The following is a 69,455-nucleotide window of genomic DNA, read 5'->3' on the forward strand; positions in this document are numbered from 1 at the left end:
TGTAGACAAGGCCTTATAAACTGTAACCAGATGGCAACACAAGATCATCTGGCTACTAAGATAGCTGTTATTCCAAAATAACTATGTGAGCATCTACACAGCAATTCCATTATTTTGAAATAATTTCAAAATAACTCCAAAATAGCTATTTTTGAAATAAGGCCTGTGTAGATGCTCCACTGCTGCTATTTCCAAATAGCCCCTCACCAGGGCCATTCTAAGTTATTCCTCCTGGGGCTCTAAATTGAGATAGCAGGTCTACATTAGGGAAGCCTGTCTCAAATTAATTTTGAGGCTTCCCTGCAGTGTAGACATGCTATTTGAAAATAAGATATTTCAGAATAACTATTCCGGAATAGCATATTCTGAAATAACAGTGCAGTGTAGATGTAGCTTAAGAGATCCTGGGATTTCATAGCAAGGAGGTTAAATAAAGGCGCACATGCTCACCATATTCTGTATACAAGTTTTAATGAAAAAAAAATACAAGCCAGTATAGGGTTACAAATATACATTCAAAATATTAGGAAGTCTTAATTTCTGTATCATGGTGTATTTGCTACAGAATATACTTTTTAAACATTCAACTCAATAAAAAATAGGTGTCTATTGTTATGAGAATACATCAGCAGAAAGAGGCTCCTAGAAGGTTAAGCATTTCTGTACACTTCTGCATTTTGTCTTTGCATCGGCACCTTTTCCTGGCATTTCTGGAGCCTGTTGCCTGACCAGTGGCAAAAGGAGCTCCAGAAGTGATGCCCAGAACCAAGTGTGGGACCCATGTGTGTTAAGAAGTGAGAGGAAGTGACCAGCATTCAACTATAAGCACAAAAGCTTTGGTCTGGTGGCCCAGGACACAGGCGATGGTTTGCTGCTGCCATCCAGTGTCACAAATTCCCCACATTTACTCTAGTTGTGACTCACACGTAGGATTCCAACATCATCCTGCTCCCAAAATCACGTTGGCTCCCAAATTAGGTGGCTCCCAAAATCACGTTGCACTTGAACTCCTAATATTTGAAAGGGGGTCTTCTTCAACTTACCTGCAAGCTCTGAGAACAGTAGCCTGTCTTTCTTTTGCAGGCCTTTATGGGATGCTTTATATCGAACATGGTGCTTTACTGGGCCTGCCCCCTGGACTTATCTGTCAGTGGTGACCCTAGGTCCTTCAGGGGAAATGTGAATCCTACTTCTCCATTACTGGTAAACCAGCAGCCGCCAGTGAAGTGGCAGCACTAGCTAAGCCAGAAAAATAGTGGCCATGTGGCAGACAAACCTCCTGTGAATATCTCTCCTCAATAGAACAGGGACCTTATTAAGTCTCTGCCTGTGGAAGGTCAGACACTGCAGTGTGAGCCACCTCTGTGCACCAAAGCAAAGTGATCAAAGCAACCAAAACACGCTACTAAAGCCTGTGACTTTCCAGCACAGAGAAGGGACTAGTCCCTGCTCCCCACGACGGGCACAGTCATTATCAGGGAATGTTGTGAGCTAGCCATGAGAAGTAGACTCCGGGCCAATTAGGACTCAGCAGGAATATCGTGTCTAGTTCTGGACACTGCATTTCAGGAAAGAGGTGGACAAACTGGAGAAAGTCCAGAGAAGAGCAACACAAATGTTAACATGTGTAGAATACCTGACCTATGAGGGAGGATCAAAAAATGTTTCGTCTGGAGACGACTGAGAGGGGACGTGATCAGAGTTTTCAAGTGCATAAAAGGTTTGTACACGGAGGAGGGAGAAAATTTGTTCTTTAATCTCTAAGGATAGGACAAGGAGCAATAGGCTTAAATTGCAGCAAGGATGGTTTAGCCCGGACGTTAGGGGAATAAATTCCTGTCAGGGTAGTTAAGCACTGGAATAAATTGTCTAAGAAGATGGTTGAGATTTTTAAGAACGGGTTAGACAGACACCTGTCAGGGATGGTCCTTATTCCTGCCATGTGTGCAGGGGGCTGGACTAGATGACCTCTCGAGAGCCCTTCCAGTCCTACAATTCCCTGATTCTCCATTGGCTCAGAGGTTTCCAAGAGCTGCTCAGGGAGATGTTTGCATTATAGTTCTTGGTGAGGGGGTGTAGACAAAGTGCTTCGCTGCTGGAGGGAACCATGCATGGCACCCCACAGTTGTCACAGCGGAGACTCACTGTGCAGGCACAAGGGACAGGACATCTTCAGCACTGGAAACACGAGAGAGGCGGGAGAGGAAAGGCTGGTCCTGCAGAGTCTCAGAGCAATGGACAACTAAGGGCAGATGTTTTCCATGCAGAGGAACAGGGGCGCAACCCCTTCCAGCATTTCAGCATGTGGGGGCTACGGTTTCAGCGAAGCTTTTTCTTTGCTGGGGAGGAATTTGTATAAATCACCTTTGGGGAACACCTGCTTCCCCCTTCAACCCCCTTCTGCAGAGGTTCCAGCTGGGCTCCTAATTGGGCTTGTGTTGGAGGGTTTCGTAGGTCTCCTGGCTACGAGTGCTGAGCCCCTGTGAGGAAGAAGAGGAGACAAAAGCGGTGTTGTGCATGAGGGTTTGGGTTCCGAATGGGACTCCCGAAACAATGCCAATGAATCGAGCCTGGGACTAGAGGATAGAGCTGGTAGCTGAGGCTCCAACGCCAGCTCCAGGACTGGGGCGGGATGAGTTTTCCTTCCAGGTCAGACAAGAGCTGGAAAAGCCTGGCCGGGTCCCATGTAGTCCAGGAGTGTTCCCTGCTTTGTGGACCCAGTGCTCATCCTCATTCGCCAGCCCACCAGCAAAGCAGGCTCCACTCTAGGTAGAACATCAGCCATTGTCGTCGTCACGCCCCTGCTGGCCTGGCAGGACGTTAGTGCCCGTCTGAACCGGGTGCATGGAGCAGGGGCTAGTTGGTGGCCCTGCCCAGAAAAACCTCCCCTTCCTTATTCAAAAGCCACCAAGAAACGGGCTGCTGGGTATGAGCAAAGCAGCAGAGTTGGAGCAGGTGTTTGGCATTGCAGGACCCTTCCCAAAGTAACCCAACACAGAATTTTCATGCTAGGGAGAGGGACCAGGTTGGCATCTCCAAGACTGGTGCTCACTTGTCACCCAGAAAACAGGTGTCTCTCCCTCTGGCAGCGCGCCTGCCTTGAAGGGAACCCCTCTGGGCATGATCGGGCAGCTCAGTCCTTGGTCTTTGTGCTGAGACTGCCAGCAAGGGGCCAGTTAGTGCCAACGGTGGTTTGGTGATGTGGACATGGATTGAAACCAGTCCTGCCGGGGCTGTTACCACCGTTGTCAGATGGAAATAACTTTCTGGCAGACACCAGTGTGGTCATTGAATCCCATCTATTAATGAATTTGGAATATGGCTGTGCCAGGCAACTCCCAAGTGCATCTTCTTGACACCTTGGGGGCTGATGAAAGGCCCCAATCCCAATGCAAATTATTCCACGGGGGCAGCAAGCCGGGTGAGGAAGTTTGGGTACTTACTGTGTAGATCCCTTCTCCTTTCTGCTGCACAAAGAGAAAGAGAAAGAAAGGTGAGTCACAAGGAACAAGAAGCAAAACAACCCAAACAGGCTCTTCCTCCGCCTGCCCCCATGCTGTGGTGACACAGACTTGTGGAGGGAAAGAGGGGGTGGAACAAGGCCTGTCCACACAAACGAACCCCCAGCTCTGCCCAAAGCTGGAACTCTTAGAAGTTTGAAAAATAAAGTAACTTCCCTTCCTCCCTTTCTATGCAGCTGCCTTGTGGTTTTAGCCAGATTCAGAAGCGGAAATTCTGAACTATCCTGGATGGACAGGGGTTTGGTTTTGTTTTTTATTTCATCCCAGTTCCTCCCACTTCTACCCTTTCCCCCTGCCCCATCCCAGAGTTCTCCTCCTCTCGGGTTTTTTTTTTTTCATCTGGTGTTTCTTCCCCTGCCCCAGCCACACTAGACAGAGGGAACTTGACCAGCCTTAGTCAGGCATTAATGCTTTCAGGCCCCGCTCCTCTGAATTCCCCTTTGCCAGTAGCTCCCTGATCCAAGGTGCCTACAATGCCAGGTTGCAGGGATGGGAAAGAGAGTGTCACCTCTCCTGGCCCATGATGCGATGTGTCTGTGGACACAGCTCAAAGCCGCACCGGTGTCCCGACAGCAGCGTGAGTCTCCTCTCGCTGGCGCCACCCCCATTTCGTTCTGCAGGGCAGCTTTGCTGCATTCTCTCCCTCACTCTGAGCATCGGCTGATTTTCTCCCAGCCCAGGTCTGCTCTCATGAGCAACGGGTGAACCCCACCCTTGTCGCCCAGCACTCCATGGGAGCCACGTAGCACCCCTCTGTAGGGGCAGGCCACAACCTTCCCCCACGCCAGCACAGGAGGGAGAAGGGGAGGCAGCTCCAGCCTCCCCGGCCCTGGCCAGAACATGCGGGGAGAAGCAAGGCTGGAGGTACCTGGCCCCAGCTTCCCCAGCCCCCAGAGAGCTGGTGGCACCGCCCCAGCCTTGGCAAGGCTGAATCCCAGACAGCTCTAGGGGAGACTCATTGAAGAGGGATGGGCTGAGGGCAGCGTGGGGGCAAGGCCGGGCTGGTCGTTTGGGAAGGACTTGCCTTCCCCTTCCTCTTAGTCCTGCTGCCCCTGTCTGATCTGGTTTCCCTCCACCCTCCCATGTGCTCACAGCTCCTCCCCATTTTGTAGCAACATGCGTCCCAGTACCAGGGCTTTGCCCTATTCCTCCAGACCAGTGTTTCTTAAACTGTGTTCTGCGGCACACCGGTTGCGAGGCTGTTGGAAGTGTGCAGTGGAGAACAACAGAATTTAAAATGGCCGCCCTTAAAGGGGGGAAGGCGACTTTTTTTTTTTTTTTGCTCAATAACTTTACCCCCGACCCATTTTTCTTTTTGTTCCTCATAAAAAAAAATTTTTATTTGGTGTTCCTCGGTTTTAAAACGTTTAACAAACACTGCTCCAGACCATTAACAAAGGTATTAAGTGAGTCAGTGCCCAGCACTGATCCCTGCCACTCCCTCAGCCCATTGCTGCCAGTCATCTGCCTTTTTAACCCCTTTAGCCAGTTTTCAACCCCTGTGACGGCGTAACCTCCAAGCCTGTTTGCCTGACCTTTCCGAGGACGATATGAACACATGATGTGCCAAGCACTGCACTGAAATCCAGCCACTGCTGCATTCTCTAGACTAGAACCAGGGCCAGGGTTCCCTGGACGCTGAAGGCTGGGGAGGCTACCCAGGAGAGATTCCAGTGCCACTGAGCTTCTGAGCAGAGAGCTGACAGCCCCCACGGCCAGCAGAATGTGTTTCTATGGGTGGTGCACATCCACACATGCCTTGGTGCGCAGAATAAAATTTATTCAGCACATGGATGGGAACATTTAGAGGGAACCCTGCCCAGGGCACTCATAATTGCATGCAAAGGCCACCTGCTGTGTCTGACAGGTGGTGTTCTCTACAAGCCTGTTTCTGGAGGACTCTTTTTCGGTTCTCAGTGGTTTATTCCCACCTAGATAACAAGGTGGCTATTGCTGTGTGAGGTCTAGACTGGGCTGTCTTCTTAGCTCAAACAGCCAGCACTGCCTCTCTGCCACAGTCTCTCTGGCTTCCCCGATCAGGCAGGGGCTCATTTTGCAGCCAGGGGCACCTACGCCTCTGGATGTTTGGATTCCCTTGGTGGCTTCCCTAAACGCTTAGATTCTTCTCCAGGGAAGGGGATTGGAATCCCAAATCTCCAGCAGGATTTCTCAAGGAACTCCCCATGCTTCTACAGCAGGAGTGGGAAATAATTTTTTGCCGGGGGCCACTTCAGAAATTTTTTAAGTGCCCCCGGGCCACACTGGAAGGGACCTCAAGCGGGGCCAGGATACTTCTCTGCTTCCCCACCCATCGATCATGATTGGTCTGAGGGTGGGGAAGCACCTTTGCCCTTCCCCAGAGGTTCCCCTTAGGAGCCCATGCCCCTGGCGGTGGGAGGAGACTTCGCACACTCCCCCTTCTGCCCCCAATCAGGGCTTGGGGGCGGGGTAGCGTGTGAAGTCTACTCCCACCCTGCCAGGAGTGTGTGGTGCTTCTAAGGGTCATGTGCCCCTTGCAGGGCAGGGGCAGAGTGGAGGAAACTTTGCATGCTCCTCCTGCCCCCAGGTCCTGATTGACCTGGGGGCAGCAGAGCAACAGGGCCTCCGCGGGCAGAGTCAACCCGCCTGGCAGGCTGGATCCGGCCCACAGAGGCCCTCTTGCCCACCCCTGTTCTAAAGAGAGGGAGACACACTGAGCAGGGCCTGCCTGGAGGCACATAGGGGCTGCTGGGTGCAATCCAGGGCTTTGAGCCAAATTCACTGAACGTTTACAAACCCCTTCCAGCCTGAGACTGGGGAATGGCTGGGCTGGAGGGCACCAGGCACGGAGACCTGCATTCACCCGCCCACAGGGACGGAAACGAGACTTTGCAAAATGCTCAAAGGCTTCTACTCCAGGGTCCGCGACACCTTGCTCCAGTTAGAAGTGAGGCAGATCCCACCTTGATGGCTCCCAGCTGGCGTGGGAACACAGCACAGGGACCCCTGCAGGGTTCTCCCCCTCCAGCATCGCTCCTGCCTCTTTATGTGCGTGCCTGTTGAATGCTGGTGAAAAGTGCCAGCCATCTGAATGCTGAGGGACACAGGGGGGCATAAGCCCACTGAAGACAAACACCCCCACCTTCCTCAAATGAGGGATGGGCTCTGGAGCCCAGCAGCCAAGTGGGCCAAGAACCGCGGGACACACTAGGACCCAGCCCCGATATTTCAGGCACAGACTCTAAAGGACGTTGCAAAGGCGGGTCAGTGACATGATTGCGAGACGGGGAACTGACATGCCTGCGGTCAAACTGCAAATCAGCGGCAGAGCTGGACTGGGGTTTGGGTCCCTGGACTGCTTCCCACATCGCACCAGGCCTCCCTGCAGTGCAGCGTAAGGGCCCTCCTGTCAGCACATCCAAAACAGCCCCCTGATCCCAGTGCACCCCAGAGGAGAGCTGGGCTGTGCAGCACCACCAAAGCCATCCAGCAGCTCTGGACCGGGTTGCACTGAGGGGCCATGAGACACGGACTAAAGCAAAAGATGCCGCAGATGATGAGAGGTGTCTGTCTGCTACCCCCACAAGGCCCGGGCCAGGGAGTAAGTGCCAGGAAGCCAAAAGGACGTACATCATAGCCTGCGGTCACGTCAGCCTTGGGTGCTTTTCGAACCTGGAGCTGAAGAAGGAAACGAAAAGCAAGAATTAGAGAGCAACTAGCCCCTGAAACGTTTTGGAGGTCAAATTTTCAGCTGGCGGGGTGGGTGCTAATACCCAGGGCCACCGCATTGTAGAGCAGCCCTGGGGTTGTACTAAACTGTCTGAGTGAAGTCTGGACCCCTTACTATTGTAGCCCCAGCAGCTCGGGCTAGCCACCCAGGTCCATATCCAGAGTCTGAGTGGGCTTGTATTCTGGAAGGTGCCGGCCTGAGGTGCTACCCCGGCTACGCAGCCATTTCCAAATGTGAGCAAATCTGGCGACTGAGCTCCCAGCCATGGCGTAGATACGCCTACGGCAGAGCCTGGAATGAACCCCAGCGCTCCCATCTCCTAGAGCCCGAACGATTGGTCCAACCTTCCCTCTGGAGGGCAGAGGGCGGAGAGATGCCCCCCTGCCTCTGCTGGGTATTGTTGCTGCTGGCGTGTTTTCTGCGCCAGTCACTCACCCATCCCCATGTCTGCCCCACCCACTTCCTCTGCACTGCCCTCCCCCTTCCCCTGGTGCCAGCAGCTGATGGGCGGGAGGCGTAGCTGTGCCAGCTGGGAGCTCCTCTGCATTGGGGTAACCCCGGCAGAGAGGCCATGGGCCAGCGTGTTGCAAGGGGGGCCGGGGAGCGCGGATCGTTGGCTGAAAGAAGAGCCCAGCACTGCTGGCTGATGTGAGACCAGTTCTGCCGGCTACCCCGGCTCTGCTAAGGCAGGGGGTGCAGCTCTCCCTGCAGCACTGCTCTGCCCATGTGCCCCACGCTTCACCGGGAAGAGGCGCTGGTCCCATGAACCACTGCAGAGATGAAGCCTCCCAACCCCCGCCCCCACTCCCCTGGTCGTTTCTGGTCATTTCGGGAGCTGAAGGCCTGCAGGGAGGGGAGCGCGGCCCCGGAGCCTCACCTTCAGGCGGCAGTAGAGGACTGTGAGGACGATGCCGTAGATGAACAGGATGGCATCCAGGACGTAGCACAGCTCGGGTTCGGCCAGCGCCTCTGCAGGGAGGAGAGGTGTCGTGAGCGTGCGCCGTAGGGGGAGAGGGAATGTGGCTTCCTGCTGCTGCCCCGGGGGTTTGCACCACCACCACCCAGCCCAGCCGGAAGGGGCATTCCAGGGCGTGGCACGAGCCACAGCAACCCTGGCATTTGCTGGAGTGCACAGCAGACACCAGCCTCGAGGGTCTGCAGCTCACCAGGCCCTCTAGGCGGGGAAAGGCCTGGGCGAGGGGCTCGCCCCTTCTGCCTCCCACCCTGGCCATTGGAGCCTGCTCCTCGTTGGGCCAGCCCAGTTCAGACTGTCCCAAGCGATGGAGAGTCCACGGCTCTGTCTTCCTCCGGTCAGGCCGGGCCCCGGCGGGGGAGCAAGCAGCGGCAAGCGGCCGTTTGAGGTCCCTGTGCTCAGCTGAGCGGTGCAGCACGCCACAGAGGGAGGGGAAGGGGGCGGGGCTGGCCGGAAAGGGGGTGGTAAGCAGAGCTGGGGAGGGTTGGGGGCTGTGGAGCTGGAGGGGAGGATGGGGAGCAGGAGGAAGGGGAGAGGGAAGCAGTGCTGGCGGGTGGGGGGAGTCCGAGGGGCTGTGGGGTTGGCCGAACGTGGAGCACGGGGAAGGGGGCGTGGCCGTGTACGTCAGCGTTACTGACGCACAGACACTGGGCAACTATATATATGATATTCTCTAGTTCGGCGCCAGTCAGGTCTCAAGGGTGCTGAACCAGAGAGGTTCAACATGTACTGTACTATATCTATCTCTTGCAAGGTATTCTGTTTTCCTAGTAACACACGTTATTTTTGTGCATTTGAATGGTACAAAAGTCAGGTGAAATATGGAAAAAATAATAAACAGGTGTGTATGTGTGTGTGTGTGTGTGCGCGCGCATGCGCTTGTCGTCTCTGAACTCTCTTGAGTCCTAGTTCTCAACAAAGGGTGAACAGGTTTCAGGGTGTCTGCCAGGCATAGCTGGCCTGAGTTTCTATAGGGCCCAGGGCCAAGACCCTGTCATGCAGGTCTGCAGCCTGGCGCCCCAAGCCACCCCTAAAGCTAAAGACAGAGCAATTTAGTTTTTGGGTGCCGGGGCCTAGAACAATGCGTAGAGTAGAGTGGGGACGCTAAGAGGCATTGAACCAAACAGTAACCCTGCATATAATCAGTTAAGACACTGTCTTCTTCTGGGCCTTTCAAACTAGTACAGGCTGAACCTCTTCAGTCTGGGAGCTTCAGGACTTGACATATATGAACATATGAACGGCCATACTGGGTTAGCCCAAAGGTCCATCCAGCCCAGTATCCTGTCTGCCGATAGAGGCCAATACCAGATGCCCCAGAGGGAGGGAACACAACAGGTAATCATCACGTGATCCCTCCCTTGTCACGCGGCTCCAGAGAAACAGAGGCTAGGGACACCATTCCTTCCTATCCTGGCTAATAGACATTGATGGGCCTAACCTCCAGGAATCTATCTAGCTCTTTTTTTAACCCTGTTAATGTCCTAGCCTTCACCACATCCTCTGGCAAGGAGTTCCACATGTTGTCTGTGCGCTGAGTGAAGAAAAGCTTCCTTTGGTTTGTTTTAAACCTGCTGCCTATTAATTTCATTTGGTGACCCTTAGTTCTTATATTGTGGGAATAAGTAAATAATTTTTCCTTATTCACTTTTTCCGCACCAGTCATGATTTTATAGATCTGTATCATATACCCCTTAGTCTCCTCTTTTCTAAGCTGAAAAGTCCAAGTCTTTTTAATCTCCCTTCATATGGGACCTGCGCCAAACCCTTTATCAGTTTTGTCGCTCCTTTCTGAACCTTTTCCAATGCCAATATAATCATTTTTGTGATGAGGCGATAGGGTTGCCAGGCATCCAGTTCTTTTCCTTCCGTCCGGTAAAAAAAACCAGAATACTGGGAGGCGGGGGGAACAGGAATTTAAAGGCGCAGTGACCTTTTTTAATTTAATTTGGGTCCCGTTTTTTGGGGGTTTTTTTGCTCAACAAGATCAGCCCCCAGGTTTTTTTTTTCCTTCTCTCAACCAATTATTTCCCTCACTATGTTTGGGATTTTTTGTGAAAGTTTCTGGCAAATGAGGTGACCACATCTGTACACAGTATTCAGGATGTGGGGGTACCATGGATTTATACAGAGGCAATAAGATATTTTCTGCCTTATTCTCGATCCCTTTTTTAATGATTTCTAACATTCTATTTGCTTTGTTGACTAATGGAAACCATTGCAAGCCAGGGGGTACATCAGCACCCCCCAGCACCTCTGTTCGGTGCTTCTGTGGCATGATACTCCAGGCGATTGCCTTTCCTGCCACTCATTAATGCAGGCCCTGGCTATTATGTGCCAAAAAGTGGTTGTCGTGGCACAGCTGGACCATGGAGTTTTTATAGCATGTTGGGGGAGGGGGAGAGCTCAAAGCAAAGCTTGAGAACCTCTGCCCTAAAGGACCTGCAGGTTCCATTGTTAGGCATGGGCAGGGGCACCATTTATGGGGGACTAGTGGTGCAGTAGCCCCTCCCTCCCGAGTTTGAACCCCCTGGATTTCATACTTGAGGTCTGCTTAAAACCCATGCCCTGACTCCAGAGCAGTTCTTAAATGCAATTGCATTTGAGCTGCTTGCAGCTTTGCATTTGGGCCTGGGAGTTTGTTATAAACAGAGGAAGGCAGGGAGATTAAGAATAACGAAAGGCTGGTGGGCATTCCAGAAATTGAAGGATGTTAGATCATCATAGAAATATTGCCAGGTACTCCACTTAAAAAATGGGGGGGAGGGAGAATAGGGGGAGTGTTGTGCTGCAAGAATCTGCATTTGGATCACTGTGTTACACTTACAAATGTTGTTGGAAAGGTGGTGAACAGGGACTAATCCAAAGATGACTGCAAAGAGATACAAAGGGATAACACAAAACTGGGTGATTGGGCAACACAAGGGCAGATGGAATTCAGTGTTGAGAAGTGCAAAGTAATTCCCATGGGAAAATATAATCCTAACTCTAAATACAAAATAGCTCATGAGAGAGATCTTGGAATCAATGGGGATAGTTCCCTAAAAACAACAGCTCTATGTGCAGTGGCAGTCTAAAAACTAAAAAGCTAACAGAATATTGGGTATCATTAGGAAAGGAATATAGAGAATAAGACAAAATACCTTATTGCCTCTACGTAAAGTCATTAAATGCCCACATTTTGAATACTGTGTGCAGATCTGGTCACCCCATCTAAAAAAGGAGATATTGGATTTGGAAAAGGTACAGAAAGGGCAACAGAAATGATTAGGGGTTAGGGACAGCTTCCATAGGAGGAGAGATTTTCAAGATGGGGACTTTTCAGCGTGGAAAAGAAATGACTAAAGGGTGGGGAGACATGTTAGATGTCTTGAAAATCATGCACGGTGTGGAAAAACAGAATAAGGAAATGTTATTTATTCATGAGGCCAGTAAGCTGGGGGGGTGTTTTGCTTTCTCCACTTGGTGCGGCCGTTAGCAAACTCTCCCACCTCCCACCACCAGGCAGCGAGGTGGGGGCAGAGCTCCCTGCAGTGGGGGTGGGGGATAGCAGGAGGTGAGGGGAACAGGGTGGGGTGGGGAAGAAAAGGCAAGGAGAGGAACAGGGCCGTGCAGAAACTGCCAGCCCCTCACAAATCCTGCCTCGGTGGATGATGGGAATTCAGTGCGGGTGACTGCAAGGGGATGCTCTTCGTCTGAGCCGCTCTTGTGTCGCTGTGGCCCTGTCTTCCAGCTATTGTAAGGGTAGCAAGGGGGAGTGAAAAATGCTTCTTTTTGTTTGTTTTTGTTTTTTGTTTTGTTTTGTTTTTTGCAACAGATGAACCCACAGTCACTGCAGAGCTTGAGAGAGGAGCTGGCTGGAGACTGGAGCATGCCTGAAGGTGAAAGGCCAGTGCCTGAGTAGCTGGGATGCTCCCCAATTACCTGCCACTGATTGCAAGATGCTAGTCCACGGTCATAGTCATGGTCATGTGAAAACACCAGCTGAGGTCGTGGGTGTGTATGTGTGTGAGAAAGAGAGTGAGCATGCGTGTGTGTATGTGTGTTGGGGGAGGGGAAACATTAGTGTACAGGATGCAATACGGCCTAGTTGTTAGAGGGTGACTGGGTCAGGAAATCTGAGTCACCCACCTTTGCCAAGTCCCTTAAAAGTCTTGGCAGGGCCCAGCTCTGGGGAGGGGTTGTTATGAGGGAAGGGCCCACGGCAACAGCGCACCCCCTGCACCCGACTCTTCCCCCCACCCGTCATGGCGCAGCAGCACCCCGTGAGTCAGACGAGTGTGGGCGAGGTGCTTGGTGTGAACACAGGGACCCCCACACTATGAAACCAGCTGCACAGAAAGGAAGGCTGGGACCTTGGTCTCGTGATAGTGAGATGAGCAGTCCCTCTCCCGGGGCCCTCTACTCATTGCAGTCCCCCCAAAACCACGCCAGAAATGGAAACCACGCCTGTGGCAGAAGCGCGTCTCGAGCGCTTTAGTCAAGAGCGTCACGAAGCCACAAGGAGCAGCGGCGGCCGGAGTGTTGTCTGTGTGATCCCCCCTAAGGCCCTGAGCAGCAACAGGCCTCACCGACGTCTAAAAACCCTCCGACCCTCTGCCCTTTCCCAGGGGAGGCCAGCGCACAGTGCCATGGCCAGAGCCATGCGTCCCGGGGGTGGGACAGGTCTGCCGGGGCTTTCTCCAGGGCTGGTGCAGCAGGAAATCCTGTCTGCTCCCCACAGCAAGAGCAGGGCCCGAGCAAGGAGCATGCACAAACCAGCGGGAACCGGGGCCCCAAGCACAGGGGCTTTACACTGCGGTGAAGGCAGCTAGTGTTGGTGGTTAATTAGCTCCTGCACCCACGGCTGCTCGGCACTGCTCATAAAGCAGCTGTTCAACGCCTGCAGGGCTCAAAGCAGGGGACAAATATTCTGTCCATCCAGCCAGCTATCCCCTGCCTCTCCTTAGCCTCCGCAGCTCCCTGCTTTGCACCGATGCCTGGCTGGTATCCTCCTCCTGCAGGGCCATGGTGTGAGCATACCCAGTTCTGCCTGCGCCCACCAGCCCCCTGCTCCCCGAGCTGCCCACCCAGGGACAGACATATCCCACAGCCCTAGCCGCCTGCCCAGGATCTTCCACTGCTCAGGCCCACGAAAAGAAACAACATCCCAGATATAATCCCCATCCCCACAACCTTCAGCACCTCAGCCCCACAGGCCACAGCCCCACATCCCTCACATCACAACTCCCTACCCCAACATTCCCATTACCACCCACAACCCCCACAATGCATCCCCGCACCCCAGCCCCCACCATGCATCGCAACACCCCAACCCCCACAATGCATCCCCACACCCCAGCCCCCACCATGCATCGCAACACCCCAACCCCCACAATGCATCCCCGCACCTCAGCCCCCACCATGCATCTCCCTGCTCCAACCCCCACAATGCATCCCCGCACCCCAGCCCCCACCATGCATCGCAACACCCCAACCCCCACAATGCATCCCCACACCCCAGCCCCCACCATGCATCGCAACACCCCAACCCCCACAATGCATCCCCACACCCCAGCCCCCACCATGCATCGCAACACCCCAACCCCCACAATGCATCCCCGCACCCCAGCCCCCACCATGCATCTCCCTGCTCCAACCCCCACAACTCCATCTCATCCCACCACCCCAACCCCCACAACCTCCACAACCAACTCCCAGAACCCCCACCACTCCAACCCCCACGATACACCCCACCACTCCAATCCCCCAACACACCCACTACCCCAACCCCCAAAACTCCCACAATGCACCCCACCGCCACAACCCCCACCATGCATCTCACCAACCCAACCCCCAAAACTCCCACAATGCACCCCACCGCCACAACCCCCACCATGCATCTCACCAACCCAACCCCCAAAACTCCCACCATGCACCCCACCACCCCAAGCTCCCCCAGCTGCCCCCACCCACCATACCCCAAGACTCGTCACTCTCCCATCACCCTCCCCTTTCCCTCCTGCACCAACCCTGGGACCTTCCTGGCCACTCCTTGGTGCCCCCCAGGCTCAGCGCACTGCTACCCTTGGTGTAGGCTGGCTGCCACTCATCCTGACCCCCAGTTCAGCTCGCTCCCGTCATCCGTCCCACACACACACAGCTCATGTTTGGCCCAGCTGCCCTTCCGCCATGACAGGGAGAAGCGGGGCCACTTTGAGCAAGTCGCATTGAGACCTGACGGACGAAGTCAAAGCGCCACTCGATTTAGGGTTTTTTCCAGTGGTTGGGGGCCTAGTGCAAGTGTCCCAAGTGACCCTTTTAATCCAAGCCAGTCCTTGCCCACCACAGCTCTGCACACAAGGCACGTCCAGGCTATGTCTACACTCGCAGCTTCTTGCGCCAGAAATATGCAAATGAGGCTAGGCATGGAATATCGCCGAGCCTCTTTTGCATAGCTAATGAGCCGCCATTCTTACAAAAGAGGCTCTTGCACCAGAAGGAGCTGTCTACACTGCCCCTTCTTGCGCAAGAAAAACCCTCTTGCACAATGCCATTACGCCGATTACTTTTCAGCCTTCAGTGCCACGCAAATTGGTGTGAAACCCAACACCCCGGCCCTCAGATCAGCGTGGAGCAGTGCTATGGTGCTCCCACGGCAATTCAAAGAGGCTTGGGGTTCTGGCCTGCCGCCACTGCTGAAGCTCTGGGTCCCCAGACAATTGCTCCCTTTGCCACCTCCCCGTTCAGTGGGCCTGCTTGTAATCACATAAAATCCACCTTTCTGTGGTTAGTGAACTTGTTTTATTCTTTTATCTAAACCAGCCTGTGCTTGGATCAAAGTGTTTGGGAAACTCCATTTGAGATAACAGGATTTATGCGTCTTGTTTTCTATTCATGAAATGATGGACTTTCGAGGAGCTTGTTTTGTCCAGAAGGAAAGAGCTGGCCAGTGCAAGGCACACATTTCTGGGCACACGTCTGGGGCTAGGAACTTGCTGGTGTCACACTGCAGTAGAATTCAGGAGTGGGGAGCTAGAAGCAGTCATGAAACTCAGCTGGCGGGAACATACTCATCTGGAAGGCGGGTGTGGGCAGACCAGGAGTGGGTGCACTCACACTGAAGCAGTGTAAATGGCACCCCTGGTCGGAACACGGAGGCGACACAGCTGTTCACTGATCCACACTGTACCCTGAGGAATGTCACACTCCTGATTTCAGGTCCCAACCCCACCTCTGCAGCATCGCCTGGTGGGGCACTGGCCCAAGGCCTCACTGCACCTTTGGAAAGTGGGCATCTTGGCCCCGCTGAGGACAAAGGGAGTTTTGTCCCAGAGCAGGCTCTGCATTTGGGACAACGCTACATATGAAGGATTCTAGTGCTTGTCTGCAGCCCAGTTTGAACCGTGGCACCATCCTTCCCCCTTATCCGTGCTGGGAGTCTACTCTGAGCATTATATGCAGCAGGCTCTGAAATGTAACCAAAACTGGCTCCCTGGGGCCAGGGCCTTTTTGATTCGGTCTCTGCCCATATTCAGGAAGGTGAAACTTTTGTTCCCACCCATGTACCCAGGCAGGGACTCTGTGGCACTGCTTGAGCAGCTGCCTTGGGATACGTAGGGAGGGACCGAGTGGGGAGAGGGAGGTATCCTTGCAAAGGGGAGCAGCAGAGAGAGCAGCGACAGCCGGTTACATCACATTCAGGAACATGGTGCTGCCTGGAAGTCTCCCCAAACTCCCAGGTAACGCAACAGGGAACAAACGGCCACTGCCAGCCCCAAGGGAGCCACTGGGGACATTGCCACCACCATGAGCACCTGGGTGTCTCCAGCCACTTGGCCACCTAGGGCTGGGATTGCCTACATGGGTCAGCATCGGCAAACCCATGCAGAAGCAGGGCCAGAGCCAGCAAGCAGGGGGGGTGCAGCAAGCAGGGGGGTGCAGAGGGTGCACCTCTGCAAGAGGTGAGGCAGGCCCCCTGCCCTCCCCCCGAGAGCAGGATCAGCCCTGTGAGTGAGTGGGACGAGGCAGCTGCCGAGGCTACACAGCAGGCACAGGCGCAGGGCTGGCCTGCAGCTGGCTCATCCCAAGGAGTGGCCTTTGGGGGTGAGGTGTTCCCATGCAGCCAACAGCCTGGGACCGACTGCCTGTGTGCATGTGCACAGGTACCTGCTGCTGCCTAGCAGATATCTATCTACAGCACTCACATTACCAATAGGAACTATGCGCATCACACCTTGTTCAGTGTGTATTAAGCACATGATTGTAACATAAGAGCAGTTATATCGCTGACATTGGCCTCGGAGTTGTATATTCCCCTCTCCTCCCCCCCTCCGCTCACTTGGGTCACGTATCATTTAACCCCTTGCAGTCACAGAAGCAAGTTTTGGGGTACGTCGGCAGGGCAGCTGTCAAGCCCAGGACGACAAGTTACCATAGCAACAGGCCTGCACCAGAAGGCTGGAAGGAAGAGCCCAGACGTGACTGGTACAGGTTCTCCCCGGTTCAGACGGAGGAGGTGCCCCCAGTACCCTGGAGAGGAGGTGCTAACCACACACATCCGGGGGAGACCCTAATACCAGAGAAACGAGGCTGAAAGCTGATCGGTTGCATCGTGTTTCAGATGAGGCACGCAGGCCTTGTTACCAGCGGTGGATTAACATGAGTCCATGGGGCCCATGCCTAGGGGCCCCAGTCAATATGGGGGCTCCTGGCTCCAGGTGCAGACCCCCAGACTCCAGCCATGGGGCTTTGAGCTCAGGCCCTGGGATCTGGCTGCAGGGCTTCAGGATCTAACTGCGTGATGGCAGGCTCTGGACCTGGGCTAAAGCCCCCCCTCTCCCCCCCATTGGGTGACAGGCTCTGTCCCCTGGCCACAAGGCCTAGCCCTGAGCTCAGCACACTCTCACCCCACTGCTCACACTGACCCCAGCTGTCTCCTCTAGCCCCAGGCTTCGGCCATGTGCTCCAATTCCTGGACAAAGGACGTGGGGTTGGGGCCTGGGATCTGGCCCTGGGGCTTTGGGCTCTCGGGCTCCCACCCCTGGCCATGCAGCAGCAGGTGCCAGCTTCAAGTTCCCCCTCCCAGCTCCCCAAGCTCCAATGCCGCCCCAGTATCCCCACCCCCTATCACCACTGTCCCCCACTGCTCCCCTGGCCCTCTATCCATTTCTCCCATCACCTCTGGCTCCGACTGGCTCCTTACCAGCCTCCCTATCCAGAGCTTCATTTGCCCCAGGCTTGTAGAGGCTAAGAAAATCTGCGGGGGAAAAATGCTATTTGCATGTGTGTTAATGTCACTTGCTCCAGCAGACTTAGTAGCTAGCCGGGAGGTGTGATAAAAAGCGGCATTCACATACAAGTAGCATTTTTCACAGCAGCAGACTCTCCACCCAGCAAGGCAGGCGGGGAGGGCAGAAGGAGGGGAAGGGGAGGAAGCAATCAAAGAAACAGCAACAAAAAGAACGAGAACATCCACCTTATTTGTGTTTCTATTCTGTTTAGGTCCACAAAAGCAGCTTTTCTCAACCAGTGAAACGAGTACCCTTAGGGGTACTCCAGAGAAGTCTGGGGAGTACATCAACAGAAATTTGGAGAAAATTTGGAGAAAACTGGATTTTTGTTTAAGTTTTACAGCGCTTGATTATTTCTGTACTTTTTACAGCCAAAAATTTCATTGGCTACAATGAAGTTGTTTAAACAAATGTGTTGCAATGGTAGAGAAAAATTGGGTGTCTCTGAAATCTGTAGGTACTGGGGATACTTCTTTTTTTTTTTTTTAAGCAGGTACTTTATTATTTTTAAAGGGGTACTTTATTAAAAAAAAGGTTGAGAAACACTGCACTAACGAATAGAGATAACTGTACATTATTTTTATTACGGAGTCTGCAAACCCCCGCACACATAAATTACCATGATTTGGGCATGTACATGTGCATACTTATTTGTTTTTCCTAACATTAAATACATATTTTTGGAAATAAATCCCCCCATATAACTTTCCCTCCGCCTCATCCCCCGCTGTGTAATGGTCCAGTTTAAGAAAACTGAGGGAGATGAGAGAACAACTTGTTGACTAGAGAACAATTGATTCTCCTAACACCAGTGTTGTCCAGATTAGCAGGGAACACCTTTGGGTTATGGCATGGATAATATCTAGCCAGATCCATTTACTATTGGAGAATTGGGTCATTATCATCTTCATCAATAACCATTAGCTCAACACCCATTGGTGTCCATAGCTTCCCTCACTATTTCCTTCCATCTTTCCCTGTCCAGTGCAGAGTGGCTTAGTTTCTTTAGACTAGCTCCACACCAATCTACTATATCATCTCCCCATTCTCTGTGGGGTCTGCCTCTCCTATTCAGACCATCCATTATGCCGAATACCAAGGTCTTAACTTTTCACTCATCATTCATTCTGCAGATATGCCTGAATAGCTGTAACTTCCGTAGTATAACCTTCTGCAGTAGGTTCTCCTTTGGCAGCATCTTCCTATATAATTCCTCATTGGTGATCTTCTGCATCCATCCTATTCTCAGAATCTTTCTATAACAACTCCTCTCGAACGCCAATATTCTTCTCTTCAAATCTTTCATTATCACCCATGTCTCACAGCTGTACAACATGCTGCTAAATACATACGTTTTCAAGATGCTCGGCTTTGTTCCTAAGCTAATCGCTTTATTTTTCCAGATCTTATCTATCGCCTTCAAACTCACTCTTGCTTTTGCTATTCTAGTTGCTATTTCCTTCTTACAATCTAGATCATACGTCATGTTGCTCCCTAAATACATGAACTTCTCTATGTTCTCTAGTTTGATCCCATCTACACTGATCTTCCTTCCTGTTTCCTTATCTCCAAATACCATTGTCTTCGTTTTATCAATATTCATAATCAGTCCATACCACTTCCCTTTGCATCTGCACCAAGCCAGCTGGTTTCATAGCTCAAACTGTAGCGACTCCTATAGTAAGCTTCAGAGGTTCAAAGTCACTCACTTGTGTTTATACTTGCATACACGCACCTGTCTGCACTTATACAGGCAGTCCCCAAGTTACGCGGATCCGACTTATGTCAGATCCGCACTTACGAACGGGGCTTTTCTCGCCCCGGAACTCGCGGGCGGCGGGACCACCCAGACGCACAGTGGTCCCGCCACCGTGTACTCTGGGGCGAGAAAAGCTGCTCCGGGAGTCCCTGGTCTGCTGGGAGGGTCCCCAGCAGACCAGGGATAGCCCAAGCAAAGCCTTGGAGGTGCGGGACCCCGCCGCCTCTGCGGCTTTGCTTGGGGTGTCCCTGGTCTGCTGGGGACCCCTCCCAGCAGACCAGGGACACCCCGAGCAGACCAGGGACACCCGGAGCAAAGCCTTGGAGGCGGCGGGGTCCCGCACCTCCAAGGCTTTGCTCCAGGGCAAAGCCTTGGAGGCGCGGGACCCCGCCGCCTCTGCAGCTTTGCTCCGGGTGTCCCTGGTCTGCTGGGGGGGGCCCAGCTAGTGCGCCCCCCCCCCCAGCAGACCAGGCTTTTGTTGTGGACGCCTGGGGTAGAGCAGCTGGGGTGCTGCCGGGTTGGTCCTGGGGGGACCTACCCGGCAGCGCCCCAGCTGTTCTGTCCCAGGCTCCAGATTCAGCCGCTGTTGAAACTGATCAGTGGCTGATTCCAGGAAGCTCGGGGCAGAGCAACTCTGCCTCGGGCTTCCTGTAGTCAGCCCCTGGTCAGTTTCAGCAGCAGCCGCTGAATCTGGAGCCAGTTCCGAGTTACATACAAATTCAACTTAAGAACAAACCTATAGTCCCTATCTTGTACGTAACCCTGGGACTGCCTGTAGACACCTACCTGTGTGCATGCATATATCTATCTGTACACACACATCTACATGCTTCATACCCACACTGTTGATAAACTGTATGCTATAAGCCAATAATACAGCACTGGAAAAAATGCCCTGTAAAAAAACAAATGCATCCAAATGCATTAATACAAAGATTCTATTCAATGTTCACACACTAATAATAAAACAAATCAGATCTCAGTTCATTTTGGGGGCATTTTGTCCAGTGCTGTATTATTATTGGCTTATAGTAATAAACCTAACTATTGTTGCTTATTTGGTCTCTTGAACAGTTTAGTGCGGGCAAGCAACTGACTATATAGTTTATCAACAGTTTGGGTATGAAGCATGCAGGTGGCTTTGAACCTGGGACCTCTGGAGCGTACTACAGAAGTGGCTACAGCTTAAGCTATAAAACCAGCTCGCTCTCAGTCTAGGCTGTGGAGCTCCCTTGCTCTTATCACTTGCTGTAAGTGATCTAAGTGCCACTGCATGGGACAGTGAACCACACCAGGTGCATGGGTTACACAAACATGCACGTATGTGTGTGCACAGCTGCAAGGAAGTATGTGCCAACAGCTGTGTGTGTTTGTGAGGGTGTGTGTGCATGCAGGTGTGTGCATGTATGGTTGTGTGCGCATGCATGCAAAGACATGTGTATGTGTAGGCATGTGTGTACACAGGTGTGTGTATGTATGTGTGCACAGAGGTACGTGTGCTTGCATGCAGGTAAATTTGGGGAAAAGGGTGTACATGCAGGTGGGAAGACATGCACAGGTGTGTTTGTGTGCATGCCTGCATGCAAGCTAGGTGTATATCTGTAGTCTATGCACAAAACAGTGTGCACTTGTAAATGAAATCATGACTGCATAAACCCCTGTGTGCTGCCCAGACAGCTTTGTGGTTTGCTCGGCCTCTCTCTCTCCCACCCACGGGCACCCGCTCACTTTGGCTCTCATGCTCTTTTTTTGGCTACTCAGGCAGTTCAGGTTTGTCAGTAACACAACACAGAGCCCAGGAAACACAGGAGCTCAACAGCAGGGTGTGTGCGGCCAAGGGAGTCGGCCTGCGCAATGAGCATCACCCCCAGTGCAGGGGCTTGGCAGAAACCACACGCAAGGGAAAGTCGAGATATTTGGCTGCAGCACTCTGCTCATAAAGCAGGAGCAGAGACAGGCTGCAGCTGTGTCCTCCTCATCCCATGCGGGGGGGTGGGGAGGAGTTTCCCTTGTTGCTCCCCTCCCCACACAGCATTGCCTCCTAGAATGCCTCTCTTCCAAAGCTGTAAGCAGAGGGGGTGAGGTCTAGTAGTTGGAACAGGGGGAGGAGCCATCAGGGGATATAGATTCTATTTCTGGCTCTGACTTGCTGTGAGGTGAGTCACATCCCTGCTTTGTGCCTCAATTTCCCCATCTATCAGCGAGGGCTACTCATGCAGCCCTCCTTCACTGAGGATTCAGTTCCTTAGTGTGTTGAAGGTGCCCAGAGTCCTGCAGGCTGGAGGTGCCACAGATGGGCACTGGGTGGGAAGGTTACCCAGCGCCTTCCATTGAGTCATAAAGAACATCTTAGCTAGGAGCTCTCTAATCCCTGCCAGTTGGCCCAGACGGGGTAGGAGGTGGCACTGCCCCCGCCCCCAGCCTGAGGGCTGTGCCAGCAGTGGACGAGGCAGCATGAGCAGGGCACCCTGACTCTCCTCTCCCCATGCACAAGTGCAGGATCCTGGCAAGAAGGGAGCATCTTGCACCCTGAAGGGCTTGGCTGGAGGACTCAGAGAAACATGTCAGCCTAGCACTGCTAGGTGCCATCCCTGGGATGTTTATCAACAGCATGTGTCTGAATTGAGCACATGTGTGTGCAGCTGTGTGTATGTTTGCATGCACATACATAGTGGCGTATAGACCTGTATGTGCACACAGGTGTATATATGCAAGCATTCAGGTATGTATGTGCACACAGGTGCGAGGATGTATGTGCACCCAGTTGTGTGTTTGTGTCTGCGTATGCAGGTGTGTGTGCATGCATGCAAATACATGTGTATGTGCATGCATGTGTATACAAGTATGTGTGCACATAGGTATATGTGAACGTGAATGTAGGAATTTGGGTGCAAGCATGCAGGTACGTTTGTAGAGGAGGTACATGCAGGTACGTGTGCATTCGCAGGTGGGGGGCATGCACAGGGGGTGGGTGTTCAAAGGGTCCTCGTACAGAGGCTAGGGCTGTTACAGTTATAACACTGAGACACAACCCCTTAGCAAATGCCATTGCTGGCTGCCTGAGATGCTTCCCTCCTGCTGCCTGCAAGCTCAGGCCAGGACTGACTGGCAGGGAGGGAGGAGACTGGAGATAGTGGCAGAACTAAGAACCTTGGCATCCTGACTTTGCAGGCCATGATGGACAGGGCAGGACTGAGACCCCCCGTGACGGGATGGGTCACAGAAGACCCCTTGGGGGCTGCTTCCCAGTGTGCTGGCAGAACCACTGACATTCACCACCTTGCTCTCTGGGGCTTCTCACCACCCGGTCCTGCTGGGCCAGATCCCCTGGTCTCCCGCAAGGCACAGAGCTGAGCTCACCACCCTTTGCTCCGCAGGGCAATGCAGACACTGGATCACCTCTGGTGGGAGGAGACTGCAGTTTGGGGCCCAGCTTCCAGGGAAACCCACTCCCCAAATGGGATCAGAACCCCAAACGAATCGTTCTGGCAAGCCCCCTTTAACAATGAAAGGAGGTGGGACACCCTGATTGCTCCCCCAGGTAACAGTTATTTACACGGGGCCTGATAGTAAATACAAGTGATTTTATTAAGTACAAGCTGTGGGATGTAAGGGGTTGCAAGTGAAAACAGGCAAAGCAGATTACAAACTTAAAATAACAAAACACGTAGCTAGTTCGAACACTAAAAGCTCGGTACAAACTTACCCTAAAACTGTTCTCATTTCAGCTAAACCTCCAAGCTAGGGAAGATCTTTTTTTCCCTGGGGTCTCTGGTTCATTCTCTCTGGAGTGACATGCCAGCCAATCACAAAGGGCCTGAAAACATTGCATCTTAAATAGCCTCCCTCTTTAGGCGGGAATTCTGTGTCTGCATTCCACTCTTCCATGGAAAATTCCCTGGTCAGACCCTACCAGTTAGGATGATCATGTGACTTCCTAAGACCAACCACTGCTAGGACTTACAGGAGAAAAGAGGCTGTTTACAGGTGTTACCCAGACATTGAGGGAAACACCCTTGGTGACTTGCATTCGCACATTTAAAACCATATTCCATATTTCTAACTCTACATACAAGGATAATACACACCCCCCAAAATAAGATCTACACATCCAGCAGACCATGGCATTAAAATTGATAGGTTACATCAGATATTTTGTCCAAAGCATCTTTGAGTAATGCATATTTGTGTCCATAAGTCCATTTCATAAAGCATGGGGGGCTGTCTGTCACATACACACACCCCCATTTGGGGTGGATGCTATCAAGCCTTCTCTAAACTCCAAGGGCTACATCTAGACTGGCATGATTTTCCACAAATGCTTTTAACGGAAAAGTTTTCTGTTAAAAGCATTTGCGGAAAAGAGCGTCTAGATTGGCACGGACGCTTTTCCGCAAAGGCACTTTTTGCGGAAAAGCGTCCGTGGCCAATCTAGACGCGCTTTTGCGCAAAAAAGCCCCGATCGCCATTTTCGCGATCGGGGCTTTTTTGTGCAAAACAAATCTGAGCTGTCTACACTGGCCCTTTTACGCAAAAGGACTTTTGCCCGAACGGGAGCAGCATAGTATTTCCGCAAGAAGCACTGATTTCTTACATGAGATCGTCAGTGTTCTTGCGGAAATTCAAGCGGCCAGTGTAGACAGCTGGCAAGTTTTTCCACAAAAGCTTTTGCAGAAAAACTTGCCAGTCTAGACACAGCCCAAGCTGTTTACATTTATTCATCCCTCTTGCCAGGCCTTAGCCTGTGCGTATCCCCCACTCAGTCACTGCAGAGGCTGGTGCCAGACAGAAGGCAGCAGTGGGTGTGCCGTGGGGCTGGAGGAGTGAGGGAACTCACTGTGCTGCTCATGGCTAGGGCCCTGCAGGCCCCAGCAACTTCCTACCATGGGGGCAACCCCGGAACTGGGGGTTGAACCAACCCCACCTTCAAGTGACACGCACTGCGAGTTTCCCCTGGTTTGGGATGTCCAGGCCCCTTGACATCAGACACCAGACACGCTGGCCTCAGGCCTGGTCTGTTCCATCACGCTTTGGAGCTCCATGGGCAGGAATATATCCCCACAGCCCACCCCATCCCCCCAGTTCAGGCTGAGTCTGTCCCTGGGATTCTCTGTCTGTCCTGTTATACTGGCCACGTGGCTAAAGAGCAACTGCACTGTGGATTAGCCCATGGGAGCACCCAGGGCCTTTCCATGGCCGGGAGAGGGTTGGGGGGAGCAGGGCTGGTAGGAGGGGAGCCAGCCGGCAGGCAGAGGGGCTGGCCCAGGCGCATACAGATCCCAGGGTGCTGCCCATCCCGCTCATGGTCCCGGTGGGGCACACGGACAAGTCTGGCCCCGGAGATTCCATCCCGCCCCGGCCCCTCTCCTCTCTACGGTGTAGCTGCGTATGGCCTGGCTGGTAGACACGCTCACTCAGGACACAACTACTTATTGATACTCATGATAACAATAAAACGTACTTAATTAGAAACTACCGGACATGTCTCAATTTGTTTCCTGGACAGAAAGCTCAAATACCGGACTGTCTGGTTCAAAACCGGACACCTGGCAACCCTAGCTTTGGGGTGGAACCAAAAATTGGGATCAGTGTGTGGGAGGGGGTTGCAGGTTGAGGCAGGAGGGAGAGTGCGGGAGGGGTGAGGGCTCCAACTGGGGGTGTGGGCACTGGGGTGGGGCTGGGGAGGAGGCATTTGGGATTCAGGGGTCTCCAGGCTGCAGTCAAGAGATTTGGAGCATGGGAGGGGATTCAGGGCAGGAGGCTGAGTTGGGAGCGTGGGGTCTGACAGGGAGTTAGGGTGTGGGAGTGGGCAGGGTCTGGGATGTACTATGGGGCAGGGTGTGAGTACTTACCTGGGGCAGCCCCCATTTGGTGGGGGGAAACAGGTGGCTCCATGTGGCCCGCTCACTGCCTCATGCTCACCTCCAGGCATGGCCCCTTGCAGCTCCCATTGACCAGGAATCGTGACCAATGGGAGTTGCAAGGGGCGGAGCCTGCAGGCAAGGGCAGCGCCAGAACAGAGCTTCCCAGTGCAGCACTTGTCACAGTGACGCAACTCTTGGGGGGGAGGGGGAGAGAATCAGCAGCGCACAGAGCCATCACTACCCCCCTCCGCCAGGCAGAACTGGCCCAGAACACTGCATGCATGGGGCCACCCCCTTAGCCCAAGCCCCAGGGCTTCAGCCCTGAAAGCCTCTTTCTTAATCCAGCTCTGGCTTCAGACTCCACCTGGGAAGTCCCCTCAGTGTTACTACTTCCTCCGACTCCTTGGGAGATTACAAATCCCATTAACATCCTCTCCTCCGTCTGACCCCCAGGGGCTCGGTCTGTCTCTCTGAGCCCCTTCCTCATAGCATGCCAGGCAAGGAAGGAAGTATCCCCATTTTACTACAGGGAAACTGAGGCACAGTGTGACTAGGTAGTCCGTGACCAAACTGAGAAAGAAGGGACCAGGAAAGGCCCAGCACAGGACTTCAGGGTGGGAGCAAGTTCAAGAACTGTGGTTCCCACTGGGGGTAAGCCCCAAGCTGGGGGCAGAGACAGCGGCTGGGCCATGGGACCAGTGAGAGGGAGAGAAGAGACAGCCGAGCAGGGAAAGATGCTGGGCACCGCCGTGGGGGGAATTTGGCTAGAGGAAAAGTGGCCTGTATTGCTCTTCCAGGACGTTATTATCCCTCTCTCCCGTCCACCCCTCCTCCCCCCTCTCCCCACATATATTCAGGCTCAGAGGTGCCCATTGTAACTAGCAAGAATTAACAATGTCTCCCTCTACCCCGCCCCCATCGCTAGCAACTGGAATGGCCCAAGCCGGGCAGCACAGGGCATGGGTCACGTGTGGGCAGCGAGGCTGAAATCCCGGTGGCAGCTCTGCCAGGGCTGGATTTATCCCAGGGCACCTGTCTCTGCTGGGACTAAATGAATGAGGAAACACTGGGAATGGAGGCACAGAGTCCAAGGCCAGAAGGGACCACCATGACCATCACATCTGGCATCCTGGTTTCCCCAGGCCAGAGACCTGCCCCCGATCATTCCTAGAACAGAGCGGTTGGAGATTCTGGCTGGAGACGCCATCGCTCTCGGTCAGCTGGCTACTCTCCCTGCGAAAACCACACCCTTTACTGCCAGGCTGAGCAGGGCCTCTCGTGCTCATTATTAACTATTTGTGGCCCACGTAGACGTCAAAGCACAGAGACGCTGGGGGGGTGACAAGCTAAATAGCTGGAGCTCCTGGCATCTGTCCTTGCCAGGCAGGTTTCTAATCCTTTCTGCATTCCCCGGACTCTGCTCTGACTCTGCCCCAATTTAGCAACCTCCTGGAGCAGCGGTCGCGCCAGTGCCAGCTACAGAGGAAAAATAACTTCTCAGCTCCTACTCGACATTCCCATTTATGTGTCCGGCCATGGCGTCGCTCTGGGAGCCCGTGTTCAGCTGGTTACCTACCACACTCCCCAAAGCTTCTTCACAGTCCCTGCTTCCCGGGGTAGAAACAGGACCGGCCCACAACATTTTGGCACCTGAGGCGGGGAGCTCAAATGACGCCCCCATGCCCCCTCGCTTGGGCCAAAACGTTGAAAGGTCCCAATTCTGCCTTCTTCCTGCTCTGCTCCTCTCACGGCACTGCAGAGAGAACACATCTGCACCAACAGCAGACACAATTTTCTTTACTCTGGATCCTAGCGGCGCCCCCCATACAGTCTGGCACCTGAGGCGGCCACCTCAGTTCGCCTCATGGTAAGGCCAGCCCTGGATAGAGCCGCCTGTCAGTAAATTCTTGGTTCCTAGCTGTATGCCGACACCTGGAGCCCTATTGAAACGCCTGGTGTTGGCCTGCGCCCGACCGGCCAAACGAGCCAGATTGCACTCTGTCAGCGACCCACCCTCTTCATGGGCCCCTCCCCCAGTTTTGGTGTCCTCTGCAAACTTCCCCAGCGAGGAGTTTAGGTTTTCTTCCCGGGCTCTGAAGGGAAATGTTAAATAAGGTAGGGCCAAGAGCTGCTCCCGGCCGGACCCCGCTAGAAACACACTCACTGGATGACAATTCCGCCTTTACAAGTGTAACCCCCTTTTTCCTCCCCGGGTTACTCAGGAGCAGGTCACACTCACAGGTGTGCCTGGGTGCCTGATGGTTTTAACCCAAAAGAGATCCTGAGCACCCCAGTGGTGGTGGTGTTTAGTTGGGAAAAGCCCTATCCACCCCCTTGCTCGTCATGAACGTAAAATGGCGGTGCCTCCACCTGGCTGGCCTAGTACACACTCACTGGTGTGCCTTGAGAGCCTCCAGGAATATACTCATTCCAGCTATAATCTGGATCTAATTCCAGCACAACAACTACAAATCATATCCATCGAATAGACTACACTAGAATAAACAATCTTTACTTAACTTAAAGAAACAGGGTTTAACAGATTAACATTGAATAGCATTAACAAAGTGCACACAAGAATTGGGATTTATATTTCTAACATCTGTACTGACAATATTGATCCCACCCCAGAGTGCGCACACCCCTGGACTCTCAGTCCCAGACTCTTGCTTGCATGGGCGCGCTTGAAGAACTGCAGCTGTAGTGGAGATTCAGTCCAAGCTAGACAGCAGCTCTGTCCCAGGCAGCACTTTCTCAACCAGGCCTAGTTACTTACTGCCTCATGCTGTGCCTATCAGAAGCAGCCTGCTAGATCAGTTCTACAGGCATCTAGTCCCAGTCTGTAGCTGCACTCCAAGGGTACGTCTAGACTACATGCCTCTGTCGCCAGAGGCATGTAGATGAGGCTACCAGGCATAGGAAAATGAAGTGGCGATTTAAATAATCGCCGCTTCATTTAAATTTACATGGCTGCCGCGCTGAGCCGATCAGCTGTTTGTTGGCTCAGCGCGGTAGTCTGGACGCGCAGGTGTCGACATCAAAGGCATTTGTCGACCACCCAGGTATACCTCATCCCAGGAGGCATACCTGGGTGGTCGACAAATGCCTTTGATGTCGACACCCGCGCGTCCAGACTACCGCGCTGAGCCGACAAACAGCTGGATCAGCTGTTTATCGGCTCAGCGCGGCAGCCATGTAAATTTAAATGAAGCGGCGATTATTTAAATCGCCGCTTCATTTTCCTATGCCTGGTAGTCTAATCTACATGCCTCTGTCACCAGAGGCATGTAGTCTAGACGTACCCCAACAGCCCCTGGACTGAATCAAACTCCTCCACAGCAGCCTGGCTCCCCTTCTATTCCAAACTCCAAGGGCAGCGTTCCAGACTGCTAGGCCTCTGTTCTCATGCACATGGAGAGGGAGAGCACTTCCACACCAGAGTCCTTCCTTCCTGTTCTTCCCACGGGCTCATAGGAATTGTAGTCTGGATTGTAGCACACAGGGTCTTTCCAGAAAAACAGAGGCCCCTCTAGTAAGGGGACTACACAAGGTTCACTGGAAACCTATCAGTTTCATAATCAAGCGACGCACAGTACGGTACCGCACCAAACCGTTCCCAGCAGAGTTAGCATCAGCACATCGCCCTTATCAGCCAAACGGGTAATCTCACCACACACGGATCTCCCCTTCCGTGGACTGGCCCTGCTTTCCCCAGCCCACCCCCAGCGTTGTTCGGATCCAGAGGCAGGGGCGGATCTATTCTCAAGCCTTCCAGCCTCAAAAGCCAGAGGCAGAACACACACATCCAAGGCTACGGGTGCCACCCGTCCGCTGGCCAGTCCCCTGTAGTTCTTCTAGTCTAGCAGGAACACCACTGAGGGCTCTCTGAGCTCCAGGCCCAGTCTTGGGAAGCACTGATCTTGTTATTTACCCCCCTCTCCTCCAGGGCCTGCCCACCCCTCCCCAGAGCTCAGGGGGAGAGAACTGCGCACTTCAGTCCATCGGCCACCAGCAAAGGGGTGCTCCAGGCAAGAGGCTGCAGAGAGGAGTTTTCAGAGGGCGGCCTTGGAATGCTTCCGTATTCCAGCCCCAGCAAGTCTCCAGAAAGGGTGGGAGCGCAGAAGGGGACAGGAAAAGAAGGGGAGGATCCGGCATTTCTAACCTGCCTTCAACCGCAGAGATTCCAAAGCCTTCTCACGCTGGGTCGGAAGATTTCCGCACAAACCCGGACTCTTCTGATCATGCCCGGCGGAGGGGAGAGGGTCGGTCATAAGGGGAGCTATTTGGAACAGGGGGGGCATTTCCATGGGGGAGGGGGTGCTGGGCAGAGGAGTTGAGTGGGGTGGAGGGGGCTTAAGGCGAGCGGCATGGCCCAGAGTTGGGAAAGGATTCCCTCAGCCAAGAGCTCAAGCCACACTAGCTCTGGGTGCATCTGTGTCCAAGCAACGGGACCCCCCCCAGGAGGCCGTGGGGAGCAGCCATTCTGCAGGATCGTGAGCGGGGCTTCGTGTGGAGATCCTGGGGCCTGTAAATGCAGACGGCACGTATAGGGGGCCCAAGGGAACTGGCTCCACAAAGAGGCCCACACACCCCTGGATGAACAGCTCCACCGAGCACCCCAGCACGGCTGCAGCTGCCAGCAGGGCCTGGGCAGAAGTCCATCTCCATGCCCAGCTGGGGGGCTACAGTGCCTGGCCTTTATCCCACTCTGGGGCCACAGCTAGGAAGCCAAGGGGTGTTGCTAGGGGATGCTGGGCAGGGATCTGGGGGCTGGGAGTCACTCCTTTGGATGCCCCAGACGGGGCTCAGAGGGGCGGGGTGTCCTGCCCCACAGCAGGAGGCGGGTGAGGAACAAAGCAAGAGGCTGCCCCCCCAAAACTGGCCCCTAGTTAAAGCTCCGGTCCAGGGCCCTTCGCCTCAGGGCCACCCCATAGTTCTGCATGACCCCAGAGACGCCAGCCCAACCTAGACTTTGCCCCCTTCCCAGGCCCCTACAGGCCTCCAAGGGGTTTAGTCACCCTGGGGACACGGCGGCTTGGGGGGGACCATTCAAAACCAGCTCTCTAAAGGCCCCCTCCCAGCACAGGGTGGGGCAGGACCCACGGAGGCCCAGCTACAGGCTCAGACCTGCTCCCAGCCAGGCACTGCCCCTTCAGGCTGTCAGGTTTGCGAGAGACTCAAGGCCCCAGCAGCCAAGTGCCCTCACACCAAGCCCCTCCCCAAGGGTGCCGCATGAGAATGCGCTCAGCTCACGCCGCGCATGAGGCCTGCTCTTGCAAGAAGGGCCGGAGCCCCAGGGCCGCTCACAATGCCCCCCCTCCCTTACCTGCGCCCTCAGCCCTGAGGAGCAGCAGCAGCAGGGTGGGCACGAGCCACATCTTCATGGTGGCCGGCGGGTGCGAGCCACGGAACTGCCACGCGGATCTGATCGCTCCCTGGCCGGGCGAAGGCAGCAGCGGCTGCTCGGCGAAGACGCACGGTCCAGTGTGAGCTGGGCTGGGCGCTGCGATTGACTCAGCAAGACGCCCCACAACCACAGAGCAACGCCTTCCTGCGCTCACCACTCGCTCCTTAACTCTTCGCACGGCCAGCGCCCGGCGCAGTTCCCTTTTCGCCGGGCTGGGGTTGCATTAGGGAACTAGCCAGCGGTTCTCAAGGGGCCAGGCCCTTTCCCGGAAGGGGCACGCTGGCAGGCCTTTGGTAATTGCTCAAGCCCTAGCACAGCCAGGCACCCAAAGGCTGGGTGCAGCCCTTTGACCCTAGGGGCCCTTTGGGGCTGGCTAGTGCATGGGTGGGGAGCAGGGGGGTTGCTGAATCTGAGCACGTCCCCCAGCACCAACCTCGCCCAGCTCCGTCCCGTCGCCCCCATGTTGTCCCCCAGGCTCTGCCCCGGGGGCTGCTGCCCTGTAGCTTTGCTCAGGTTCCTGGTGAGGCAGTGCCCAGAGCCACAGCTGGGTTCGACCGAGCCTGGCTAGGGCTGTTCATGCCATGGAGTTGAGCTAGATCCAGCCTGGCAGCTGGCCGGGGGGGGGGGGGGGCAGACCTTCTCTTGGTTCCAGGCCTGCCCCCCCAGCTTCAGTGCCCCCTAGCTCCAGAGTCAGCACACAGCCCAAGTCCTTCCACTGATCTGCCCCTGCCCCAGAGCCCTGCCAGGCAGCTTCACAGCTAATCACAACCAGGTGGGGGCTAGACCCGTCTCCCTCCCTCCCTGCAGCTGCCTCAGCGCCCTCTGCCAAGCCCCACAGACGGCCTTGTGCCCTCTCCGCTCCTCTGCGGCTGCTCCCCGGACCGGTGCAGCTGGACTGGGCTGCTCTGCGCCGGGCAAGGGGCACGGTCTCCCGCCTAGCTGGCCTCCCCTTAGCACCACTGACTCCGCACAACCCCTCCCCCTGGGCATTAAAGGCATTCCTGAGCGGACGGCTAGCGCCCGCCCCGCTCAGCCAAGCCAACTTTCAAGGGAAAAATCAAGCCTTTTAATTGTTATAATCGTGCCCCACCCCAAAGGGCCGGAGGTGGTTGATAGGGGCAGAAATCCAAGGCTGAGGAGATTGAGGGGGTGGGGGAAAGCCCGGGGCCAAGGCGATCCCCGTGCCTGCTGAGCTGGAGCAGCTGGCAGTGCCCCTCTGAGCAGCAGCAAACCTCATCTTAACTCCCTGCTTATGTCACTCAGAGCGGCTGTACGGCAGCATCCGCCTGCAGGGCTCAGAGGAAATGCTCGTGCAGGGCCAGAGGCGTTTGCATGGCCCTGCAGCGCTCCCGTTCCAACAGGAGCATGGGGCGCTCCCCTACCCAGCCCTGGGATGGCCAGAGAATCCCCCCTCCCTGCCAGCTCCAAAAGAGGCCCCGGCCCTCGGAGCAGAACTGGCACAGCCGGGGGGGGGGGGGGGCACGACCTCAGGGACCCTCCCCCCACTTCATTTGCTAAGCAGAATCAGGGCAGTCCCTGAACCTCCCGGCTCCTGCCCCTGCCTGTAAGCGCGGGACCCGCACCACGGCCGGGGGATTTGGGGGGGCACAGCCTGGCCAAAAGGGGCCAGGAACTGGTCAAAGGGAAGGAGGGTGTAAAGCAGGAGGATTCTGGGCAGCTGCATTTACTCCCCCACATGCACCGTTTGGTTTTGCCCACCACTCAGGTGGACACTGGGACGGAGCTGCCCAGTGGGGGAGTTAGTGCAGGTCTCTTGGCCATCAGCCCGGGGCGGGGGGAGGGGGCAGGGCAGTCCTCAGCGGGGAGCGAACCCTTAATTCCCTCCATAGGTGGCTTGTGGCAGCTCTCAGGGATGGGTACTGCCCCCTCATGGCCCTGCCAAAACTGTCCCATCAACAGGGCGCTGTCACATCCCCCAGGGTGGCCTTCCCCTCCCCGCCATGGCATCAGTCACCTCTGGGTCCCTTCCCCACTGCACCTCCCCCGCCCTCAGGCACCCATGAATGAAGTCCTAGGCTAGGACAGGCTCTGACCATGAGTCACTGCCAGCACAGCCCCGCTCCCTGGGGTACGGAGACAGGGAGCTGCAGGGCCCAGGCCCTCAGCTGTGGGGGCAGCAGGATGCCAGTCAGGGGCACTCACATACTGCCTCTGCTCCTCCGGGAGGAGGCTTTTACCTTCCAGGTCCTGGGCATGCTGCCACTGGGCTCCCAGGGGGAGCTCCCTCCAGAAGCAGGATGGCCGGGGAGCTCGGTGAGGGGGAGGGCACCTCTCCCACCATGCCCTGGCTCAGGTGTTCAGTCTGTAACAGGGCTGAATACCCTGAGGGCTGGGCTTTCCCGAAATTCCAGTGAGAACCCCCAAAAACAACAGATCCCAAGCCAGGCTGCAACTGATTGCCCCCCAGTTCCCTGGAAAAGATGCCGCCTGTGACAAGCCCCCCGTTCCCACACACACAACCTCCTGGGAGGACATCAGCCCTGGACGCCCTGTGCCACCTGTGCCCAGGTGCAGCTGCCAGAGCTGAGTTGTCAGAGTTCAAGGCCAGCAGGGACCACTGTGGTCCTTAACCCAGGCCTGAGAAACCGCCTCCCCCTTCCCCCTGCAGTAAGCCCTGGTGGGCGCTTAGCCTAGAGACTGAAAAGACTCCAGGCAAACAGAGGATCCACCGTGCTCCTCTCGAACCAGGGCCACTCGCTAGTTATCTTCACTCAGGAAAACTTGCATCTTACTTCCAACCTCAATTTGCCTGGGCCCCAGGCCTTACTGCCGGCGTATAGCGCAGGCCCTGCGAGATCACCCCGCTGGGGGAACCTGCTACTGCACAGAGGCCAGGTGGAATGGTCACATTATTGCAATGGGAGGGGAACAGTGGGCACTGCTGAAACTCCCACCACAAGGCACCTACCTTGGGCATTAGAGAGACCTGGGACAGGCGTGCAGACTGATCAGCTCATCTTGTAAGTGACCGTAGGCCAGGACGGTCGAGTGTCCCCCCTCCAGCTGGTTTCCCAATCTCCAAATCATTCCCGCAGCTCTTCCCCGAGCCCCATGTGAGCTGGCACCAGCGTGAACCCCCGCCCTGGTCACCATTCGCAGTGACTAGTGCCGTATGCAGAGCTGCTCCCACCGGCCTGCCTCTGTCTAGAGCGGTGTATGGGAGCTCCCAGTGCAGCTGGCTCCTTACATCCTTCCCAGCCTCCTGTGCCACACGGCCTCCCCTTGGCTCTGCACAACCTTGGACACGTATCGTCCCCTTGCCTGACAGCCAGTGGGTGCCGCGGACAGAGCGGGCAGGGTCACCATTGCAGGGCAGCTGCCCACTGGACCAGTGCTGATTGTGTATTTGATTTTCCTACAGACCGTTGCTCGAGAGTGCACATAGCATTGGGCTGAGCCCAGAGCCCGGCAGGACCACGCCAGAGAACCCCAGGCGCGGCTGCATCCTCACCTGCCAAAGAGGCCCCTGAGGACCCAGCCCCCCACCCACAGTTATGGGCCCGTGCAGCATTGCTGGTTGAACCAGGGTAGCAGGATGGACTAAGGCCAAGCCCCTTACCTCAGCTGTGACTTTCAACCATGTCCTCTCCGAGCGGCGCTAGGGTGGGGGCTGCGGGCAAGGGGCCGGGCTGTGCACCAGCTGGGGCGGCCGCTAATGCGCTGGTTGTTACATGCAGGGAGAGGCTGGAGGAAAAGCCGTGGCGGGGGTCCATGGGTGTTCCCTGAAGGCACCCCACTAGCCCTTGCTCCAGGGGCTGTAGGCCCTGGACGAGGGGATGCAGGGTGGGTCTGGGGCCAGAGGGCTGTGCTGGGGTAGTCAGGATGAGGTGTGGGAGGGACGGCCCTAGCTGAGCCAGGCCAGAGGCTGAGCTCAGCCCCGGGGAGAACAGCTGCTCTCCCCCTGCAGCGGCAGGAAGCTGCCTGGGGAACGGCCTGTTTCACAAAGCGCGTTATGACAGGGATCCCCTCCCGCACTCACCACAACCCACACAGCCCCCCGGCCCCCACACTGGGGAAGGGAGGGGGAGGGAGAAGAGCACAGGACATGACAGACTTGAGAGGAAGCTTGAGGGCTAGAGCAGGGGCCAAGGAGGCTGCTGCCCAGCCCTAGCCTGTCTGCTGCAGCTTCGGCCCGGGGGGAAGGAGGCGATTCCTCATTCGGTTTCAGTTTAAGAACCAAACCACAGGAGGCTACAGAGGGAGCTTTATTAGCGCAGTCCCGGCACGGGCAGCAGCGCACACCCACACGTGCACCCACCCACACACGGCCCGCCCAGACTGGCACCGTGCACCACAGCGAGGGCAGGGCTCCCAGGTCACTGCTCCTGGCTCGCAGGCGGCCGCCCACAGGGCCAGCAGCTCATCTGTCCACCTCCCCGAAGACGATATCCTGCGTGCCTGGGGAGGAGAGGGGCCGTTAGACAGGGCAAGGGGAGGCCCAGCCAGTCCTCGCAGCCCCGGGTCCCTCCCCCACCAGGGAGTCAGGTCGGATGGCCATGGGAGCAGCACCAGGGAGTTGCAGGAGGGCTTGTGCCCATCACACGGTACCACCAGCCTTGCGCCCCCTCCCTGCCCAGCAACAAGGGAGTCAACAGCACCCCTGCCACAGCCAAACCCTCCAGCCCCCCCTGCAGGAGGAGCGGGGGTACCGCCTGCCCCAGCCGGCCCTGCCCCCCCAACTTAAGAGGAACCAGGTCTCCCAGAGGACACTGCGCTGGAGTCCACAGGGCCAGGCTCAGGGCACCCTGGACCTGCCGCACTAGCCAGCACGTTCCCACCACGCTCCTGCCCAGCAATGCTAGTCAGTGGGGTCACCAGCCCCCTCCCCACCCTCCACAGCCTGCTGTTGGCTGCCCACACCGCCTCCCTGGAGCCCCAGTGCCCAGCGTACCGATGATGGCCACCACGTCCGCCAGCATGTGACCCCGCGACATCTTATCCAGGCCGGCCTGGGGGAGAGAGACAGCGACTGGGAAGCAGCCAGGCCCAGGCCTACTGGCTCTCTTACCCCTCGGCGCCCTGGCCAACGCAGACAGTGACAGACGTGCTACCAGCAGGACCCCGGCCCACACAGCCGCCTCCCATGCTGCTTTCCAGGCCAGCTTCCCTCAGGGCCCTGCACAGCAGAGGGCTGGGGACAGGCCAGCCTGGCTCTGCCTAACCAGTGACAGCAGGAGCCTGGGTTCCCAGGGGGCTGCAGCCAGCTCCAGAACAGCCCTTCCCCCAAGGCGGAGGGGCCCAGCAGCCTGGCCAGGCCCTGGCAGCACCCGCAGGGAACAATGAGGTGCTGGGGGAGAGGGGCTGCCAGGCATCCAGGGCTCTGCGCCCAAACTGACCCAGCCCGGCCCGCCCACCGCCAAGCATCGGCAAAGCTCTAGCGAAGAGAACTGAGCGCGTTGCTTTTGGGTAGGTCCTGCAAAAACAGCAGTTACTTGCTGCCCCTTTCTGGAGCATTCTGCTTTAGAAGCCGCAGGGCACCCAGGCTGCCGGGCCAAGCCCTGGAACAGGAACGCCTCCCCGGGGGCAGAGCTTCTGAGCCAGGCCCGTGGTGCAGGAGAATCCACCAGGCACATGTGTCCTGAGCCTCCATAGGAGCGGCTCCGTGCAACAGCACTCACCCTGCACATGGGCTGGAACGTGTCCTCCCAGCCAGTGCCCGGGACATGGGTAACACCCCACCCCACCCCACCTCCAGCCGCTGACTGGGACATGTCACTACGGCTCCTGTCCCTGCCTCAGCCTGCCACCCAGGGCTCATCCCCATGGCCCCCCTCCCACCCGCCACGTGGGGTGAGTTCCTACAGCCCTTCCCCACCTGCCACGTGTGCAGCGGTGGATATAGCGTAGGGTGAGCACGGCTGTCCCAGGCCCCGCGCTTCAATAGGCCCCGCACACGCAATACTACCTGTCGGCCGTGGCCGTGGCGCATGCGTGAAATTGTGCTGCCCCAGGCCCTGCGCTTCAATAGGCCCCGTGCCCTGGGCCCCACAAAACTCTCATCCGCCCCTGCACGTGTCCCTACAGCCACCCCCCACCCCACCTCCAGCCACTGATGGGAGCCTGCCTATGGTTGTCCCGCCTCTAGCCACCACCTGGGACATGCACCTGTGGCCCCCTGCCCCGCCTCCACCCACCCACCCACTCCCAGGCAGGCAGAGCTGGGGCCACACAAGCAGGGCCTGACAGCCGCAGGCTGAGACCAGATCCTTCCAGCCCCGGGGCGACTCAGGACCCCAGTGATCTGAGCCACCCAGTCCAGGACCCCCAGGACGCGACCCGTACCAGCCTCGGCCCCATCGAGGTGCAGCCGCCCTCCCTGGCAACGGGACCCAGTGTGCGCTGCCTCCCTCAAGCCAGGCTAGAGCTACTCAGCACGGGGCCCAGCCCTGCAGGCTGCACTGGACCAGCAGCTCCAGCAGCCAAGAGCCCACTGCAGCCCCTTGGCTGGCTGAGCTGTGGCTGCTGCACTTCCCTCTTCTGTGCCAGACACTCCAGGAGCAGCTCGGGACCCAGAGTACACCCGCAGCTCAGCACAGGGGAAGCTGCTCACAAGGAAGGGCAGAGCCCGGGTCATGCCAGGAAACCTCTGGGCCCCACACTAAGCCACTGCTCATGAGCAGCTTCCCACGCCACACGAGGAGCTGGAGTGCCCAGGCAGGCCCCTAAAGTGAGAGAGGCAGCCAGACTGCCCCAGCAGCGCCCCTAAAGCCCCATCTCCCCCCCTCAGGGCACCTCTAACGCAAGACACCCCAGAAATCTCTTACCAAGTGAGCAAAGCCGGGGGCCTTGATCTTGCAGCGGTAGGGGCGGCTGCTGCCGTCGGAGACCAGGTAGACGCCGAACTCGCCCTGCAGGAGGGAGGGAGCAGGGTGCTGGTGATGCAGGCAGAGGCTCGGCAGCTCTCACACAGATAAACAGCCCTGCAGGTGGGTCACAAGTGCCAGGAGAAGGGGGTGGCATTTGGTGTCCCTCTCCCTGCCCCACCTGCCTCAGGGCCCCACACCCATAGGGTCAGGCAGGACAAGCCTGTCCCAGCTGGGAGGGGCACAGGTGCACATGGAAGCTGGCGCAAAGGATTCTGGGACACTCCCGAACCCAGCATCTCTCACAACAGAGCAGAACCAGGGACCCATGGAGGGGGAAGGGGCAGAAGCCCTGTACTAGAGGCTGAGCCAGGGCTACACAGGCCACAGGTGAAACGGTGGGAGTGGGGGGGGGCTACAACGGGGACATGACCCACACTGCTGCCCCCAGTGAGGGAGGAGAGAACTCAGGGCGAAGGCCCCGCCGACCAGGAAAGGGCACAGCAGGCACCTTGGGGGCCTCGATGGCCGTGTACGTGGCTCCGGGCGGCACCTGGTAGCCCTCTGTGTACAGCTTGAAGTGATGGATCAGCGACTCCATGGAGGTCTGCACAGAAGGGAATTCAGAGCATCAGCCAGGCTGCCTGGGCAGACACTGCAACAGAGAAAGCGGCCATTCCCATGGGCCGCAGCCCCCTCCCAGCAGACCCGTCCCCCCGAAAAGACGGCCGCCTGGGGGGTGCAGCAGCAGGTAGGCCGTGCTGGGCAGCCTCAGGACCGTAACTCACCCCATGAGACCGGCCCAGTCACTTGGCTGCTCTGCAACGTGGCTGCCTCTGCTCCTGGCTGCGGCTGCCGGGATTCCCCCACCCTGTGCGGTACCACAAGGGGCCCGGCCGACGCTGTGCGTGTCAATCCCAGCCCTGGGTGCAGGCAGCCACCTCCCATCCCCCGGTACCGGGTCTTTAGTGACAAGGCAGGGTGAGGGCGCCACCTTACGTCCCAGGCGGGCAAAGACATTTCTTCCCCTGGGGGCGACCGCTGCCCTGACCTGCCCCCGTCCCAAGGATGGCAGCTTATCTGGATTGTGGCTGTTGCAGCAGGCGGGAGCACGGAGCCCCCAGGCTGACCGCAGGCGCCAGACGCGGGGTGGGAAAGGAAAGGCTGTTTCTCTGCTTGGCAAGCTGGGAAACTGAGGCAGTCAGCGGGCTAGCAACACCCCAGGGTCACACCGGGCTGAATCCAAGGCTCGAGGGCTGCTCACAAGCCCATCTTCCTTCTCCCTCCCATCAGGGGCTCGCACTGAGGCCAGGGAGCCTGGACCCTGCAGCACCAGGTGCAGAACAGTGAGGAACCCACTAACACCACCGCCCTTTCGTTCCCAGGCCCAGCAAGGCACAGCGCTCCTCAGCCAGGCAGGACCATGGGGCAACGGGAGTCGCCCAAGGCCAGCAGCCGCCTGCGGCTGGTGGCCACCTTCAGCCAGAGACCCAGGAGGCTGTCACGCCTGCTGGGCTGCTGGCCTTGGGACCCCGCCCAGAGGAAGGCTGGAGAGAACGGCACCAGTGTACCCCAGCTGGGCTCCAGCCCTCGCCCCCTCCCGTGAGGCTGTGACCACAGGAGGGAAGCAGCAAGGCAGCACCACAGCTGAGCCAAGAAGCCAGGTGCCCTGACTTCCCACAGCACATGCCCTCCCTGGAGGCTGGAACAGGCCACAGTGCACCTTAGAGACACACTCTCCCTCCCCTCCCCCCGGCCCAGACCTCAGCAGCCTTTTACCTTCATTTCAGCTCTCTTGGGAGGAGAGATTTTGGCATCATCCACTTTGATCTCCCCCTCGGGCATCTTGTTGAGAGACTGCAGGATGATGCGGAGTGACTGGCGCATCTCCTCCACCCGGCATAGGTACCTGCCGCACCACGGGGGGGAAGCAGGCTTAGCCCGGGCAAGTCCAGACTGCTGGGGCCAGGCAGCAGAACCGGCAGGCCAACAGCCAAGACCGGAGGAGGCCCCACAACATCCGCGAGGGGCCCTGTGCAGCTTCCACCCCCGCTAGCACCCTGGGCACCACCGGGAGAAGGCTGCTTGGCTCAAGCCAGGTGACACCCACCCCTGGAGACTATGGTGGGGTGGGGGAACCTCAAGCCCAGGGGACAGATGCAGCCCCTGGATTGCTTGGATCCGGCCCCCCAAGCAGGGCTCCCCCTGCCCTGGCTCTCCGGCCCCCCTGCTGCCCCACCCCAGGGCTAGAGCACACAAAATCGACTAGCACAGGCTCTGGTGCGTGAGGGACACGTGGGCCATGTCAGTGGGGGCTGGTTTGTGTTGATTCTCACTTGTGTGTGGCACCCGATGGATTTTTCTGTGGCTCAGCAGCCCCCAACCTGAAAAAGGTTCCCCGCCCCTGCTCTATGGAATCAGACGCACCTCCCTTCCCCCTGGGCAACTCAGCAAGGGACATGCCCCCCATCCCCAGAGAACACGCCCTGGGAAAATGGCCCTCCCGGGGTCAGCCCCTCACCCCAAGGAACCCGCCCCGGAGTCACCCTCCCCCCCCATGCGGAATGCACCTGTCATAGCAGTCGCCCCGCGACCCAACAGGAACGTCAAACTCCACCTGGTCGTACACCTCGTAGGGCTGGGTTTTGCGGAGATCCCACTGGATTCCAGAGCCGCGGAGCATCACCCCACTGGGACGGGCAGAGAGGAAAGGGTCAGCCAAGTGGCAGGGGCCGGATCGCGCCTCCACCCCACCCAGGGCCCTGGCCTGGCAGGGACCAACCCCAGACATGGCTGAGGAGAGCGCAACCCTTCCAGGGGCCATTCCCAAATCCACAGCCCAAGGGAGGTTTCTGCTGGAGCCTGGGTGCTTGGCAGCCTCCTTGGCCCAAGAGGGCTCCAAGAGCACAGACTAAGCCCCGCCCCAAGGGCGCGTGACGAGCGCACCAGGGCTGGGGAAACCAAGGAACAGCCGGGGGGTGGGGAGGGAGTAAAGCCAGATAAAGCACTCAGAGGACTCTGCTCTCCTGGCTCTAGCCGCCAGATGGCGCCAGCAAGGTCCACTGCAGCTGTAGTGAGGGTTTGCCGCCCGCCAGCACCCAGGCCCGGCACCCATGCTCCTCTGTCCCCAGCCAGCTTCCTGGCTTTTGCACGCTGGGCAGGGTGGCTCTGACAGGCTGAGACCAGACCTCCTCTCCAGGGGCCTCTCCCCAGCTGGCCCTAGTGAAGCCCAGTCTGGCTGCCTCCGCAGAGCCAGCTCAGGGCCTCAGACTCAGCCCCCCTTTAATCCTTAGGGGGCACTTCTGACACCCCTCATGCTGCCCCTACTCCAGGACCACTTGTGGGGCAGTGTGAACCAGCCCCAATGGCCACTTCCCTCCCAGACCAGGGGCATCTTCTCCCACCCCCGCGCTAGGGTAGCTCACCGCTTCCCACACCATCAGCCACCCACAGGGATGCCAGTGAGGCCAGCCAGCAGGGAAGGAGAGGAGAGCCGGAGCAGACAGGCCTTGTTGCCCCAGGATGCTCTCTACCCCCAATCCACGCTCCCCCGGGCCAGGACAGTACCTAAAACCGTAATTGAGAGCCTCCTCTGCGGTTACGACTCCAATGTCAATCGTGCGGTTCTTCCAGATCCGATTGTTCGTCAGCATCTGTCAGGGGACAGGGAATCCCCACCCGGTGCACGTTACAAACAGGGGCTGGATACCTGTAGGCCCACACGCGATGCAGAACCCTGGCACCCAAAGCACCCGGAGGCATTTCACCCCACGGATGTACCCTCCCCATCAGGGGAATGCAGCCAGCTCAGGAGTGGAACACAGCGGGTGTTAACCGCCTATGCTCACGTCCCGCACTGAGTCTCCCTCCATCCCCCCTGCAGTAGGAGGCAGGATTCTGCTTTTTTCGGCCCTTGACGGTGATGTAAGCACAGGGGTTTGAACCTGCCTAGGACACCACAATCCACAGCTTGACTAACGGTCTTCAAAGGCCACCAACTATGCACAAGACGGTCAAGCAGAGCAGCCCAGCCATCAGGCTGTAGAGCCTTCCCACCCACGGGACTGGCTACGAATTGGGCTTGGCCAGCTGCTTCAGGCAGCAGCTCCCCTCCCTAGCTCCCTTTCTAGCAGTGTTACTTGCTCACTACAAAGAAACTGAGGGGTCTGGATCAGCTGACACGGACCTGGAGGAGGCTGCAGGGGGTGAGCCATATTGGCCTCACCCACGGTTGGAGAGGGGACAGAATGCACAAAACCCTTCACAGACCCCAAGACACAGGCACTCATGGGGCTGGAGGGAAGGGTGGGGGAGGATCCTGCATTCCCAGGTTCCATGCTGGGGTCCCCTCCGCAGGGAGGAGCAGGGCCTGATTGCAGGGAACAAATCCGACCCCAGTTCACGGCAGTGGCCCCTGGGAGCCGCACCTCTTCCAGCTCGTCGATCCGGATGGAGAAGTTCTTGCAGAACTCGTAAATATCGTCCATCAGCCCCAGGGGCATGTCCTGTGGGAAGGAGGGGGTTAGCCCAGGCAGTCTGAGCTCTTCCTACAGCACATGTGCGCGCCCACGGGGCGGGGGTGGGACACATGCCTGGAGAACCAAGGAGCTGCCAAGTCTCAGCAGTGCTGGCGAGACCCCAGCCAGCTTCCCCTCCCCCGCAGCCCTGTGTTTGCTCAGAACCGAAGCTGGCCGCCAAGAGACAGAGGGCATGTACCCCGCAGGGCGCACCTGTTGCCTGGCTTTGGATGTCAGGCCAACCTGGAGGAGAGAGAGGGGAGCCTGGGGCGAAACCCTGACCGGTCAGTCCCTATTATGCCAGTTTGTGGGGCGGGTCGAGGACCCCGACGCTCCCAGCTCTGGGCCCGGGGCATGAAACATGCAGCAGCAGGAGGCACATTTGCCTCTGTGCCAAGTGCATGCTGCCGGCCCCCTTCGGCACCCTGCACGGTGGGGCGAGGGGGTCCTCCCTCTGGGAGCAGATGGGAGGTGCAGTGCCCCCCCTTCCCTTGGGGCTCCTGGCCACCGTTGCAGGACTCAGCAGCAGGGACCGGCCTCCCTCAAGCCCCAGGCTTTGGGGCACCATTGCAGGAAGTGCAGCTTGTGAAGAGAGAGGGGCTTGGGTGCACCTGACCAATCCAGCACAGGCTCCCTTCTGTGACTCCGCCCACCCCAGCTCCCCCTGGGCAGCTGCCTGGGCCCATACCCAGCCCCCAATCAGGTTTCCTCAGGTTGAAGGAGAGGTCAGAGGGAGGCAGCTATAGGCCAGCAAGGCCCAGGGCAGCGCAGCACTGTACCTGGTGCACCCCGCCTGGCCGGACATAGGCCGCATGCATCCGAGCCCCGGAGACCCGCTCGTAGAACTCAAACAACTGCAGGGGACAGAAAGAGCACGGCTCACCCACGTGCCCAGCGCCCGCAGGGCACCAAGCACGAGCAAACCGAGTTTGCTGGCCAGCCTTAAAATCCCTCCTCGCCCCCCCCCCCCAGCCCTGAAGCGATGCCGGCTTGGCCAGATCCACCCCACAGAGCAACCCAGAGGCCCTGTTCCCTGGGGGAACAAGGAGCAGCCAACAGCTCTTCCTGCCAACACCCTGGCATGGCTGGTCACCCCCCCAGAAGGACCCCGTTTGTAAACCAGGACGCACCAGAGAGCTCCACAGAACAAGTCAGTGTACCCCAGGCTGCCCCGTGAGCTCCAGCCAGCGCACCAAGCCTGGCTCTCAGCACAGACTGCCCTCCCGGGAGTCGCTCCTCTCTGGCTACCCAAGCAGCAGACCGTGGGGCAGCATCCCACACGTCAGAGGCAAGGACCAGGCGCCTCCAAGGGCTGCCAGGGAGCCAGGCAGGAGAGCAGCCTGAAAAGTAGGTTCCCCAGGGCCTGTGTACTTTACCCCGGGCTTTGGCAAAGGGCTGCTTAGCACCGGCCTGGGCTGCAGACTCCACAGCAGTGACTGAGCCAGCAGCCGATTCATGGGCGGCCCCATCTGACTCAGGCTGCCATCAGCATGTCCCTGGGCCAAGGGGGAATTCCTCCCAGGGCTAATCACCCTGTTCCAGATCCAGGGTCCCTGCTGAACCACCCGCTTCCCTCCCTTGCTGGGCCAGGAAAATTTCCACCCATCTCAGTACTGTCCCACTCGCTGCACTGTGGGGTGGGAGCTGGTTGCAGAGGCTCATGCTATGGCCCGTCCTAGACAGGATGCTGGAGCAGAGAGGCCACCGACCCACTGGATTCTGGCTGCCCAGCTCTGCGCCCCAGGAAAGCGCAGTTAGAGCAAGCTCTGGGTTTTACCTTCTCTCTCTCCTCGAACATCCAGAAGAACGGAGTCATGGCCCCGACGTCCAGGGCATGGGTAGTGAGAGCCATTATGTGATTCATAATCCGTGTGATCTCGCCGAAGAGAACTGGGATGGAGGTAGAGAGAGACCCCCCGTCAGAGAAAGGCAGGCAGCCTTGGGGGAAGGGGCAGAGCAGCATGTGTCCAGCACACTCGCACACTAGGGAAGCAGAGTGGCGCGTGTCCAGCACACTAGCAGAAGGTGCAGAGTGGCACATGTCCAGCACAGTCACGCACTAGGGGAAGGGGCAGAGTGGCACACAACCGGCACACTCACACACTAGAAAAGCAGAGCGGCGCATGTCCGGCACACTCGCACACTAGAAAAGCAGAGCGGCTCATGTCCGGCACACTCGCACACTAGAAAAGCAGAGCAGCTCATGTCCGGCACACTCGCACACTAGAAAAGCAGAGCGGCTCATGTCCGGCACACACACACACTAGGGGAAGGGGCAGAGCGGAGCGGGTCCGGCACACTCGCGCACTAGGGGAAGGGGCAGAGCGGCGCGTGTCCGGCACACTCGCACACTAGGGGAAGGGGCAGAGCGGAGCGTGTCCGGCACACTCGTGCACTAGAAAAGTAGAGCGGCACGTGTCCGGCACACTCGCGCACTAGGGGAAGGGGCAGAGCGGCGCGTGTCCGGCACGCTCAGGCACTAGAGAAGCAGAGCGGCGCGTGTCCGGCACACACACACACTAGGGGAAGGGGCAGAGCGGTGCGTCTCCGGCACACACACACACTAGGGGAAGGGGCAGAGCGGTGCGTCTCCGGCACACAAACACACTAGGGGAAGGGGCAGAGCGGTGCGTCTCCAGCACACACACACACACACACTAGGGGAAGGGGCAGAGCGGTGCGTCTCCAGCACACACACACACTAGGGGAAGGGGCAGAGCGGCGCGTCTCCAGCACACACACACACACACACACACACTAGGGGAAGGGGCAGAGCGGCGTGTCTCCAGCACACACACACACTAGGGGAAGGGGCAGAGCGGCGTGTCTCCAGCACACACACACACTAGGGGAAGGGGCAGAGCGGTGTGTCTCCAGCACACACGCGCACTAGGGGAAGGGGCAGAGCGGTGTGTCTCCAGCACACACACACACACACTAGGGGAAGGGGCAGAGCGGCGCGTGTCTGGCACGCTCAGGCACTAGAGAAGCAGAGCGGCGCGTGTCCGGCGCACGCACACACACACACACACACACACACACTAGGGGAAGGGGCAGAGCGGCGCGCGTCCGGCACACACACACACTAGGGGAAGGGGCAGAGCGGTGCGTCTCCGGCACACACACACACTAGGGGAAGGGGCAGAGCGGTGCGTCTCCGGCACACACACACACACTAGGGGAAGGGGCAGAGCGGTGCGTCTCCAGCACACACACACACTAGGGGAAGGGGCAGAGCGGCGTGTCTCCAGCACACACACACACTAGGGGAAGGGGCAGAGCGGCGTGTCTCCAGCACACACACACACTAGGGGAAGGGGCAGAGCGGCGTGTCTCCAGCACACACACACACACACACACTAGGGGAAGGGGCAGAGCGGTGTGTCTCCAGCACACACGCGCACTAGGGGAAGGGGCAGAGCGGTGTGTCTCCAGCACACACACGCGCACTAGGGGAAGGGGCAGAGTGGCGCGTGTCTGGCACGCTCAGGCACTAGAGAAGCAGAGCGGCGCGTGTCCGGCACACACACACACACACACACACACTCTAGGGGAAGGGGCAGAGCGGCGCGCGTCCGGCACACACACACACTAGGGGAAGGGGCAGAGCGGCGCGTCTCCGGCACACACACACACACACACTAGGGGAAGGGGCAGAGCGGCGCGTCTCCAGCACACACACACACTAGGGGAAGGGGCAGAGCGGCGCGTCTCCAGCACACACACACACACTAGGGGAAGGGGCAGAGCGGCGCGTCTCCAGCACACACACACACTAGGGGAAGGGGCAGAGCGGCGTGTCTCCAGCACACACACACACACACTAGGGGAAGGGGCAGAGCGGCGTGTCTCCAGCACACACACACACTAGGGGAAGGGGCAGAGCGGCGTGTCTCCAGCACACACACACACTAGGGGAAGGGGCAGAGCGGCGTGTCTCCAGCACACACACACACTAGGGGAAGGGGCAGAGCGGCGTGTCTCCAGCACACACACACACACTAGGGGAAGGGGCAGAGCGGTGTGTCTCCAGCACACACGCACACTAGGGGAAGGGGCAGAGCGGCGTGTCTCCAGCACACACACGCGCACTAGGGGAAGGGGCAGAGCGGCGTGTCTCCAGCACACACACACACTAGGGGAAGGGGCAGAGCGGCGTGTCTCCAGCACACACACACACTAGGGGAAGGGGCAGAGCGGCGTGTCTCCAGCACACACACACACACTAGGGGAAGGGGCAGAGCGGTGTGTCTCCAGCACACACGCGCACTAGGGGAAGGGGCAGAGCGGCGTGTCTCCAGCACACACACGCGCACTAGGGGAAGGGGCAGAGCGGCGTGTCTCCAGCACACACACACACTAGGGGAAGGGGCAGAGCGGCGTGTCTCCAGCACACACACACACTAGGGCAAGGGGCAGAGCGGCGTGTCTCCAGCACACACACACACTAGGGGAAGGGGCAGAGCGGTGTGTCTCCAGCACACACACACTCTAGGGGAAGGGGCAGAGCGGTGTGTCTCCAGCACACACACACACTAGGGGAAGGGGCAGAGCGGCGTGTCTCCAGCACACACGCGCACTAGGGGAAGGGGCAGAGCGGTGTGTCTCCAGCACACACACGCGCACTAGGGGAAGGGGCAGAGCGGTGTGTCTCCAGCACACACACACACTAGGGGAAGGGGCAGAGCGGTGTGTCTCCAGCACACACACGCGCACTAGGGGAAGGGGCAGAGTGGCGCGTGTCTGGCACGCTCAGGCACTAGAGAAGCAGAGCGGCACGTGTCCGGCACACACACACACACACACACACACACACACACACACACACACACACTAGGGGAAGGGGCAGAGCGGTGCGTCTCCGGCACACACGCGCACTAGGGGAAGGGGCCGTGCCAGCCATGGGCTCAGCCCTTCGCGGGCCCAGGGCAAGTCTGTCTTAGGAAAGATGCAGTGGCAGGCGCCTTCCACCTCTCTGCAGTGCCTCTTGTGCCCTCGTTCAGAATGGCAGCAATGGGCTCTGAGGGGCTGGGCATGGGGATGTGGGAGCAGGTGCAGGATATGCAAGGAGCCCGGAGGTTCATCCCCCGCCCTCCAGAGGGCGACAGAGCCCTGGAGAAACCGAGGTCTGGTTGAGCACGAGACCCCCGGCTGCTAACATGGCCTGGAGCCTCTTGCTCGCTCAGTGCATTATGGGCATAGGGTGCCTGGCACCACCGATTCTCCTAGAGACCCAGCCAGCGACCTGGGCGCCAGCCAGAGCGCACAGGGCAGGTGTGGCAGGGAGGGGCGTAAAGACGACGCGGGTGGTTCCTAGAAGGAACGGGGAGGGGCTGGCTGCCTTTGGGACCCGCCTCCACAGAGCAGCCCGGCAGGGAAGGGGACGCCGGCCAGGAGCAGGACGGCTCACCTCGGATCCACTGGGCCCTCAAGGGTGGAGTGATGTTCAGTAGCTTCTCCACCGCCAGGGAATAGGCCTGCTCATTGCACATCATGGACACGTAGTCGAGACGATCGAAATACGGCAAAGCCTGCGGCAGAGAAAGGCCCGTTGGCCTGCGGACACAGCCTGGCTCCGGGGTCACCCCAACTCTCGTGGGCCAGAGGGGATCTCTTCACCCACCCTGAGTAAGGGGAACAGTGCCCAAGGCCGCTGAGCAGCCAGCCAGAACTGCCGGGGAGCTTGGGTCATTCCTTCCTGCCTCCCCAGGATGAGACCGGACTAGGGCATCGGTGCCAGCACCCCAGCCTCACTACATGCACCCAAGCAGCCAGGGTCTCACCAAAAGACAGCCTGGTGCCTTGGGCACTGCTCCAGAGCAGAGTGGTGGGAGAATGCCCCCGGCGCACTCACCGGCCCCAGGACTAGTGGGAGTCACCCACTCAGGGACTGATAAGACCTGGGACGATTGAAGTAACATACACGCAGGCCTGTCACCCGAGAGCAGCCCCACTGCATACTGGAAGGAGCCCTGCACAACGCCTACAGCAGTGGTCCCCCAACTTCTCCTCTCTCCCCCCTTACTAGTGGGGGAATGTATTCACATACACACCCCAGGCTGGCAGCTAAGAGTGGGGGACAGGCCACAGAGCTGGGGCTGCAACTGCAGCCAGGGCCAAAGCAGAGCTGGGGGAGCAGAGGGACTGGGTGGCGCAACCTTCACAGCCCCTTGTGAGGGCTAGGACAGGCCCCATCGTAAACACACCCTGGGGGGGCACATCTCAGTTTGAAAACCACTGGCCTACACAGTCGGATATTTCTAATAGCCCCCGTACCCCGTGCGACTGTTCTGCTGACGGATGAAAACCAGAGTGTGTGGGTTTGTACTGAAATCAGGGCGAGGAACTGGGGAACTCTGGTGCAGGTCTCCCTCTGCAGCACCACAGTAGGAAACCCCTGCAAAGCGCGGGGGGGGGGGGAGGAGTGGGGCCAGTTTGCCCCCAAGCAAACGTCCCTCCTGCCACGCCTGCAGCTTGTGGGGTGCTGCTGCTGCTGCTTCTCAGCCGGTTCTGTTTTGCTTTCAGGTCCTAATGTGCTGGCTGGATGCTGTTCAGAGGAGGGTCGGGGGGCTGGAAGGAGATGAGGATCCTGGTTCTGTCACGGACTCCTTAGGCCTCTGTGGCTTCCTTTCCCTGCCTGGACACTGGGGTAATCCCCTTTCAGCCCAAGGCCGGCACCGCTCTGTCCGCTCAGCTGCAGGAGGGCGGCGTGCGTGCCAAGGACAAGCTGTTTCTTCCCTGCAAGAGCAGGGGGAGGGGCACGAGCACAGCTGGCATCCCTGGGAGAGCCCAGAGGCTGAGCTGGGGATGACCTGACCAGTCCCTTCCTCTGCTCGCAGCCATTCTAGAGACACAGGCAGCGTGTGCAGCACCGCTCAGATGCAGGGCTAGGCTGGCAGCTGGAGTAGGGATGTGAACATGGAGAGAGCTATAAGATTAACCGATAAGCCTGGGCCTTCCACTCCATGCATTTCCCCCTCTGGATCAGAGGCAGCAAAAGGAGGGGAGGGAAGAGCTGGTGCCCGTGAGAAGCTGGCTTTTAAGAACTGGATCCACCTGCCCCACCGCAATGCTCCCCACGCACATCGGCTCCCACCTCCCCCCCTCACCCTCTGCACATTGCAGGCATCCCTAGGGACTCGCTCATTGGCCAGACGGCTTTGGCCGCCAAGGGAGCACGTCACTGAATGTCCTCGGCCTTGGCTGCGTGCCCCAAGCCTGGTCAGAGCACTCTGGCTCCCACCCCACTCAACTCAGCTGGGTTCCTTCGAGCGCTGCTAGAAAGGTTACATGGGATCAGGGCAGTAAATCATGAGAAATCCTTTTGCCAGGTCCTAATGCAAAGTCTGGCAGGCCACTCTGGCTTCCCGGCTTCTTCGGAAGCTGCTGACGTCTGCTGTCAAACACGGGACATACACGTGCGTGATTTTCGTCCTGCTTGTGTCACCCTTGTTCTTTACTCCAAAGGGTGGGACAGGGGAGTTTCCCTACGGCTGCCCCGCCCACAGCACCCATCCCCCCCAGGGTCCCAAAGCTTTTACCAACAGAAATCAGACCCCAGGATCCTCCGTACGGAGACAGAAAGGGCCTTGCCTCACAGTGAGCTAAGCGGGACTGGAACCCAGGGGTTCGGGCTGCTGACTGCCCACTCAAACAACAGACAACGCTGTCTCTCTTTAAACAGTCGCTCTGCTTCTCCTCGCCCCGTGTTCGGGGATCCTAGGCAGAGTATATCTCAAGACACACCCCCAGATGCACCCCCCAGCCCACCCCTGCCACAGAAAGGGTGAGAGTGCCTCAGGTCACTCAGCAACATAGGCAAGGCAAATTGCCCCTGGACTCCCCTCCCACCTGGCAGGTAGGGCTATGTCGAAAAGCACTGGGGCAGCTAGGGCCGCACTGCTGACTGCAGGGCAGTGCTGTGGGACAGAAGAGCAGGGAGCCCCCAATCCCTGCCTCTCTCCGGGGCAGAGAGAACTGGACCCTGACATGCAAGAGGCTGGAGATGCGCCTTCCTTTGGAACATCAGCGCTTTCCAGAGTCGGGCTCCAGGGTGGCACAGAGGGTGGGGCAGGCAGGAAGCAAGGACAAGAAGCAGCTGAACCCCCAAGGCCCTGTCATGTAGCCACCACGGAGACTCCCCAGGGAGTTCAGAGGGAGCTGGGCTTGCACAGTGACCATGGGATCAGGCCCTCAGGGAGTAGCCGGCCTGGGAGCCGAAGCCCTTGGAGAGCTGCAGGACAAACAGCAGAGTAGGAGGCAGATGGAGCCCACCACACTGTTATCCTGTGACCGGGGTATTCAGGCAGGCACAGGTCTGCCCTGCTAGCCAGGGTCCTGGGGATCACACCACATCCCCACGGTTACCTGGAGATAGGTCTTGTACTCAATGAGCTTCTCTGTGCCACGGTGCAGCAGGCCGATGTGGGGGTCGCACTTCTTCACAGTCTCGCCGCTCAGCTCCATGACCAGCCGCAGGACGCCATGAGCAGCTGGGTGCTGGGGCCCGAAGTTCAACGTCAGGTTGGAGAGGGACTTCTCAGGTATTGGGTCTTTGTCTGCTCAGGCACGGGGAGAGTAAGAGAGGCTGTGAGATGGCAGGGCATACCTCCGGGCAGGAGAGAGCGCTCCAGGGGATCCATGGCCTTCCTGCCCCTTCGTGCTAGAAGGGCTGAGCAGGACGAGACCAAAGGGAATTCGGGCCCCATGGTTCATGCCCCGTGGCTGGGCAGCCTCCCCCCGCCCCCCCCCAGCTGGCCAATGCAATCCCCCTGCACATACTTCCCTTGCAAACCTGCAAACCTGAGGAGTGGAGCCCTAGGATGAGTGGTTCAGTCTGGTAAACACTGGGCTTGATTTGGGAGTGGCGTGTCCAGCGGGCCACCCCACGTCTGCCGCTCTCAGTACTCCCTGTTCACCTCACATCCCTCAAGACTTTCTTGGCTCTGGGGACAACCTGCGGAAGTGCCCCCCACTGGTCGCTATGCCCAGCCCAGGCTAACGGGCAGCAAGCACCCCACGAGTCCAGAGGCCGGGAGCTTCTGGCTGTGGCGAGCAGGAGTGAAGGGCACAACCTGGCTTCCCTCCGGCTCCCAGCACAGAAGCTCAGCGCTTGCCTCTGAGAAGCCACACGGGAGGAAGCCTCTTCTGGGCCAAACTGTCCCAAACTTGAATTCTGCTCAACGGGGATAGAAGGAAAATCTTGCAAATGTCTCATATAAAATAGACCACGTCTCCCTCAATGGGGCTGGAGCTGCTGCAATGGGAGAATCCCCAAAGCAAGCAGCCATAGTCCATCCCAAATGCCCAAAAGCACCACCCCTAGCAGGACTCCACTTCCAAATGCATGTGCAGCCCACGGGCTGGCCTGTGGTCTGCCAGCCGCCCCCAGGCCCTGCAGAGCGCCAAGGGGACCTTCCCAATCCAGACTGAGTCACTGCCCCTTTGCACATCGGTTAAGAGGAGTCTCTTTAGCTCCGGTTTCTCTCGGCCACTTGCAGAGCCACCCGCACTGTCCCTAGGGGACAAAACTCCAGGGGAAATCATGATAGTTCAAGTAACGGGGCTCAGCAAAGTGCAAACGGCGCTGCTGCAGCATTCACACATCACAGAATGGCCCCAGCTCGCCTGCAGAGCCCTGGCAATGGTGACTCAGTGTAGAGGAGCCAAGACAGCTCTGCCTTGACAATGAAGTCTGCCTTGACCACAGTGCGGATCTCTAACAAGCAAAACCCAGGCCCGTCTCAAGTGTGGTGCATATACGCAGGCCAGGCAGGAATGTTTTGCATAACAATGCAGATTAAGTATGGCACAGCAAAATCACACCAAAAACACGACAAGCAACCTTGTACTGGTATTTCTGTTTCTGATAAGCAAAAATTACAGCCAGCCATAAAACTGTTAACTATACATGTCGTTTCTGCAACATCCTGAGTAGCAGGATGTACCCCAAATAGAGGCACTGTAGGTATCGTACACAATACGTAACCAATTGGCTAATATTATTAAAACGACCAAGTCTCGCTTTGCTATAAAATGGGCTTAATAAGAAGAATCAATGGGAAGGAGGGCACAGGATTGACCCAGGGGTCCTGCTGGCTGTAAATAGAAGTAAATACACCCCTCATCCGGGCTTCAAAAGGACACGCCATTCCGACAGGTGGGAATCAAAGTAACCACAACCTCCTGCCTGGGAATGTAGCTGGCATACAGATGAAGTGTAAGTGAACTAGGCTTTATTATTGTATTATAGTAGATCTTCTATTAATTGTTTTTGCACTGCTATGTGCTCTATTAATTGCTTTAGAATCTATAGTATTTAAGATTTAAATTGTATAGTCACAGTTTTTAAGGCTTGTTAAACTTAAACAACTATATTAACTGCTTAAAGCTTGTAATAAATAAGAAAGTGGTTAAGTCTCTCTGGAGTGTCCTGGTTTCTCTTGGATATAAAATAAATCAAACCACACGACACTCGGCACAGGGAGCCTGTTGTGTACAGTCTCCCACAACAGCAGGCCTAGCACAGCTCACCCGAACACACCACACGCATGCGAGGAGCAGCAGACTACTCAGAACAACTCCATAGCCATGCAGCCCACCCCACTGTGCCCCAAATACAAGCCCCCAATGGTGTCAGACACAGGATGTGCAGTCACCCCCTTCTTCCTACAGCTGCCAAGACCAGCTCCTCCAACCAAGGGAACATGCCCTGAATGCATTATGCATGGGAGAAGTCCCCTCCAAACCCTGCAGCAGTCAGCTGACACATCAGTCAGCTGCTTTTGTCTTAGCTCAGATATTATAGGTCATACATTAGCCTGCCTACGATTGACTGTCTTCGCTCCATTGGCAGCACGTGTCTCAGTGCCGAGAGACAGCAAATGCGTTCACAGGTCTGCCTGCTACAGGGACACTGGTCTAGACTGGCAGATCTTTGAGTCTTTGACAGGTGATCATGACAGGTTTGGCCACGAGGCTGTCAAGTGCCATCATTTCACCTGCCCCATAAGCACTGCCATGCTGCTCCTGCCCTCTTCTTTGGAGCTGCCCCCAGCCCCAGGAGCCTCTTACTTGCTGTGCAGGGCACAGGAAGAAGAGAGGGGTGCTAATGTCACAGTGCCCCTCCATCCACCTTGTGTCCTATCTCCACAGAGCAGAGGAGCAGGGATGGAGAGTTTGCTGGCTGCTTTTGGGGGTGCTGCAGGGCCAGAGTAGGGGTAAGCCTGCCTTAGTCCCCTGCACCACCACCCAGAAGCCACCTGTGCCCAGCTGGAACCTGCATTCCAAACCCCAGCCCCAGTCCTGAACTCCTTCTGCACCCCAAGCCCCGGCTCTAGCCCTGAGCTCCCTCCAGATCCAAATTCCCTCCCAGAGCCTGAACCTCCTCCTGCACCTCAACTCCCTGCCCAGGCTCAGCTCAGAACCCCTCCCACACTCCAAATCCTTTAGCCCAAGATTAGAGTCCACATCCCCCTCCCCTACACCCAGCTCTACTCCTTCCTCCCACAGCCTGAGAAAAGTGAGTGAGGATGGGGAAAGGAGGGAGGATGAAGTGAACAGGGACAGGAAGGAAGGGGGCCAAGAGTGTTTGGCTTTGAGGGGGATACTGATTTGCATTTAAATGCAAAAAGTGATCTCAGGCTTACAAAGGCTGGAGATCACTGGTTTAAAGGGATATGCCAGCTAAAAATCACGGGCAGCATTTCACGCAAAATACCTTTTCCTTGTAACTAGCAGCAGCATGGATTACAGCAAGGAAATCAACCAGTCGCTTCCTTTCCCCGCCTTCCACCCATTGCTGCCTCCATCAGAAAGGTGCCCCCAGGCTGTAAGCAATATTTCAAAGCGGCAGTGCCACATGGAGCCTAGGATCAGCTGAGGATTCCCCCGCTAATGCCGGGCTCCACGTTGCATTGCTGCTTTGAAATGCCACGTGCACTCTGACGCCGGGCTCCCCACAGTGTTTCAAAAAGCAGTGCCACATGGATCCCCAGCTGACCCCGGGCTCCACGGGGCACTTTTGACTTTGAAGTGTAGCAACAGCCCTAGGGCTGTTGCTATACTTCAAAGGCAGAGGCACCCTATCAACTAATCAAATAGTTGATGGAAAATGCATTGACTGTTTGATTAGTCAATTACTCAATAGGTAACATCCTTAGGGAAAGCGTGTCTCCTACCTTCTTCCTACCAAGGCCCTCCAGCGCACTTCCTGCACTTGGGATCTCATCTTCTTATTTACTTCTACAATCAGCTGGTTCATAGACTTTCAGACCAGAAACAACAGTTCTGATCTTCTAGCCCAGTGGTCACCAACCAGTCGATCGGGATCTACTGGTAGATCTTGGAGCCTCTGACAAGTGATCTTGACTAGTTTGGCCAAAAGGCTATCAAGTGCGGGCACTTCAGCTGCCCTTCACCGTACAGCTGCGCACCTCCTGCCCTTTGCCTTGGAACGAGCCTTCTCTGGGAGCCTCCTGCTTGCGGTACAGAGCAGGGACGGGAAAACAGGGTGCTTATGTCAGGGTGCCCCCCTCTCCTCCTGTATTCTATCTCCACATAGCAGAGAGGGGGCACAACAGGGCTTGGGATGGAGGGAGTTCGCTGGTTGCTTTTGAGAGTGGTACAGGGCCAGGACAGGGGTGAGCCTGCATTAGCCTCAATGCACCACCACCCAGGAGCCACCTGAGGTAAGCAGTGTCCAGCTGAAGCCAGCGCCAATCCTCTGCCCCTGTTATGAACCCCTGCCTGTGCCCCAAACCCCTGCCCCAGGCTCAGTTCAGAGCCCCTCTCACACTCCAAATCACTTAGCCCAAGGCCAGTGCCTGCGCCCCAACCCTCTGCCCCTGCCTGATGAAAGGGAGGGAGAATAGGGGTGGAAGAAGGGAGGGAGGATGGAGTGAGCAGGGGCAGGGCCTCGGAGAAGGGGCACGAAGGAAGCGGGGCCAGGGTATTTGGGGTTGAGGTAGATCTTGGATTGCACTTAAATTCAAAAAGTGATCTTGTGCCGAAAAAGGTTGGAGAACCCTGTTCTAGCCCAATCTGCATAGCATGCGCCAGAGAACATCATTCCCTGCTCTCGTGTCCAGCCCATATCACGGGATGGAGCTAAAAATCTTTTACAATGTCTTAAAAACGTCTCACACAGCAGAGACGTCTCACACAGTGTCTGGCTGTGTTAAAACAGACTAACCTGAAGCTCTCTTTAACACGGGGTGGGGAGCCTCAGACCCAGATGTGGCCCCCAGCTTGCCTGGATCCGGCCCCCAAGACTTAGGGATCCCCCCTGAATCGGGGAGCCCACGATGGTGCTCCAGCCCCCTTGCCACCCACAGGGATGGTGCACAGAAAATCTACTAGCCTGGGGCCCCTAGGCTCTGGTGTGGGAGGGAAATGTGAGGAGTGTTTTTCTCCTCCTCGCTCAGGACCTTTACATGTTGCTTCTCACTGGTGTGCAGCCCCCGACTGATTTTTCTGTGGGTCATTGGCCCCGATGCAAAAAAGGTTCCCCACCCCGCTCTAACGCAAGGTGATAGCTAGTGATAGCACACCTGTTGCCATCATTGTTTCATGCCCGAAGCAGTTGTGTTTGGGATTCTAATGCAGCAAAGAGAAGTTTCTAATCCAAAACCCTGCCTCCATTTACATTAAAACAAAAATCAAGGAATCGCTTCTATAAAAAGAGAGGTGCCTATTAAAAGAAATCTTTTAAAAAAACCCACATCACCTTCAACTAAGGAAGATCTCCCCAAGCTGACCACGTTTTCCCACTATTGTTTTTTCAGCTGGGATCTGGTTCTGCAATGTGCTTCATGAAGACGCAGGGGTGCATCTACACAGAGGTCACACCAGGATCAGGACCAAGTGGGCTACTCCACTGTAAGTCCAGCAACGTTCACAGAGGTGGGGCTACACCCTTCCAGCCCCCCATGGTGAGTTTGGCTCTGAACTTAAAATGTGACAAACCGCCAATACAATGGTGCATTTAATGGGGCAGCTGCCTCCGGCAGAACTCACCATTCCAGGGAGGAGCCACCCATTTCTCTGTCTCCTTGGTGGGGTACATGACTGCACCTGCAAACTGCTGGGCATACTCGACATCCGGCTGCCATTGCTTGGCGCCTCTGGACGTGGAGAGAAGGAAAGGGGATCAAACTGACAACTTCATTCAATCTGCCTGTCTCTAGTCTCAGACTCTGTGGGCTTTTAAAGGGGTTGTTGCCAGGCAAGTGGGGAAGGATGGGAAACGAAGGGGATTGAAAGTGAAACTGTGCCTTGTATGGGAGAGCTTGATCATGGGAAGCATGAGGTTTGGCAGCCCTGGAGCCTACTTCTCCCTAGTTTGGGCAGCAGCAGTACTAGCTTCAACACCTTGCTCCCTACCATCCACCCTCAAGCCTGATCGAGTGGGGCTCGTCTAAGGACGAAGGGAGTTCAGGTGTAATAGCCCCATCAATCCCTCTCTGCCAAAGGGTCCGTTAGCATCCATGGGGTGGTGACTTTTGCAATGGACAGTCATGCACTGTGAGCAAGACGGCCACTCATCTAGTTTCCAAAACCACCAAAGCCCAGACTTATGCTGGCAGGATTCAAACTGGTAACCTTGGAGAGCAAGGCTTCATTCCCAAGTGTCTGAGCTAGCTAGTCCCCAGATCAATGGCCATTAGCAAGGACATCTGAGGGATGCCCAATGTACAGTATGCCCACTCTGGCACAAGGGCACCACCTACATCTGGCCCCACAAGGCAGGGGGTTGTATGACAGCCCCCCCCCCCCACACACCCCCAGAGCCACCCAGTGATGGGAACTAGTCAGGCACATGGGCTACACTCAACATCTACAGCCAATTTGGTTTCTGCAGGAGGTAAGTTTCCGGGGCCTGCTCACTGCCGCAAGAGTAATAATGGAACAGCCCCATGGCATGCGCTGGGATCTCTGGGTGTCTGGCTGTTGAGTCTTGCCCACATGCTCAGGGTTTAGCTGATTGCCATATTTGGGGTCGGGAAGGAATTTTCCTCCAGGGTAGATTGGCAGAGACCCTGGAGGATTTTTGCCTTCCTCTGTAGCATGGGGCACAGATCACAGCTGGAGGATTCTCTGCATCTTGGGGCCATCAAAGTATTTGAAGGCTTCAATATCTGAGATATAGGTGAGAGGATTATTCTAAGAGGGGTGGGTGAGATTCTGTGGCCTGCACTGTGCAGGGTATCAGACTAGATGATCATAATGGTCCCTTCTGACCTTAAAGTCTATGAGAGGGGGGGGAAAATAGGCCTCTCAGGTGGGTTGGTAATACCTTGGGGGAGGGGGGAAGGTTCCCCAGGGAGCGCAGCGGATGACAATGCTCAGGAGGCACAAGAATGACCCCCAAGAAAATGGGAGGTCTCAAGAGGCAAGGGAGAGGTACCAAAGAAGTGGAGGAAGGTTTATCTGGGGAGGGCGGGGAACGTCCCACGGAAGACGGGGACCCGAAAGGGGGAGAGAACAATGCCCAGGAGATTGGGAAGAGACACCCCGCAGGACACAGGATCCCTGGGGGACAGGGGCAGACCCGGGGGAGGTGCAGGGAGGGGGGACGGGAGGACAAGAGGAGGGATCCCAGGATCCTAGGGGGAGGCGGGAACGGTGCTGGGGGTCAGAAGACGGAGGCGGATGCCTGGAGGGCAGGGGGAGCTGGGGGGTGCCAGAGAGGAAGTGCTGGGGCAGGAGAAGGGGGTGGGGGCAGATGCCAGGGAAAAGGGTGCCCGGGGGGGGGGGCGTGGAGGGAGAGGAGATACCGGGAAAGGGGGGGCGGGGAAATGGGGAGCGGGGCCGAAGGGGGAGGGGGGAGAAACGCCGGGGAGGGGCGGGGTCTCACCTGCTCGGCGCTGCCCCCAGCCGGAGCCATGACCCTGAAGGTGCCCGCAGCCTCCGCAGAGCCCTGAGCGCCGCCATCTTCCCAGCGGCGCCGCGGCGAGCCGGGCCGGAAGTACCCCGCCGCCGCCCCCGGGCAGCTTCAGCCCCGTAGGGAAGGCTGGCGGGGAGCCGCCATGTTAAGTGAGGGCAAAGGAGGCGTGTGAGCAAAGGTGGGGGCAACGAGCCGGCGCCGCGGCGTAGAGGCCGCCATGTTTAGTGCGGGCAGGCTCCCTGCCCGGCCGGTGCTGGCGAAGCAGCAGGGTGCCATGATGGATGAGGGCAGCTGGGCTGGCCTGGCTCTCTGCTCTGTGCCCCACGGGATCCTTTCGTGGGACTGGCTCCCAAGTGCAGGGCCTGGGCAGCCACAGGCTGGGCCCAGCCCCTCACCCGCAGCTCCCCAGAGCTGGGCGCTCAATGAGGCAGATTTTGGGTCCCCTCTCATTACCCCCCCCCCCCCGCCCTCCTAAGCCTGTGCAACTTCCAGGGAACGGAACGTAGCTCCCCTGCCTCCCTCCCGCATGCACCCTTGGCTTCCAGCCCTGTCCCTGAGCCGCCTGCAGTGCTGGGGTCTGGGACACCCCGCAGCACGGGGCTGCGCAGGGAGCAGCCAGGCCCTCTGGCGAACAGCAACAGCAGAGCCGGGGCTGCTCAGTGCAAGGCTGGGCATGCAGAGAGGGAGGAGCAGGACCTGGGGCTGGTGGGATTCCCAGGGATCCTTGTCAGCCGGTTCCTGCTGCCTGCAGCTGGCCGCGAGGTTTGGCAATGCAACCCTGGGTCTTATTCTGCTAGAGCCTGGCTCCTGCTCCTGGGCCTGTCACTCCAACAGGCCAGGCAGAGGATCCCAGACTACTGGGCCGTCTGCTAAGGTGGGCAGCACCTCAGCGTCATGTCTGTCCCTGTGGAGCCAAGATTATCTACCATGATTATGGCAACTGGGCTGCTGCCACCCTGGGGCACTGGGCTGGGGCTGTGGAGTGCAGTGGGACCGAGCTGGGACCCCGCTGGGCACTAAGCCAAAGCTCTGCCTTTGGGGTAAAATCCAGGACAAGCAGCTGAGAGGAAGAGACTTAGGCAGCTGCTTGGACAGCCCTGAATGGGAGGCCAAAGGGCTGGAACCGGCCGTGTCACCAGCTGCAGATGTCCGGGAGATCGGCAACAGGACAAGCCCACACCCCGCTCAGACCTGCTGCCTTGCTGGAGAGCTCAGCTCTGACTCTGCTTTGGCCAGTGGGAACAGCGCAGGCAGCCTCTGACACACCATGCTGGGAAGCAGCCAGGCCCCCGCAGTGGCGCTCTTCTGAGGGTCAATGAGGATGCTTGGGAGCCAGAGCTGGAAGGCTTTGGGGAAGGAAAAAGTCGCTCCACTTGGGTTCTTCAGCCAGCGGCTGGGAATTCACTGCTGCAGAAAATGAGAGCCACAAGGGGGCTCCTGGAGCAGACCTTCAGGCTCAGAATCCCATGACTCCAGCACCCAGCCTTTGTCCTTAGCTAGCTAGGTCCCCTGGGAGTGTCATGCCTGGCCTGTGCCCTGCAGCCTTTTAGCCTGGCCGCTCAGCACTTGCCCTGAGACCCCTTAGCCCAGGCATAACAGCGCCTGCCCTGTGCCCTGTGGCGTGGCAGGGCAGGCAGCCGGCATATGCTTCTGCTCAGCTCGAGCATTGAGATCTGAGGGGTGCAGGTCTCTTCCTGTTATGAGACAAGGGGCCAAGTGTGCTGGAACTAGCATTTTGGGGGAAGCTGCTTGGGGAGCTGCTTTGTGAGGGGCTGTGTGTGAATTGGGGGGGGGAGTGTGCGCCTGCATATGTAGATTGTGTTGAGGAGGGGGGCTGTGCATATTTACAGACTCGGGGCCGTGTGTGTAGGTTGTGTCTGTACGCGACGGGGGTTGTGCACATCTGCAGGCAGGGTGTTGTGCGTGTCATTTGAGCTGGTGTGTGTCCCTTTGTGGTGGGGCTGTGTGTGCTGGGAGGTTGTGACACATATGTCTGACTCTGTAGAAGCCTGTAGCGGGGCCGTCCGGCTGTACTGTGGTGGGGTGCTGAGGGTGCAGCTTGTGTTGTGGGGAGGCTGCGGTGAGTCAGTGGAAATCTTTACTCCCCATCCTTAGCCACCGGTGCCAGACAGGCCCTCTGCCCTCCCCCTCTGGGCTGTGGCTTCATCCCTCACAGACATTCCTAATGTGGGGGAGGACAGGGATGGGGCCTGGGCTGTGGTTTGTGGGGCTCTGCTCTCCAAGGGCTGATATCCCATGTGCTGCTGGGACAGACATGGCACTAGCTAGCATCCTCAGCCACCCGCTGTCCTCCTGTCCCTCTAACCCAGGTCTTGCTGACAGGGGCTGGCTCCCCTGCCCAGAGGAGCAGAGATGGCCAGGGGATGGGATGGTCTTTGCTGTCTGGCTTTCCTGTAGGATGCCGGAAGAGCTGGGGCTGCTGGTTGGACAATCCCACGGGCAGCCTCAGATGACCCAGCCTGAAGGGGAAGCAGCTGCCTCTGCTTTTTCCTTCCTTGCACATCCTCTGTGGCTGCCGCTCAATTTAGCACCAGTGACCAGGCCCTGCAGGGAATCTCATCCCCAAGTATGGTAGGGTGGCTGGCTGCCCATGCTCCAGGGCTCCTGCTTGCACTGGGAGCCTTTCCCCCAACTCAAGCCCACCGTGCATCCAGACACCGCTGTGCTGGGCAATATCGGGGTGGCAGCCCCAGCCCAAAAAGGTGCAGTCTGCTCTTCACTGGGAGTTCCTGTCTGCTGTGCCTTAGCAGGGACGCTGTGCCCGTTCATCCTTTAACCTCACCACTGGGCTGCCTCTGAGTTCACACCCGGACTGCTGGCCTCAGCTGCCTCTGGGGGAAGCACCCAATCAAGCCTAGTCCCACCTGACAAATCCGCTTTGCTCTGGAGCTGCCGACACCCCCAGAGGAGCCGAGGAGCCTCATGGCTGAATCTAGAATTGGTGGCGTTCCGCGTGGCCTGGGATTTAATTTCAGTGCCCCTCCTCGCTGCGGGGCGTGGGAACTCACGGAGAATTTGCAAAGGGCTTGGCAGGCCCCCTCGGCAGTAGTGAAACCAGAGGAGCTGTTTGCACGCCTGCTAAGCAGGAGAGGGAGCCGTGCTCAGCTGGCCACAACCCCTGGCTATAAGCAGGTGTCATCCGAACCTGCCCCCACTCCTTGGCTACGTCTACACTGGCATGATTTTCCGCAAATGCTTTTAACTGAAAAGTTTTTCCGTTAAAAGCATTTGCGGAAAAGCAAAGCACTTTTTGCGGAAAAGCGTCCGTGCCAATCTAGACGCGGTTTTGCGCAAGAAAGCCCCGATCGCCATTTTCGCCATCGGGGCTTTTTTGCACAAAACAATACTGTGTTGTCTACACTGGCCCTCTTGTGCAAAATCATTTACGCAAGAGGGCTTTTGCCCGAACGGGAGCAGCATAGCATTTCCGCAAGAACACTGACAATCTTACATGAGATCATCAGTGTTCTTGTGGAAATTCAAGCGGCCAGTGTAGACAGCTGGCAAGTTTTTCCGCAACATTAGCTGCTTTTGTGGAAAAACTTGCCAGTCTTGATGCAGTCCTTGTGTCCTACCAGGGCGGGTGAGATCAGCTCTTACCGACAGTTGCTGCAGCCTGGTCTACACAAAATTATTAGGTTGACCCAGCTACATCCCTGGGGGGAAAATCCACAGCCCTGAGCAATGTTGTTAAGTCGACCTAACCCCAGTATAGACGGCACTAGAATCCGCCCAGGGTTTGCTCTATCCCGACTCCATCCCAGGTCAGTCTGGCGCCAGTCTCCCTGCCCAAGAAAGCTCCTGCATTCTGTCCCACCCAGCTGCAGCAGGAGCTCCCAGTCCTGGCTCCGGTGTCTGTCTCGTCCCTGCTTTCTCACATGCCTGGAGCTAAGGGATCAGATCACCATGTACGCTGGGTAGAAAACAGAGACTTCACATCCTGTCTCCAGTGTGGCTGAAGGCCCATTTGCGCCTGGGCCTGTGCTGAAGGTGTTCCAGGGCTTATCTCTTGCTGTCACATTTCTGCACGTTGCAGAGATGGAGGGTGGCTAGCCAGAGCTGAGCCAAAGACAGAATCTCTCGGGTTTCACGAGGGGGAGATGGCTGGGAAGCTCAAGCCAAAGAAGCTGAGCTCTTGAATGTGGGTTTGGTTTCTTTCCCCTAGCAAAGATATTCCTCATGTTTGGCTCAGACTTCTCTAGGCAGCTGTCCCAGCTCTGGGCTTATGTTACTAGCGCAGACAGACCTGGGGCTTGGAACCACGGCTGCATGGGCCTGTCTTGTCTGAACCCTCTCTGCTGGGTAGGGTGAGCCAGCGGGCTGGCGTGTGCCGGGATGGAGAACAGGTCTGGAGACCTTAGGCAGGGAGAAGGATGCTCTGTTTTGGTAAACTAATTACCAAAAGGAATAAGGCCAAGCTGGAACGCCAGGAGATGAGAATCAAGAGAGAAACCAGAGGGCAGGGATCAAGAATCGGGTTGAGTCAAGGTACTAGGAGGTCAGGAGCCAGGCACCAGAGACAGACCAGGGGTCCGCGGCAGGGTGAAGCCCAGTCCCACAATCAGATTCTTGTTTCCACCTGTGGCTTAAATTGGGGCTGCAGCCCCATCCGGAGCCTTGGATCTCTTCCCATCAGAGCAGAGTTGGTTACTTCGTTGGCCTTCCTGGACCCTGGTTCCAGCTGCTGTCTGTGATCAGCCGGGGGGAGGATTGGAGTACGGTGATTCCCATGACCATGCAGGTTTTAGACCCGTAGGCTAGTCATCACCCCCTCCCCGAAGCTGCCCTCTGGGCACTGCAGGTCCCGGCTGCTCGGGGTGGTGTTCATGAATGACCTATGCCTCTTGGCTTTGGGCATGTGTTGGTGGGAGACGCACGCTCCGTGTGAGGTTTTAGGAAGGACACATGACTACCAGGTGGATCTTGAGAGATCAGGGTAGACAGCAACTAGGTTAATGTAGCAAAGGATTTGGATTTGATAGAGGCCAGCAAAGTGGAAGGCCAATTCACACAAGATTACGTTCATACAGAGGTGCGCCATGGAGAGCCACCGTTTTTGGGCTCATAGCTAGCAAGGAAGCGTGATCTTCTGATTGTTGCATGCGTGCCCCACATACATGGAGTAATAATGAGGAGGAATCACGCAGTTGCAGGCTTACGTTACTAGTGCAGACAGTGCTGGGGCTTGGAACCGCTGCTGCATGGGCCTGTCTTGCTTGAACCCTTCGTCAGGCAGCTTGGTGACTTGTCCCTGGAATAGATGGTTCAGGTTCACTGTGGTCAGCCGTGCCCCCCACTCCTGCCTCCTGATGGTGGATGGCCCATTGAGGTGAGTCTGACAATTCCAGACTGGGGCTGGCCAGACTGGGGCTTTCACAGAGGGCCCACTGCGGTGTTGACAGTGATCCCTACAGACAGCCAGGGCCATGCCAAGGGTAGTTTTGCCTAGCAGTTAGCATCTGGTGCCAGCGAGGAGCCACTTACCAGCAATCAACCTGGGTTGGAACAGCAGGGCTATGTCTACACTGGCAGCTTCTTGCACAAGAACATCTTGCGCATGGGTTCTTGTGCAAGCCATCTTGCGCAAGAAAACATCCACACTGCCATGTGTGAGCTGTGCTTTTGTGCAAGAGCACCCATGGCAGTGTGGACCCTCTCTTGCACAAGAAAGCTCTGATGGCCATTTTAGCTATAGGGGTTTCTTGCACAAGAAATCCCTGCCGAGCGTCCACACTGCCCTCTTGCACAAGAGCTCCTGTGCACGAGGGCTTACACCTATTAAAAAAGAGCGTAGCTCTTGCGCAAGAAGCCCTCTCTTCCCACGCCGTACTGTAAATTTCCTTGCGCAAGAGCAGGTGGGCAGTGTGGATGCTCTGCGGATTCTTGCGCAAGAAGCCGTGAGTGTAGACATGGCCCAGGAGATGAGAGACAAACCGGAGGGCAGGAATCAAGAGTCAGTCTGAGTCCAGATGCTAGGATCAGAGGACAGGAGCCAGGACACACCAGGCCAGCAGCTCATGCAAGCCTAGTCAGACAGACAACTTCCTGTTGCCTCCTCTGGCTTAAATAGGGGCTGTGGACCAATCAGGACCCTTGGATCTCTTCCAATCAGAGTGTAGGGGTAGGGCCAGTTGGGCTTTATCAATCCTGGTCCCAGCTGCTGTGTGTGAGTGCCATATGGAGGATTCCCGGACCCCCCTCTCCTGCCCTGGACCCAGGTTCGATACCTGCAGGGCCTGACTGTGGGCTGTCTCTGCAGGGGAGGATGTTGCACATGGGAAAGGCCAGCTGGATCTGTGATAAACCCGGGACATGGAGGCCTGAATGATGGTGCAGAGCGGTTGACACCCGTCCCTATCCTGGAGCTTTAGGCTCTTTGAGGTCCTAGAGCACCTTGCAGATGGGGCCTGAGAGTTTGAACTTGACCATTCTCATGGAGGACAGTCTGGTGCGCTCCCCACAGCCCGTGCTACTGAGGGGAGGGGCATGCTGCAGTTTTCTGTAGTAATTTGAGTTCCTAAGGGCTGCTGGCACACGCAGGGGGCGACTCTCTTGGCTTGCAGCGCAGTGGCCGCAATAAAATGGAAAGGTTCCATGCCAAGGGTGAAACCAGGGGGCCGCCTCCATGTCCCGGGAGGCCACGGGCTAGTCTTGGGCTAGACAAAGGACGCTGCCCCATGGGATTGTGGGATAGCACCAGTGGGCCATTAGGACCCATGCCGGGGGGGGGGGGGGGGGGAGGGGGCAAGCCCACACTGAGCCCACACCACAAAATGAAGGCGTTTGGGCCCTGAGTCCTGCCGGGCTTTAACTGACCCTGCCAGTGGGATCCTGGGGCCTTGGCCCAAAATTGTGTGTAGACATGGGGCTGAAGCTTGAATCTGAGCGTGGGGCTCCACGCAGGGTAGCCACACTCTGTGTGGTGTGGCCACAGGCCCCCACTCTGTAGGTTCTCTGGGGTTGGAGTACCCCCAGAGAAAAAATAGTGGGTGCCCAACACCTACCAACAGCCCCCCAAATTGCTCCTTGCCCTTCTCAGCACTTCCTCCACCCCCCCCCCCCCCGCCGCAAACTTGAGGAGGGGGCAGAACATGGGAGGAAGCGGCAAGGTGGGGATGGAGCGGCATGGGAAGGGGTGGGGTGGAGTGGGCGTGGGAAGGGGCAGGGTGGGTGGGGGTGGAGTAGGCGTGGGAAGGGGCAGGTGGGTGGGGGTGGAGTGGCCGTGGGAAGGGGCAGGGTGGGTGGGGGTGGAGTGGGCGTGGGAAGGGGCAGGGTGGGGGTGGAGTGGGCTTGGGAAGAGGCAGGGTGGGGGTGGAGCAGGTATGGGAAGTGGCATCTCGGTGTGCGGGGGGATGTCTCTCTCTAGAGCAGTTTGTCTGGGACCCAATGGCCGTGCATTTAGAACACCCCCCTCAGCTCAGGGCCTGGGGGGCCCTTGGAGGCCAATGGTCGTGCTGGGGGGGGGGGGCAAGGTCCAAGCTGGGAGGTGGCTGCTGGGGAAGCCCTTTAACACAGGGCAGCAGCAAAGTGAGACTCGGCGTCAGTTTAGGGAGGAGACCCCAAAGGTTCCAGGGGGATTATGCTGGCTTGTGATCTCACAGCCCTTGGATCAGCTGGGGGTGAAGGGCCGGGCACACAGGGGGCACGGCAGCCCGGGATGGGCTATTCACACTGCATCCAGCCAGCCAGCACGTTTGCCTGTGCTCGGAGCCATTCAGTCGAGAATGGCCATTTCCCGAGGAGTCCTGCGCTGGCTCCGCCATTAGCCACTGGGCTCAGTGAGGGGCCAGCGGGAGCTCAGATGGCTACCCCGCACGGTCCTTCCTTTCCATCTCTCGGCCCTGGAGCGCAGCTGGCCTGCTCTACTGACACACTGCCCTGCCTGTGACACCTCCCCGCAGCCAGCCAGGGCCAAGCAATGACGCGCTCCACAGCTTTGCCTGTGCTGCAGTCAAAGGCAGCATCACCCCAAGGGGAAGCAGCTCTTCCCAGGCAGCAAAGCCAGACGGCCCAGGGAGGAGCAGCCCCTGGGATGCTGGGAACAGGCATCTCGGCTGGCACTGGCTGGCGCGCCTTTCTCTTCTCCTGGCTCTCTGTGCATCCCCCCACACCCCTCCATCACTTTAGTCCTAGACACGCTGCTCCCTCTGTCTACATCCATATAGCCTGCCTGCCTGCCTATCTATCTATCCCCATCCACCCCCTCTATCTCTCTATCTATCTAGCTATCCTTAACCCCCATCCATCTATACATCTCTCTATCCCCCCCACACCTCTCTCTCCCATCTATGCTACACAGACTGGCTAGATGACCCTCACAGAAGGAAGGAATGAACCTCCCTCTTATCTCTTAGTCCCCTCCTCTCTCTTTCGTTCTCTCCCTGTTTGCTCGACAGGCAGCCTGCATCAAGGCTCCGTGTCCCATATCTCAAAGGCCTGGCACGGAATAGGATGAAGTCTGCCCAGGATAACACGCATAGAGACAAGCCGGGCCTTCCCCCTCTCTGCCTCCCCCCCCCCCCACTCCCACTGGTGATGCAATGCAGCTGTGTCACAGCAGTGCACATCTGGGCCATGATTCACGCAGGAACGGTCCGCTCTGTCCCATCCTGGATGATGAAGGGAAGCGTTCAGGATGTTTCTTACTCCTCACTGCATTATCCGCAGAAACCCCTGCGAAAGCACTCACGATAATCGCCAGACGCCGTCCCCTCCCCCTCGCCTGGAGTCCTAGCAGAGAGGCAGCAGGAATTAGATCTATTTACAACACTGATGGTTTCCAGATGTGACTCAAACCTGTGTCAGCAAAAGAAAGCGACTCAGGCCAGAGAAAGAAAAATAACAATGGAGCAGGAGGCAGAGAACGCCAGCTCCAGAAACAAAGGAAATCAGCATGGACACTGGAGAGCCCCTGCGCCACGCATCATGTGCAAGATGGGGATGAGGGATAGGGGCTCACAGCAAGGAATGAAAAGCTCAGGATGGGGGGGGTGGAGCCCCTTCCCCCCATTGGGAGACCTGAGAAGCAGGGGTTATGGAGACACGCAAATGTTTGTCAGAGCTGGGAGCGCCAGGCAAATGCCACTGTCTCTGTAATGTGGGTGCGGCCTGCCTCAGTTTCCCCATCAGTATTCTTATTGTTTCTCATGGACCTTCTCTGACCACATCTCAAAGCACTTTGCAAGCCCCAGTGAATTCAGCAGCCTTGCACCGTCCATATCACAGACCCCATTGGGAAAATAGAGGCATAGGGACTTGGCCACGGTCACAGAAGGAATCTGTTGCAGAGCCAGGAAGAGGACCCAGGAGTCCTGGCACCCTGTCCCCTGCTTCCCAGGGTTGGTGTTAAGCAGATTCACTGACACCCGGGAGGGCTTGAAGATCCCCAGGAACGTTACAGACCAGCCTGAAGGTTGCACTGATATTACTGGAACATGCAGCAAGCTCTGTGGGACCCAGGCAGTGCTGCACGCTGGGGGGTGGGAGAGGCGTCCCGAGGTGTCTGCAGCCACTTGGTATTTTGCTCGGACGTTGCGCTCTTCCAAGTCTCTCCCTCTCATTTTGTTTCAAGCCGCACTTCTCAGGAAAAACTGGCATGAGGCGCCCTCCGCAGAGCTGGGATTGGGGCTCTGCTCAGATGCCGTGTCTCTGGAGCCGGTCAGCAGAGGAATCTGCTCCCAGGCCTTCTCCAGTGCCACATGTGTCATCCCCCAAGGACAGAGCCAGCCTGGTCCCCTGTCAGCACAGACAGCTTGGGGCTCCTCCAGCCAGAGCTGCTCAGAGCCTGTGCTAGGCCGGAAGCCAGGCTGGAAGACGTGTTGGTCCTTTCCCTCAGTCACTCCGGGAGAGGCCCAGCAGGGGCCAGTGGTCAGGTCTCTGGGCTTGTTCTAGGCCCGGAGAGTAAGCGTGGGAAAGTCATTTCCCTGCTCCGTGCCTCAGTGTCCCCACCTGTAAGGTGGGGGAGATGCCCCTCCCCTGCAAAGCTCTGGCATCAACTAGGGTGCTGAAATGCCCCCCCCTCGCAAGGGGAAATTGTAACGTTCCCCGATGAGCCGTGGCTCCTGCAGCATCCAGCAGGGGGTGCTGCTGGTCGCCTCCTTGCTCTGGGAAAGAGCAATCAGCCCCGTGGGTCCCCGGCACCCCACAGTCTAACCTCCCCGCGCCTGCTGCCAAACCCCTCCAGCCGAGCAGGGCCAGCGATTCTGCTGACACAGCGTTTGCCTCCCTCCTGCTCCATCTCTTGCTGTCAGCAGCTCCAGCCCTGGGAATCTGCTGTGAAAGGCCCAGTGGGACTCGCAAAGGTTTAAACTCATAAATTCACCCCCACAGCCACGCTCAGCAGGGCCCTGCAGGACTGGGTGGCTCTGGCAACGGGCGGCAGCCCCTCGCGGGGACAGGCCCGCACGGATAGTGCCACAGGGGCAAAGCACCCCCCCGCAATGGGCTTTGTCTCGCCAGGAAGCCCTGGAGGTAATTAGTGAAGACAGATGGTCTGTCTTTCCTGCCTCTCCTCCTTCCCTTCCTGCCACCCTCCCCCTCCTCTGCAGCCAGGGGCCATGAGACAGCCCTGCCAGCTGATAGCTTCCCATGCTCGTGGCCTTGGCTGGAGCATCCAGAACCCCTGCCCCTCGCTGCCCAAGGAGAGGGGGGGCGAGATCCCAGCCCCCAGGGCCCTTCGCTGACACACAGACGTCAGTGATGTCTGCACGGACATACGCCCAGCAGGGGCAGGGGAAGAACCCATCCTCCAGGGCTCACACCCCAGCTCTGCAGAAGTGAGATGTTCCCAGCCTCTGAGACCCTTGTCAGAACCTCCAAGCACATGGAGCCCCAGTGGGGGAGGCGGGGGGAGGAAAAGGGGCAGGCTTTTTGAAGCTCCACCTACAAAATAATAAGCACTGGCTTTGTGAGCTGGAAAATGGAAAGGCTGCTGGCAGGGTAGGTCAACAGCTGAGGCCCGGCTCTTCTTCAACCAGGAACCCGCCCTGCTCCACCCCAGTCCTCCAGGAGCTCACCCCACCCTGCCCTGCTGAGACACCATCCTGCCCTGCCTCAGTTTGCCCAGGACCCTGACCTGCCCCACCCTGGAGGAACATCTGAGAGCTTCCTGCCCTTCCTATCCCCAGAGCCGGGGCACTGCTCTACCCACATGGTTGCGCAGGTCGCTCCCAGAAAAGCCAGAGACCAGCTTGGGGTTTCTCAGGGCGGGGGGGGGGGGGCGTGACTTCTTCTCTCCAGCTAGACCCTTGCCCCTGCGGCAGCCAAACCGGGGCCATCGGGAATCCCCAGCCAAGACTTGCAAAGACCAAGAGGGGAGAGGCTGATCTGGCCCAGGGCGGGTGTTTGCTGGAGGCTGGTGGGTCTGGAAAAGCAGGGGGGGCCGGGCGAGCAGAGTGCAGGCTCCTCAGACCAGCCCTGTGAGCAGGGCACAGAGGCCGGGGGGGGGAGGCTCAGGTAACGAGGAGCAGGGGGGATGGTGGGGCCGTCTGGCAGGCTCTGAGCGGGCTCCTGTCCTGGCAGCTCTTGGGTTTCCCTCATCCAAGGTAGCTGGTGCCTCCAAGTAGGAGGGGCCAGTCTGCCACCTCCCAGGGTGGGTGGGTTGGACCCCGACTCTGTCCCTACCCTGGCACATGGCTGCAGAGGAGCCAGTGGTGAAGGGGTGTGGCGTAGTGGGGGTGCTGTCTGCTCTGTGACCCGGGGTC

General features: G+C 57.5%; 2 protein-coding genes across 3 annotated transcripts; both read right to left on the reverse strand.

Annotated features, from left to right (window-relative positions):
* Window positions 1–454: 454 nt before the first annotated feature.
* Window positions 455–30,686, reverse strand: FCER1G (Fc epsilon receptor Ig). 2 transcript variants are annotated; one of them, XM_075907110.2, is made up of 5 exons: window positions 30,425–30,686; window positions 8,108–8,199; window positions 7,131–7,178; window positions 3,444–3,464; window positions 455–2,480 (listed from the first exon to the last, which is right to left on the reverse strand). In XM_075907110.2, exons 1-5 carry the CDS (start codon window positions 30,480–30,482, stop codon window positions 2,424–2,426), a joined length of 276 nt encoding a protein of 91 aa, XP_075763225.1. In that variant the 5' UTR covers window positions 30,483–30,686; the 3' UTR covers window positions 455–2,423. The 2 variants fall into 2 exon arrangements, with proteins under 2 accessions (XP_075763225.1, XP_006115314.3); XM_006115252.4 differs by having other exon boundaries at window positions 3,444–3,467.
* A 4,029-nt stretch (window positions 30,687–34,715) lies between these two features.
* On the reverse strand, window positions 34,716–57,864 carry NDUFS2 (NADH:ubiquinone oxidoreductase core subunit S2). Its single transcript, XM_075907060.2, has 14 exons — window positions 57,703–57,864; window positions 55,863–55,969; window positions 50,214–50,404; window positions 47,257–47,377; window positions 43,624–43,736; window positions 42,626–42,700; window positions 41,757–41,834; window positions 40,897–40,982; window positions 39,900–40,019; window positions 39,109–39,238; window positions 37,841–37,936; window positions 37,291–37,374; window positions 35,418–35,475; window positions 34,716–34,924 (listed from the first exon to the last, which is right to left on the reverse strand). Exons 1-14 carry the CDS (start codon window positions 57,777–57,779, stop codon window positions 34,887–34,889), a joined length of 1,374 nt encoding a protein of 457 aa, XP_075763175.1. The 5' UTR covers window positions 57,780–57,864; the 3' UTR covers window positions 34,716–34,886.
* Between the last annotated feature and the right edge of the window lie 11,591 nt (window positions 57,865–69,455).

This window comes from Pelodiscus sinensis, chromosome 22 (assembly GCF_052426305.1).
Source record: "Pelodiscus sinensis isolate ZL-2025 chromosome 22, ASM5242630v1, whole genome shotgun sequence".
Classification (NCBI taxonomy): domain Eukaryota; kingdom Metazoa; phylum Chordata; order Testudines; family Trionychidae; genus Pelodiscus; species Pelodiscus sinensis.

Coding starts and splice junctions, on each gene's coding strand:
- FCER1G (XM_006115252.4), bottom strand. CDS start 30,482: ATGAAGATGTGGCTCGTGCCCACCCTGCTGCTGCTGCTCCTCAGGGCT. Junction 7,179..8,107: donor TCCTCTACTGCCGCCTGAAG/GTGAGGCTCCGG, acceptor TTCCTTCTTCAG/CTCCAGGTTCGAAAAGCACC. Junction 2,481..3,443: donor AAGGAGAAGGGATCTACACA/GTAAGTACCCAA, acceptor TCTTCCTCACAG/GGGCTCAGCACTCGTAGCCA.
- NDUFS2 (XM_075907060.2), bottom strand. CDS start 57,779: ATGGCGGCGCTCAGGGCTCTGCGGAGGCTGCGGGCACCTTCAGGGTCA. Junction 55,970..57,702: donor CTGGGGGCAGCGCCGAGCAG/GTGAGACCCCGC, acceptor CTCCACGTCCAG/AGGCGCCAAGCAATGGCAGC. Junction 43,737..47,256: donor GAGGGCCCAGTGGATCCGAG/GTGAGCCGTCCT, acceptor CCTCCATCCCAG/TTCTCTTCGGCGAGATCACA.